This window comes from Labrus mixtus, chromosome 15, assembly GCF_963584025.1.
Source record: "Labrus mixtus chromosome 15, fLabMix1.1, whole genome shotgun sequence".
Classification (NCBI taxonomy): Eukaryota; Metazoa; Chordata; class Actinopteri; order Labriformes; family Labridae; genus Labrus; species Labrus mixtus.
This window is the reverse complement of record NC_083626.1, coordinates 18,894,817-18,964,250: the sequence shown is the minus strand read 5'-3', so window position 1 is coordinate 18,964,250 and position 69,434 is coordinate 18,894,817. Positions and strand designations below refer to the sequence as shown.

Here is a 69,434-nt window from a genome sequence, read left to right as displayed (position 1 = left end):
TTGGTGTATGTGTTCTTGTGCATACACCAAAATCGTGTGTGTTTGCAGCCATAGGCTACATGTGCTTGAGAGACATGACAGAACTCATGACTTGTGCCCTATTTGTGCTCACCTGTATCTGCGTCTCTGCTGCACATAAACACACATGATGCTTCCTGCATGAATATCTTTTCTCTTTTTCCTCACTCTCATGGTCTCTTTCTTCAGTTCTGTGCAGGTTTTTGTTGCATGTTTCTCTTTCTTCCACCCTCCCTTTTTCTTCCATTGCATATTTCCAAATCCCTCTCCAAGAGCAAGTTGTGTGTGTGTGTGTGTGTGTGTGTGTGTGTGTGTATGTGTGTGTGTGTCTGCATGACTGTCATACACACACATACACAGGCACAGAACGCAGACTAAGATAGAGCAGATGGTGACCGTATTCATTTTTTCCCCGACTAACATTAACCATTCATTATAGACAGCAGACTAAGCCAATCCCACATCCTCCCCCATGCAACACATACACACACAACCACACACGCACACACATAATGTCCAATAATTTTGCCATTAGCCCAGTAACGGTCCCAAAATCTTGCATGCCCCTCCGTCAGTGTTGATACTCTCTCCTTCCAGACGGTCCCAGCTCTGCTCTGACTCAATCTGTTGACATTTCTGATTCCGTCCCCATGACTCAAATCTTCTCCTCCTTCACTTCTGCAGCCCACAACAGGAATGAGGAGCATCTGACGACTCCCTCTGCCTTCCCCTTCCGTCCAATCCTGCAGTTTTTTTTTTTGTCTTTGTTCCTTTCACTTTCACTGTCTGGCTTCTTCTGGCAACTTCCCCATAAGTAAGAGACACATTCGCTCTGTTTTCTTCCTTTGTTTCTCTTTGCTCCTCATTTACCGCCTCTCTTCATTTCTAGCTCTCTGTAGTCACACAGGGAAAAAAAAAAGAATAAAACCTGTTAGGCAGTAAATCAGGTTTAATCTGTGGCTTGAAGAAAAGATGAACATTAATCCGCATCTGTCCATACAAATGTTTACCGCTCATATTGCAGACCTCATTAGGCCCTGCTGTTAAGCTGCATTCCCACAGTTACACTCATGCAGGCTGCAAGACAGAGAGAAAAAAAAAAACACAAATATGTTTCCAAAAATGGGTTTTTGTGTCAAATTCTTTAGTGCTCACAGGCATGCACCTTCACTTTGCATGCCTCCCCTTGTAGAAACGTCCATCTGAGGAGGTGTTTGGCCCTGTGCCTCTCTGTGTGCTCCAAAGGGTGCAGAGGCAGAAAACTCTCACACACTTAAACTAATGAGAGTTTTAGATGCAGGCAGAAAGCGGTGTGAGTTACTGTTCCTCAGCCACCCGCCGGACATCAATCGCCTCGCAGCCTGAAGGCTTTACTCAGTTCCCGTTGCTTAACTGCACCCATGAATGCCCTTTACACAAACACGCACACACACACACACACACACACACACACACACACACACACACACACACACACACACACATACAACACCGAAACCAACATGCACAGAGGAGGAGGCCAGAGGAGATGAAATTTTAGGGAAAATATTCCTAAAATATGGTTATGGAAGCTTTTTGAACAGAAGCAGGTTCAGAACATATTTTATTTGTATTGTTTTAAACAGTTGTTTTATCAAGAAGAAGGTAAATAACACTACTAGCCTTAAAATAAAGTTTAAGGTCCCCTGTATATATTTTGAATATTTAGTTTGTATAATGCACATGTCTGATAAACAGTCAAAAAGTGGAACAAAAGCAGTGAAGAGGATGTTTTTACTCTAGCAAGGAAAAATATAAACACAATAATTTAAAATATAATTAGACATTTGGTTTACAGATGTTTTATGAGAAGGAATTGTTTGATGCAGTTCAAGGCTTTTTTGTCAGCATGACTTTTCATTGTGTCTTTACTATAGGGCCATCGAACGAGTCATGTTTTTTAATTGACATTAATCACAAATTTTTAAGAGTTAATCTTGATTAATCACATTTTTAATCGTATGTTCAAAATTCCGTTACTTTACTTGCTGTTTGAATTCAACCCTGCTTTTATTTTGAAATAAAGTAAGGACTTTCTGGTCGATCGAAGGTTTGGCATGAACTTAACCTTGGAACAAGGAACATGTAAAGGATCAAAAACGAAATGAAAACAGCAAAAAGGAACTGTCAAAAAGTGAAATGTTTGATATCAGAAGGTTGATGTTACAAAAGTTACAAAAGTATTTTTTTTTAATGAAATGAGACATTCAAAGATGCATCAGTGTCTTTCTTTTCCATCACTGGGACTACAGGGAGACATTGCGGAGGCATATCTACAGTGCATCTAAAGGGACAAAATAGCATGCGATTAATTGTGATTAGAAAAATGAATTTATTAATTTCAGGCCTCAATAAATTGTGATGAACTAGTTAATGCTGACAGCCCTAACTTTTACATTCAGACCATGAAGTCTATCAAAGATGAGACTCAGCCTCTCAACATGAATGAATCTCCTTATGTTCATTGAACAGTAGTTGTATTTTGCAGTATTACATTTTGCATATATATTCATATCAACACGTATACAAGATGATATCATTACTAATGTAACAGGTTGGCTGTGTTGGTGAGATCAAAGTATATGATTTAAAAGCTTAGTCATCATTGCACATTACACACAAAGGTCCCTTCCATGTGTTGACCTTTGGCTCAAATTGAATTAATTCATCCATTATTTGAAAGTTGGCGATACTTGACATGAGCTCAGAAAATCACAAAAGAAAATTCACAACGTCATATTGGAGTTTATGTCCTTCATATCTTTTATAACAGGTATGTCAAAGTGCATGATTGTGTATTTTCTTCTCATTTTGTCCTTTGTGCCTGCAAAGTACAACCCCTCCCCCAATATACAGTAAAGACAAAACACATTAACGCCACCCCTGTCTGTCCTTTTGTCCCCTCGCCATCCAACTCCTCTCCTGTCAGTCACCCCGGTGCCCTAAAACTGTCCTAAATGACTTAATCTACAGGCCGACGGTGCTCCATGGAGGCTGCTGAGCGAGGCTGCTCTGTGTGCGCTGTAAGGGGATTGCTGTAATTACTGGGATCTGTGCACCGTATTTATCTTTTCAAGGGACGGGTGATCCTGCCATAAAAAGCCCAACATTTGGCAGTTAACTAATGCACACCATTAGATTGATTGTACTGGATTTGTGTTAGTGTGTGTGTGTGAGTGTGTATGTGTGTGTGTGTATGTGTGAGTGCCCCATATTCCCTGCTGCTGTCATCCTCTGTAATGTGTGTTAAATAATGCTTGGTTGTTCTCCGTAATCCTGATTAAATGGGGGTTAATGTGTGTCTGTTATACTTTTTCACAGACTCTCCAGCCGTGACCTTCCACTACTAAAGGGGTTGGCACAAATAAACCGGCTCATGAGACACGATTAGACGGAGGGAGATGCGGGGAGACAAGGCAGAGGTGCCGGGTTCAGGTAGCATCAATGGCTCTGCCTGTGTTTTTCTGTCTTTGTGTCTCACAACGTGGGAACAAGAGAGACAAAAAGATTGATATTTGTTGCAAAATAGATGTAATCCATTGTCTGATATGCTCTTTTCTTAAACATAAACCTCACCAGCTTTCAAAATCTGACATAAGGAGTAAAATAAAAGGGAAGAAATAATGAAAGAAAATGAAATTATCACTCTTCTTGGATGTGGCAGTGAAACAAACAGATTGACCACGCTCTTCTTTCCAAAAATCCTCCCCCGTGCAGGCAACATGTTCCTCACGTCCATCTTGGCTGTTTTTTCAGATATTTGGTGTCAGTGTGTGTATGTGTGTCTTGTCTGTGTGTGTGCGTGTGTGTAAATGTGTGCAAGGCTTTTGTGTGTATGTGTGTGTTCGGGTTGTGAAGACGGAGGCTGCACCAGGCTGTCCAGCCTACACACAAACCGTCCCGTCGTTAAATCACCTTACTGTTCCATCCAACATCCACTGCCCTGAGCATGTTTTTCATTTGATGTGTGTTTTGGTTGAAATAAAAGCCACACGGGGAGGGGAGAGTGGAAAATAAAAATGCAAGGGGAGAGAGGATGCATCAACATTGGATTGTCAAGTAACTTCAGACTCTGCTCTTCTGCATTAATAAAACTAACTTTTCAAAGTCTCTTACTCACTCTCTCTCTCTCTCTCTCTCTCTCTCTCATTTAATCCCTCTACTCTGTCCCCCTTTCTCCCACTTGTTCCTTATTAATTTTTATGTTTCTGACCTCGGAAACGGGAATGAGTACACAGATATATTACAGTAATTATCTAATTTTACAGTGCCATTAAATGTCACAGAAATCCAGAGTTATGGCATTAATACAATAAAGAGGGTTTGGGCCAGAGGGATGATAACTTAATTCTCGACCAGTATGAAACAAACTGTCTACTGTGGATGTTTGCCCGTTTTTTATTTCATTATAGACATAGAGTCTTTCAGAGTTAATTTGGGACTGCATGCATGAAAAAATATGTGTACACATTGGTTGAAAATGAAAACTTGGTTAAGGTATAAACAGTCAGATAAGTTTGTTAAATTTTGTTAAACTGACTCAAAGCTGTTTTAAATTTAGCAGAATATTTTGAGCACAGTTTTAGCACAAAACATACATTTCACATCTTTGTTTCTGTTTTAAGAAAACCATATTCCACTAGAATTCGGATTTACAACATATTATATTTAGATTCTCCTCATTTTCCTGGATCCTAGCCGGCAATAGTGTTATTTACTGTGGCTCTGACTGAGGCACTTTTGGGAGCAGTTCAAATTCAAAGCCGTGCCAATCTACTCCTTCCTCTTTTTTTTTGTTGTCAGTTTTTAATTTTTCACCCCCTCTTCATCGCTCCCTCTCTTTCTCTCCCTCACTCTCCTCTCTTCTCATTTCTCTCTACCTGTGTCCCAGTAGATGGAGATGTGAAATATTTAAACACACTTTGTTGTTTGGGGACAATGCACTTCAGCAGATGGGCCATCGCCGCACAGACCCCAATGTATGCAAATCTCCATACAAAGCAGCCCAGGATGTTTTCAATATAACACAAGTGCCTCAGGCCCTGTTTTAATCCCTCTTTACCCACAGCCAATGCACTGTTTCATCCAGTCAACCGCCTTAAGCGCTATGTCAACTTGGACATCTGGCCACATAACTGCACCCAAAAAAAAAAGTGTGCATGTGTGTTTGGAGGGAAGCATGTTTATTGAAGGCTAGAAGAAGGGATAAAGGTGATAAAGTGCAGGCTGTTGGATGGAAATATCTAGAGATAGAATGATCTGTGGTGTCATTAGTTGCATCAGTACATCACAGGACCAGAGTGTCGTTTCTGAGGTGGATTCTTTGCCCTCCACACCAGGGGGAAACAGGTGCCAGTGTCGCTTTCTTCATTGTCTCTTAACTTGTTTTGCTGTTTTCTCGCTTGTTTTTCTCACCCCCACCCTCTAGGAAAAAAGCAACCCCAAGTACACATGCACACATGCACATACTCACATTCACGTACACAAATGTAGAACGCTAACACACGCGCACGCTGCCTGGAGACTTTCTGGTCAGAGGACTGATTTCTGTCTTGGTGACATCTGAAGGGTGCATCAGCACAGCCAGACACCTGGATACACATGGCATCCTTCACTACTTTGAGTCAAAGTCCACGTGTGTGTGTGTGTGTGTGTGTGTGTGTGTGTGTGTGTGTGTGTGTGTGTGTGTGTGTGTGTGTGTGTGTGTGTGTGTGTGTGTGTGTGCGCGCATGTGCGTGTGTGTGTGTGTGTCTTTGTTCCTGTGCACACTAGGTGTCCGTTAGGTGTGGGGGGAAGGTGCCATAGAAGGCAGCAAGCATCTCCTGAGGGTATCTCATCAGCTTTTCCTGGATGGAGCACAAGTTCAGACGCTCGTGGCGTTGCTGCCTGTCCTCATTGACCTACATGATACAGAATACACATGTGCATGTTTCTGTGTGACATGCAACATACCTGCATGCTAACATACATGCATGCTAACATACATGTGCAATCCAAGATTCATGCTATCACATGGGTTATCTGAGAAAGAAAATCCTTGTCAATTTATACAAGGATTGTTCAATTAATGAGGTGACATTTTTGATTGAACTATACTTTTATTAAACTCTAAGGGGGGATTGTTTTCTAGGAACATAAAATTTGCAGAATTTAGAGGTTTATAATGTATTTGACTTACTATTTACAACTTTTCACTAAAAACATGACAAAACAGAATCTAAATGGTTGTTCTGATGTATTTATTTTCTTTTATATTTTTTATTTCTTCAATCTCACATTTATAAAAGGATATAATAACAAAATGATATCTGTTTTACTTATTTCAAATCATGATAACACACTTACTGAATAATTATAAATAGGTATTTTGGTCAGAAAAAGTGCATTCAGGCAGACCCATTTATAAATGGTAAAGATTCTAATGAAAACAATTCTTAATTAAATATTATGTTAATTTTTGACAGTAATGTTTCCCTTGTTTTGTGTGGGTCCTCACCTTTTCTTAGACACAAATAGGAGGGGCTTCTGAGGAAAAAAGGTCGGGAAGCAGTGACCTGTCTGACCCAAGACTACAGTCAAAATGTAAGTCCTTTAGTCTAAAGTTTGAATAAATAAATCTGGGAACGTATGCCTTTCTTTTTTTTTTTAAAGCTCCGTAAAACGATCTGAATGAAATCAAAGCACAGTAGTGCTTAATTGATGGAAAACATGGTCTATGTAGATTACACATGGATATTCACTATCTCTGTTGAGTTTCATCAAATTGTAAAAATGTGTTCATGTTACGAGAAGCTGCTGTATCTTGCCGCTCTGTAAGCATATTCCTTTTGCACTGTGTTTGTAGCTGGCATGAGAGAGACTGCCTGCAGCTTGTGTGATGGTCTGTGGATATGTGTGGATGTGTGTGAGTAGGGGGGGTGAGTTTGTGTGTGCATGTGTACTTAAACCTCAGGCCATGGAATTGTGTGTTCCTTGTTACGTGCTTGTTATGGGCTTGCATGTGTGTTGTATCAATGTGGGTTTGTGTGTGTACAGAATTGGGGAGGTAGGGAGGGGGAGGGGGGGGGGGGGGGGGGGGGGGTGGGGGGGGGGGGGGGGTGCAGAAGACAAACCTGTCAGTTTCACATGCTGGTTTCTCTGGCTGCAGGGCTCAGGCCGGAAGCAGGGTGACACTCGGCATCACAGCAACACAGCGCAGGGCCTGGGGTGAACACACCATCATATACTGTAGGCAGACATACACACACGCACATACACACATACCTTGGTTGGCTGCCCTCAACTGAAAGACCAAGAGACCAGTGAAACACACCACCTGGGCAAGTCATCATATCTTGTCAAAGATTTTTTTTTCTTGTCTTTTTTGGCTGGATGGAGGTGTGAACAACATCACAGAGCAGATTGCCTGGCAATGGACTGACCATCATGTTGTAAGGAAGGGTTGGAGGGGGGTGGTGGTGGTGGTGGAGAGGAACACGGAGTGAGAGAAATAACAAGAGAAAAGTATAATGTAAGAGGAGAATGGCTTTCTTTTTATTAGCTAGGCTGGAGTTGGCTTGTCTCCCTGCATCATGAGCCACAGTGGCTTGATCGGGACTATCATGGCTGCTCTCCACGCATTATTGATGATAGAAGTTGATGTGGACGATTAGCTTGGACGGTCCCTTCCTTGCGTCAAGAGGCGATGGCGTTCCCATCCATCCTTTGGTCTCATTTTGGGACTCGCTTCATAGTGTGTTCCTGAGCGGAGTGGACTCTCTGTGGGGAAAGAAGCCTCAGGCAGTAAACTCCCCCCCCCCCCCCCCCCCCTCTTCTCCACCTCCCAGTCAAAGCCCCCCCTTCATCCACCACCATCTCTGCACATTTCCATCTCCACAAAGATGGAAGTGATGGAAATTTCTTCAGGGTATTAGAGGATGTTGGCCCTTTTTTAGATCTCCTAACGGTTTACAAGCAAAAGGCATGAAGGTAAGACAAAAAGGGCAGTAAGGAGACATTTTCATCCTCAATGAGCATGTTAAAGGGCTAATTATCATTCTGTGCTGCGACAGAATGCAGGTATGTCCAAAAAAATAAACAGCCACATTGAGAATTCGGTTGACATTTTGGGGAGAAGGACCCTAAGTGGTGTCAATTATAAAAATAAAGGCGACATGTTGACAGGAGCAATGAAACTGTTGTTTTGACTGCTGCTGTCAGGGGAGGTTCCCCTGTCTAAAGTTTACACAGCAAATGATTCTGCCTCAGTGATTCTGCCCTGGATAAGTGTGTGTGTCTGAGAGTGTGTGTCTGTGTGCACTCAGCGATCAACTTCTGCTAAATACTAATTACTGAATACTTAGTACGGATGCCCTTTCTATTGGGTCCCTTTAGTATAAACATTCATTATGGCTCTTTTTCTCCTTTGTAGCTCCATCATCATTATTCTACCGCATCCCCCCGAGGAGTGAGACAGAGCCGAGACCGAGGCCGGACCGGGCTGGGGGAGAAAACAGTGTAGAACCAGAGCGCCAGGACCTGGGAAATGCACACAAGTGATATTTGTGCGCGCAGATCAAAAAGCATTTACCTTTAGATGTTTCCCTGATATGAATATTCAACATCCTTATTGAAATCTAATTTGGGTCTCCTTGTCTCAGGGGTCTTTTCATCAGTGCCTGTTGCCTGAGGCCACAGCTGATTGACAGCCAAACTTTAGTAAAGAGCAAGCAGGAAAAAAGGGGAGATCTGGTGGTGTTGGAGATGTGAGCGGTGTGAAGCCGGGGGAGAGCTGGAGCAGATGAGTGTATAGGGGTGGTGTGGGGGGGTTGGATGGGGGGCAGAGGGGGGCGGGGTATTTAACCTACCAGTGTGCATGCACAAACAGAATGCTGCAGATTGTGAGGGGCTGTAACAAAGACAAACAGAGCTACAACATTTCATCATCTTCCTCATGTGTAAATCACATTCATCGCAGTTTAACCTTCCTGTTTAAGTTATTGTTCTGTTTGCAATTGAGGATCATTTGATAAGTCAAAAAGTCAATCAACAGAAAATGTGTCAGCAGCTATTTTGTAAACTGATAAACAGATTTAGCATTTTAGTTTTTAAAGAATTTTAAAGCAGTAATGCTGAATTATCTCTCATCACTTTGTCTAATATGAGGATTTGTTGCTCTTCTGTGATGCAGAATTGTTAATTGCTAAATCTAATAAAGACATTTTTTTAAGAAGAAGTCCCTTTGATTTTGTCTAACTTTAAATACAGTTTTTACTTTAGTCATACATATTGGATATTGAGTGATTAATATAATTGAAAAACACACAAAAAGATGAATCAACATATCATACAAATTTTTAAGTTGTTTATTTAAATCAAATATTGACTTTTGAGCTGTTTTCTCTTGCATAGAAGACAGAAAAGGATGCACTGTATGTATCAAATCAAATATGCTTGCATTTATATTTCACAAAATCTGCTTATAGTGAGTGTGAATGATTTGTTTGATTAATTGTTTGGTCAATCAAAATAATGCATCTGCAAAATATGTTAAGTTAAGCAAAACAGTGTCACATCTTTCTGGTTCAGGCTGTTGGATGTTGTGAAAATGTGCTGCTCTTCTTTGTCTTATGAAATAGTAAAATGAGTGACGGAAATCTAATTTTGTCCTTAACATTTCATAAACCTAATGACTAACTGAGAAAATACTGAGAAGACTGAGTGGTCAGGAAAACTACTCTGAGTTGCAACAACTAAAAATATTTATATATAATCAATTAATTGTCAGAGGGATATGTAATTACAATTTGCAGCAATACACTGTAGAAACATTTACATTTAACTAAAAAACGTATCGCTTTTATGTGATGACTGGGGAGATTTACTATATTTACACAGTTTTTCGGAGTATTTAATTTAGTCTCTTCTTGTCTTAAAACCGAGCATCTGATGCTCGCTGCCAAAGGCAAAGCACCGGATTGTTGTCTAAAATTATATTTCTAAACATTTGTTCAGCTTTTTGTTTCCAATTCTGACTAAGGACCTGTGAACCTCACAACAACTCATCTGGCAAAAAAAATAAGAAAAATACGTTGGTGCTCTTGTACTCTCTCTTTGACTGCAGGCAGAGATGGTCCACGAAGATGGAGTGCAGTTGTGTCTTTATTTATTTTTTCTGGCTTATATAATGGTAGAGACTCACAACTGCCTGAGCGGTCCCCCCCCCCCCCCCCCCCCCCCCACTCCTGGTGCAAAAATGGATGCAGAAAATAGACATTTTTTGAGAATCATCAACTGACTATGTTAGTTTCCTGGAAGTCAGTGGTGGATATTACATTGTTCTGCAAAGACTAATCGTCCTTTTACTGGAGGGGCTGAATTAAGATCAAGACTTAGCGCCATGTGCATCCACACAAACACACATGGAACACACACACGTTATCGCTGTCCTCATCTGGCCAGTGGGTTGAGCATGGTTTAATGTTATTATAGCGCAGGTGTGGGTCTCGTCCCTCAGGGTTCCATTAAAACGATGCCCCTCTCAATGGTGGCTCTATTTGCTCTTTAGATTTAACACAGGCCATATGTCTAGCAGGAGGCAAACAGCTGATGGGGTTTAATTGACAGAAATCAACATATTTGGTTGTGTGTGTGTGGTTTGCAAATGTGCTCGGGCTTCAGGGAATCCCTTTAAAGGGTCAATTATGTATCAGAACAGAGTTTGGAAAGACAGGAAAAGAAAAAAGAAAGAGGGCAGCAGAGAAGAGACACAGACAGGGAGATGATGACAGCTAAAGGAGACTAAAGAGGAATCCACAATGGAGAAAGAGGAAACAGACACCGACTCAAAGCACCGCTTAGCATTGCAGGACACAACCCTGCACATCAACGTGTGCATACATTTCCTTCATTTTTGGAGCCAACATTCTTGTCCGTTCCAGGAACACCGCTGCGCACAGAGTGTTAAGTTCATGTTTCATCTGGCTTCACAGAGACATTGTCCTGGGCTGCAGTTAAATCATGTAAAATTACCTCTGTCACAGAGCCCATTTAGGCTCAGGAGGGGACCCAAAACAAATGAAAGTGTATCCAGTGCCGCGCCCTCAGACCCAATCAAACCATGCAAAACACTGAAATAATTAGATTGGACATTGCAGAACCAATTTATGTTCATGTTACAGAGATATTTCTTGGATATTTCTTTGAAAAGTAGTTCCAAGTCTTGAGGGATAACCCAACATTAGGCTAACAGGCGCAGCGCAATTAGCACATAAAACCTGTCAATGGCCTTCAATATCTCAGCCCTCTAAGGAGTGTGAGACTTATAGAGCTCCTGATCTACAACTACAAAGTGATTAATCCTCCCCACACAATGACCACTCTTAAACTGGGCCTCTATATCATTAGGTAGCCCTATATAGCACTTTAGCCCAGCGCTAATTAGCATTCAGATCAGGGGCCCCCGCAGAGGCAGCCCCTCCACCACAGAGGAAGGACATAGGATGAGATGGCGACACAGTGAAATGTCATTAACTTGATGTTAATTACTAATTAATGGGGCGATTTCATTTACATGTATCTCTGGCTCTGTGATGGGGCCCTGCCTTTACTGGGTTACTCTAACCAGCTGACAAGTTGGGGGAGGGTTTATCTCCCCTGTCCTCTCCTCTGCTCTCCCCTTACACTGTTTCATCTCTGCTAATTAAATAGTGGGCCACTCATCATGATTATGTCTGCTTTTACAACATCATTTTCTGTCAGGGAGAGCACTCCATTAAGTGACTGACCACCTCTTTAACACCCAGGATGTTTTTTTTTTTTCCCTCTTTATGAACTGCACTTCAAAAAGCCAAAACCTACTGCCAACTCTCTGCTGACTTCTATCTGACTTGTTACTTTCACTCACTTGTGAACCCTCCCTTTTATTTTGCATCGCCACAGCAGCCACAAGCCACACATCTCCATGGCAACCTGAGCTGCTCGGTCCCAGGAGAAAAAGGAGTGGGTTTGGTTGACTAGCGTCTGGCCGTTCACACGTGGGCACTGCCAACTAGCCAACATGGCACACAGCATCCTGCCATATGGTGCCACCACATACGTCCTTCTAGCCCCGACTCAGGATCTCAGCCTGTGAGCCGCTGGTGTGAACGGGACAGACCTGCACCAGAGCCTGTTAAGCAGCAATCCACATGTAAAATTAAGTGTAAAGACACATGTTTTTTTATGTTTAATAGCAGGAAAACCTTCACTCTTCGGCTGCATACACAGTGGGTGTATAACAGTGCTCTTGGGAGCAAAAAGGTTTAAAGAGTCAGTTCTCTGTAAACTTCAGGGGGCTGCAACCAAGGAGGCGTCCATTGATTCTACATGAAAGAAAATATTTGAATTTGCTGGCCTGCCGACACCATGTGCTCTCCTCATCACTGATACAGTGCTGCCCCTCTGTGGCTCTGCAAAGGAATTGCATGCTGAAACTGTTGCGCTGCATAACAAAAGTACACACAAATGTTGACAAAATATATTTTTATTCAAAAGTAATACAGGCTTTTAAATACAACATATCTTAAAAGCATAAGAATACTGCATTATTATACCTTTTTTTTGTCAAACATATCCTGGATGTTATCAAAAACTATCCGTCAGAAAGCTTTCAGGGGAAGCTGGCGAAAAGAACTGCGGCTTTATCTTACATGAAGTCGTAAGTTTTACAGAATGTTAACACATTAACCAAAAAAAAGGGACAGGCTGGAGATGAAGGCAGGTGAAATGACATATATTTGCTGAAGTGGGTAAAACGGCAGAAGAATGTGGGGCATTGGTTTGACAAAAAAAGCTGAATAACTTGTCGAAGGCTGCAGCCCATAATCTGTTTTATCACTACCAAACAAAAATAAATACAGAATCACATTTACCTTTGGTATGCACTTAATTTTTAATATCATAATGAATGATTCTATATGGTCAGTAGATTTGTGATTTCTTACACAATGTGTTTGATGTAAAAAAAAAGATGACGGAGAGCAAAGATTTAAATAAATACAATTAATAATATTTTGTCACAACTAACCATGATGACGATGAAAATAACATCACAATAAATGATATTTCAGAAATCAAATGTGTCCTGGAAAAATATGCAACCAAAGGATATTTTTCCAAGTCATTTTTAAACAACTCATAGATCAAGAGCCAATGTGTCTTTGCACGTGAAGTCAAACTGAAGGAAACAAAACTCGTACAAGGAAGGCAAAATGTTGATGGACAATAACCAATGAAAGACACTGCGTGACCACGGCGTGCATATTGTACTCGTCTCCCATAGCTTAAAATAGGCACAAAATAATGAATGCATAGATTCAAGGTTCACTTGTCAAGTGACCGTCTAGATTGAAAATGAAATCACCTAATTGTTAAATTGTGCTGTGAAGAGTCGACCAAAGCTCAATTCTAAAAAAAAAAAAAAAAAGTCACCTGAACACTCAGCTGAAGCTATGCAGCTAGCTTTATGTTGCTACTTACTTTGCTGTTACATCAACACTAAATATGTTCTCCAGTTAATCTCTGGTCCTGAACCCTTGATATCATTTACACAACTTTCACAAAGTCAGGAAGAGTCCGAGATGTAAAATTGTCATAAGACAGACACTAAATCTGGAAGCACAAAGAAAAAGGATTCCTGTGCTCACTATCTCCTTTACAGACACTTACAACACTTCCAGTCTAGCGCCACGGTAACAAGGACATCAAGTGCCATAACAAGTGGATCTTTGAGCAGAACAAGTTGGAAGAAAAATAATATGAACCAATTTATCTCTCACTAAACCAGGCTTCTCGGACGGCAGAACAGAAAGGAAGAATAAGTTAAAGAGAAAGGATTATTTATACTGCATCATAATTTTAATAAATAACTTTGATTTTCTGCCATCTTTTCTAATATATTTATTTCTTCTGTAGCCTCATTGAATACATTTCTTTCTTCAAATAAAAAATGGAATTGACAAAAAAATAAGCCAAATAAATATATAAGTACTCAAGACAATTGAGTGAGGTATTTTATATTACATGCAATCACACTGAAAGAAAATAGAAATATTTTACAACCTTTGGTCTTCCTGTTCGAAACACATTATTCATGATGACAAGCGGGTACAAGCGCACTCAGTAAAAGTCTTGTAGATCGTTCTCGCCTCCTTTGAACTAAAACAATATTAACAGCTTGTAACCATGGCGATGGGGACTGTAGAAGGTAAATGGTACAGGACATTAGAGCGCCCGCGGAGTAATTAGCAGCTGGGTAATGAGCTGTCATTCAGACACTGCTCTCAGTGATGGCTGAGTGGGGCGTACTAATAAAAGACTTCACATAACAAAGGCTGGACTCTCCTTGCATCACCCACGTGTGGCCACGCTGCCCCCCCCCCCCCCCCCACCACCACCATCTCTTCAGGGTGAGAACACACCACCTTGGTCTGTCACAGCTCTCGGACTAACACATCCATCACTCGCAAAGCTCCATCAACACACACACAGACAACACACTAGATTTCCATGACTTTTCTGACTGTCAGTAACACATTCTGGAGCAAAAGACAAAGGTAAACAAGGGACTGTTTACCCTCCACGTGCTGCACAAGCTGGGACCTGGAGGTAGTGTTAGTGCTTTTTTTTTTTTCTTCCTGTAACCTTTTTCTGATTCACCCTGAACTTTCGTGAACATTCTCAAACACAGCTGTGTTGTTCTAGGATTCAGCGCCCTAGCTTCAGAGGATTTTTCAGTAACATTGTGCAAGCTCTGTTGTGTGCTTTGAAGTGACTATTGCAGGAAGTTCTCATCCAGACAAAGAGCCAGTAAGAGTTTTCCAGATGTTACACCCAGGATTTCACCGTGTGCCACCTTATCCATTGTGTACTTCTCCAATGTCTTCTGAGCCGCTGGTTGCCCGAAATCTCTTGGGAACAGCATCGTAGTCCCTCTGATGACAAGATGCTTTAGATGTGAATGTTGTGGTGGCGAACCTTACCGGAGTCAATGTCGACCCGTCGGGCCTCAGCGAAGGCCAGGAATGTGCAGAGACCCAGCAGGTTCACTGTGGTGATGAGGGCGAACACAGTCGCCCATGAGCCTGTCGACTCAATGAGATACCCAGAGAAATACACCATCAGGACCCCTGCAAACGCACATTAAAAGCATTTTTACCACAAAGCTCACAGCCTTTTACACGTGATTGTTGAGTTTTCCGCAGAGAAAACGTCACAGTTTATTTCACATTCCTCACAGGACCACCAACTGTCATCCTCTGCTCCTCTGTTTTATTCATCTGACAGACTCGCCACTATCCTCCCTTGATGAAATATGCATGGCTCATAGGAGCGGGCCCGATTGACATGAGACACATCATCTCAAAGTTTGAATTTAAAGAAGTGGATGAATAATTTTACTTGATACATGTTTAACTAAATTAAAAGAAAAACATTAAACATCAGCTGCTACTGATGAAAGACTCAACAAAGACATCCGTACTCACCTGAGAAAGCACCGCAGGTATTCATAACACCTGGAAAAAGAAAGGCAGACACACACTTAAAATTTAAACAGAACAGACATTTTTAATAAAAAAAATGAAGAAAACTTTATTATGGAATTTTTGAAATTTTTGTGTTTTTTAACTCACCAAATAGAGCTCCAGCACAGGAAGGAGCAAGATCTTGTACATTAACTGATACACCGCTATAAGAGAAATGCACATTAGCTATTACATCATAGAAGGTGCTTAATTGAGTTACATGTGTTGAATTGCCTCAGAGTAATAAAAAAAAAAAGAAGACAAAAGTGGTGTAATGTGTACAAGTCAAACATGTAAGAAACTGCTATGTGGTGCTATCGTTACAGAAACAAATGAAATGGTTTAAATTGCTATCACAAAGAGAGAGGGTATGAAACAAAATGGTAACACAAAACAAGGAACTCTGAGTGTAACCCCTGGGGAACACCACATTTAAATCTGAAACACAAGCATGAGGAGCGTCTCAGTGTCAGTACCTGTGACTGAAGGTGGTGAGACCCATGGTGGCTGACACAAATGCTACAGCCCAAGGAAAGGTGGTGGTGCCACACAGAAGAAGGGTAAATATACTGGACACACCCATGGAGAAAAACTAACAGAGGAACGAACGCACACAAAGACAGACACGTTAAACAGTTACCAAAATGCAATACAATTGTCAAGAGGAAATAAGTACACACCTTGAACTAATTCAACAATGACACTTAACAAATACCACACAAACAATTATAAAGCAAATGTCCTTTTTTTTTTACCTGCATCAACTTCCTCACAGAGGCTGTATCATAGCCTGCGTGGATCAAGAGATAAGTTAGGACAGGCACATGATTTTTAAATAAATTATACTTCTATGTGATCCTGGTGCCCTACCCTGACTGATCAGGTGGTCAGACAAGCAGCCGCTGAAGAGGGACGAGGGGATGGCGACCAACCAGGGAATGACATTGAACACCCAACCCTGTGAGGGACAACACAATGAGAAATGACTTGACCAGAAACAGCAGGAGACATTGAGAAGATCGAGTTCTTGCAGTTTGAAGGTCATTGTCTGACTGTTTGGTTTTAACTGGTTTGGTCAGTCAGTTTATCACTCTGGTGCTAAATAAAACAAAGCGACATTTAGTGGATGGATTTCCATCCATGGACCCTTTTTCGGGATATTCTTGGTACCCAGAGGATAACACCCACTGACATTGGTGATCTACTGACAAGCTCTCTAGAGCAACTTCCAGGATGGATTTAAGGCAATACTATTATCTAATACTATCTCATGATTCTTATGATTTCAATTATGAAAATTAATTCTAGCAACTTTGACAAACTCTTAACTTTTCAACCTGCACGTCTAATTTGTTTTTTGTCCTGTGGAAAAGGTTACATCGGCTAGGCCAACTGGCCCCACATGTTTGTTCATTCATGTTTTTCACAGGATGCATCATAATTACTTTGTTAATCACCTGACCGTTCCTCGGGTTCCCCCTTACCAGCAATACTAATAGCAGTACCATCAGCCAAAGCTATACTTTGCCCTTAGCGCTAATTGGCAAATGTTAGCGTATTTAAGTCCTTGACAAACTCAATGGACTTGTTAATGTTATACCTGTTTAAGATGAGTGTGTTAGCTGTCTGAGACTGTTATCAAGTACAGCCACAGCTGTGAGTCTTAATACATAATGACACTTTTGGCTTTAGATTTTGTATTTGTATCTCCAAAAAGGTGATACAATACAGGATGAAAAGATGGATACCTTGGCTTCAGGGAAAGTGTCTTTGAAGAAGGTTGGCAGCCACGACAGAAGAGTGAAAAAAGTGCTCGCTGTGCAAAGGTGCGTTACAATCACAGCACTGGTCAGTGAGAGAAAAGACAGAAACGGAAAAAATTAGTGCAATGCATATTTATTACTATCAAAGTTTGATCAACGGTTTACAAGTGTTGTAGAAAAATGATTTCCCAATAATTTGAACACTGTCTCAGGATTTGACAGGAGCCTGTATCTGTGCCTCTTGTTTAACATCCATTGTTTTATGTCTAATTGTTTTGGGGTCTAGCCCGGTTAATGTGTTTGAGAGCTTCAAGAGTTTGAAAACATTTTAAGGCCACAGATGTCACACCATCATTAGATTTATCATTCTTGATGTGGATATCTTACATTTTAAAGAGAAACAGAGGTTCTCTCTCTCTTTGTCACAGCGATGAGCAAATGAGCTGCATTCAGTATAAAAATATCTCGCCCATTAGGAGAGACTGGAAAGACGTGGAAGAAGTCAATATCTCAGACATACTAATGGATAAGGCAACCAGAGACTAGGCTGACTATTCCCAAATCTGGCACATTAAATAATTCAGAAAATTGATTTATTACAGAAGTAACCACATAGAGTTGTGGCATGTTAAGAGGGATGTGTTTTTATACATTTTTACATTCTTCATTTTAAATCATTTTTCAAGAATAGAAAATATAATATCCCTTATTTTGTCCTTTATTCCCATAAAATGGCATTTCCAAAAAAAAAGTGGTGACACTGTGGTAAATGTTAATAGAAAATCGAAAGTGATGATGTTTATTAATCGAAAAAACACAAAGGCAACATGTCAAATGTTGAAATTGAGATTTTTTTTTTTATTAAATGTTTTGTTAATGAATGTGTTGTGAAAGAGAGGCAGATTATATATGATTAGTCTCCTTTCTGCTCCTTTTCATTCAAAACTTGAACTTGTGTTTGTTTTTTAATTGTATTGTTTGTTTGAATGAAATCCTTTTACAAAAAAAAAAAAAATGTTGTTTTAAGAGATCGGTAAGCCCATTGTGCTGTGCCAGCAACATGTATCAAAAAGGCTGGGACAGGATCATGTATAACCCTCTGAAGCATCACCTCTTCAACTTTTACACTCATTTGTTGCCACTGTCCTAACTTTCTTTTAAATATGTTATCTGCATCAAATTCTAAATGGGCAACTAATGTTCCTAAAACAATGAAATGTCTATTGTCTATGTATGCGCTCTCACACGGACAAACAAACACACACTTCTTTCTCTTTATCTCACCAGACTGCAGGTTGTTTTAGGAGCCGTAACCAATGTCTCTTGGTAAGTTTGGACTGTGTTCCACTGTTTCCCAGGGACTCCAGGGTGATGATAGGCCCTGCAAACAAAGGTGAGGTCAGCAAACAAGAGACTCCAATTATACAAATAAGCGGCCACGAGATAGCAGCAAGCAGCGATAGAGTGGATAGAGTCCACACTGTAAGAGCCTCTCTTACCTTCTCCTTTGAGCAGATATTTCCACATGCAGTACGCCCACAGGACGGAGAGCAGACCAGACACATAGAAAACACTCTCCCAGCCATACAGGTCCAACATGAGAGAGCCAGCCCCTCCAATCACCAGAGTGCTGAAAAAAACAAGGTCATAACAAGACATGACAGGTCGCAGACACACCCATGTAACAAGATGTTTCAACATCAAGTTCTTGGTCTCACATGAGATAGTCTGAACTTGAAGCTGTTAGAACAAATGTGTGCATACATATCATCAAGCACTACTTTTTAAACACTATCTGAAGTGATTTTGTCACACGAGAAACACAGCTTTTAATTTAACCCCTCCTTTTTGTGTTCTTGACAGTCATTTTCTAAGAAAAAAAACCCTGATTGTCCATACCATCTATTGCACAACACTTGACTCACCCCAGATAGGAGCCACTTCCAACAGTGCTCATTAGGAAGCCTCTCTCACTCTCCACCACCTTCTGAGAGCACAGACTCGCCAGAGAGGGGTAATGAACTCCTAAAACCAGGACACAAAACACAAGATAGAGAGTGTCAAACAGAAAACAAACCCGGCAATCGAGGAAGGATTTTTACCACCTAATCACAAATTCAACATTTATTATTGGGAATGTCCTCACCTGTGTCGTGAAACAATAGCTTGTTGACAAAAGTGAATGAAGACACTACTAAATCACCCCACACACAGTAATTTGTTTGTTCCCAGGCCATAAAAAACCAAAAGACAAAGGGAAGATGACTACGCCACAAATTGTACATGCTGCAGGTCAAACCGGTCGCCAACAGAAAGTTACTTTACTGTAACTCAAACAACACATTTCGCCTGTAGCTTCCTCAGGTTCACCTGTAGCTACAGGCGAAACGTGTTGTTTTGTTCGCTCACAATAAAATTACAGTAAGGTCATTTTTAATGTGCCATGGAATTTTTTGATTTATTTTTCAGACCTGTAACACTTTTATCTGTAGCTCACGACAGTTTAAATTAAAGTTATTGATTTATTCTTTACGCCATGTTTCTGCAACTGTGCGCACCTGAGAATGTAAAGGCTGTGCACAGGGTACCATGTTGGTCAAGGATCTGAATTGGTTTTAAAAAAATACAGTTAGGGCAATGTTGTCTGTCAAGTTAGATCCGTTTTTGTTCCTAAAAAGAGCTTTTTAATAAGCAGGGTTAACAGAAAATACACTAAGTGCATATTCAATCACACAATACATTATTTAGAGAAAGCTAAAATTGTAATAAATCTCATTCAAACTCTTTCAAGAGCTGTCGCTCTCACCCTGCAACAGGCCCATGAGGAAGCGAGCCAGCGTCATTGAGAGGATTGGCTGGGAGCAGAAGTGGGCCAGGATCGGGGTGAAGGCTGTCATCGACCCCCAGGCCGCTGCAGACAGCAGGAGCACCTTCTCACCTCCCACCCTAAGGAAACAGAATTCAAACTGTCTGTTTAAGCTTGAATGGTTATGCTTTTTATCAACTCAAAGTTAAGATAGGGTGCTGCACAAAGATGGACATAAGCAGTGTTTATTTTTATGACACCGTGGGCCTTCAAGAGTTAACAATATGAAAATACAGAGGAATCATTTGGCTGTCTGCGCTGTATTATATGTCACACACAAATAGGCTGCTTGCGTCACTGCCTGCCATGATGTCATGTGGCAGTGTTAGCGTCCTTGTCATCAGCCGTCATCAGTGTAGACACAAGACATTGTAACATCCTTCACCAAGTATTGACTCACTATACGACTGTTTGACCTTATTACTTCCCCACCTGTCACTGACGTAGCCTCCGAACACTTGGGTGAAGCAGTAGCCCCAGAAGAAGCTGCCCAGCACCATCCCGGTCTCCCTCTTGCTCCAGCTGAACTTCTCCGCCATGCTGACGGCGCAGATGGGCATCGCCACACGGGCGCAGTACAGGAGGCATGTCCCGAGCAGCAGCACCACCGTCCACACCCTCGCCACCGGCCTGCACAGGAGGGAAGTAGAGAGGACTGAGTGAGGTTGAATGAAGGCAACATTTGGAGGGAAACTTTGGACTTAAAACCCCCCCTGACAGGGGATGTCTTATGTAACTAGGGGAGGGAAGTACAGCTTCATATTTGGTTGCACTCTAAAAACATTAAACATGGGCATAAGCAGATTCTCTTTTTTATTTTTTATTATTTTTGTGCCTTTAATGGAGGGATAGGACAGTGGATAGAGTTGGAAATCAGGGAGAGACATGGGAAGACAGACAGGGAATGACATGTGGGAAAGGAGCCACAGGCTGGATTCAAACCCGGGCCGCCTGCTTTGAGGACTATGGCCTCCATACATGGGGCGAGCGCACTAACCACTGCGCCACCATTCGCACCAGCAGCTTCTCTTTTTATCAGTGTTACGATATTATTAGTTATTTTTTAGGTTAAACTGAAAAAGTTTAAATGCAATATCTACCAAAGTATGTAAATTACTTGAATAGTAAGGTGCAAAACCAAATAATAACCCATTGACGGCTGCACTCTTAGAACATTAAACATAAGCCATACTTGACTTCTATCCTCATTAAAGTGAGGATCATGTTAGACTATTTTTTCAGTTAAATCTGTTCTGCGTTTTAGGGCAAATAAGTCATCAAAGAAAAGATGTGAGCTCAGGGTATGGGTCGAGACAAAATGAAAATGTGTGGATTATTATTATTTTTTTTAATCGGCTCGGCTCAGTTAACCCAAAGAAGGTAAAGTCATTCAGAAGAATTTGGTCAAACCAAATAAATCATTGATGGTTGCACTCTAAGCACGTCAAACATGGCCTTAAAGGGCCTCTTTGTTGATCTTCTACACTCAAGTTAAACTCATTATTTCGGTCTGGGATTGTTTGGTGTGGTAAACTGTGGTCTTAAGTTATTCTCTAAATAACTTTAGGAGCATGGCACGTCTGATAAAGTCTTACTTCCTTGTCCACAAACTTTTTGACTTCTGTGGCATGAGCCATGAAAGGCCACAGATGATACGTGTCATTTGACTCAAAGGCACTTTGGTTACACGACTAAGGATGTTTAATGATGCAGGAAAAGACACTAAACAGGAACAATAGTGATTAAACTGACAACATGCCGAACATTATTAGCCTCTGAGGAGATACATGTTATCTGTTCGAGCAGCTAAGATAGTTAACACCAAAAAAAACAAACAAAAAAAAAACAAGTTTGATGTCAACATCAAGTCTGTATTTACTAAACCAATCTATCTGTTACCTGGACCAGTTGGTGTTGTGTTCAGGCCACTTCTTGTGACACCCATTGTCTCCGATCTTGTCCGGCGGGTGGTTGTCCTTGTGACAGACCAAATCTGGACTATAGTTCTTGCCATATTTTTGAATTACTGCCATTCAACGCAAGGAAACAGCAGCCTCCTCTCAACCGCGTCGGCTTTTTTTTTTTTTTTCCGGTCGATCCGTCAGAAAAAGTAAAAAGCTGTACGATCACAGAGGAAGGAAAAAAAAAAAAAAAAGACCTTCTCAGAAAGTAAAAGCGCGATCAAATCACGGGGTTTTCTACAATTTTAATCCATAACTTCAAGGAGTGGACTCATGGGAACAGGGCTGATGTGATCACGAAGCTGGGCTGCCGTATGGAGCTCTTGTTTTTTCTGAAGCCCGAGGAGGGGTAATCCACGTGTCAGTTTTTCTCTCCAGCCTCCTCTTGGCCGCGCAGTTCTTCTTCTGATCGGTAGGGTTAATCAGGAAGTGATTTCTCTCTCTTAAACCCGCTTTTCACCTGCCTAGTCCGCCAAATCATCCATTACGGTATCATTTAAAACAACGCCGGAGAGACGCCTCTGGCTCCGGCCCCTCTCCCATCATGACTATGCATTATAGAAAATGTGTCTGTGCTTGGAGCCTCCGTGGAGCACCAGGATGTAGTCTCCTCCTGACCCGTCCCCGCCGGATGATGATGAAGAAGAAGTGATGGAGCCCGTGCTAAGGAGAAGCTGCCGTGAGGAAGAATTTGCGCAGTCAGAGCCTACAAGGTTGATAGTCCATCTGCCCCTGGTTGTTGGAGTTTACAGGCGTCGTTACATAAGACTCTGCAGTCTGCACAACTTTTAGATGCTCTCAGTGTGATGGTGGAAAATGCACTCACATCTCTTCCTCAAGTTAAAGTGACACCACAATTTTTAAGCTCCACTGTAACTAAGGAATCCCAGGTATTTTTCTTCAATAAAAGTAACTATTTACAGTGTTAGAATATAAGTATGGAAGTATTTCATTACTTCTTTAAAGGCCTGCTTTTATGACAGTGATTCAGAGTGATATCCCCCTTCATACATTTAGAAGCACAAGATAATGGTTCTTAACACAATATGATTCACTAAATTAGCAGTCAATACAATCTTTAACTTCTTAAACAAGTCAGTCTGTAAATTAGAACTTAGTTTTTGGCTACTCCAATAAGATTGGGTAAATTGTATGTTGATCACGAGTCATTTTTTTTTCAGTCAGTGCTTACTTTAATACTTTATTTATTTTGCAATTACACTTTTATTGAAGGGACCCCATGATGCATAACTTGTAGTTGTGTTTCAGTGTCTCTAAATGTATTCCCACTCAACTACTCCCTCTATAAATGTTTTTTTTTCACCTCCTCTTCAACAACTCAGAGGGAAATACTGAATTTCTTTACTCCAATACATTGATCTAAATTATAAAATAAACTGCTCTACTGTAGAATAAACTGTGCAGCTGTGTATGTAAAAGTTAAAGTTCCCACTTTGGCCCAATGCCATACTGAAATCTAACTTGCAATTTGCATCAATATACTTAAAGAATCAAAAAACATAACTCAACCTGCAACCTACACTTTTTAGGATAATATTATTAGTTAAGGATACAAAGTTTAGGTAGTTTCATTCAAACAAGTTAGAACCAGACATCATACCTACTTTAATTGATTTGCTTGAATACATTTACCCAGTTACTTCTTTCCTCTGTTGCTGCACAAACTCTTAATTTCCAGAATTAAAAACACACCAAGCGTCGAGGTCATCTGATTTGCGCAGTTTAAAATTGAACTTTTATTGCAAAATAATATCCCATCAAAACAAAAAAGCACATCAAATTTAGCAAAAAGAGCTACTTATACATGTAAATAATCCATCTGTAAAGTTTCTCCATGTCTGTGGACATAGATGTATTTATTCACATCTTTAATAATCAGTGATATTTGATAACAGTATGAATCTCAGGCTGCTTTTATGCTTGGGCAGTCACAGTTTGCAGAAATCTTGCCCTGTTCCACTTGTTATATGCTACTGCAATGTGACTATGTGTTCCTCTATCTCAGCATATTTGTAAAATGTCAAGCAATAAAGCATTATGAGTCTAAAGCTGAATTTAACTTTCAATTTCACAGTAGTTCAAAACATCCCGAGTATCTCACTTTGCCTAGTGCCATCAAATAGATCACTTTCTAACAGACTATAGCTGAAATATTTGTGTTTTGTAAGAAAAAAAGGTTTGTGTGTATGTGTGGCAGTGCACATTAAGCAAACATTTTTTTTTCTGAAACGTCAAAGTTCGCCCCCTCTTAGTGGTCACACACCAAAAGTGACAGCCTAATTTAGGCTTCATTCACGTCCTCTTATGCAAGCAACTTTCCCTGCCAACAGACAGAAAAACTAGTGAACTCATTTTACATAAACAAATATGTAAATAATTATACCAAGTAAAATAATGGTCTGCATGTTACTTTTAGTGTGAGAAGTCATTTTGAAATGCCATCAATCCAGTTTGCACCTTCTAAGTTATTAAAGTATCAAAAAGCAACCCTTACAAAAAAGAAAAGGTTGAGCTCTCTATGAGTCAGTTTGTTGAGGGGTATAAATAGATAAAGGAAACGTGCCCTGTTGTGGTATGTTTTCACTGTGGGTCCTTATTTGGGGTCTTCAATGGTTCCCTTGCTGAGGTCTGTCATTTTGGGATACTTCACTTTCTTTTGGTCAAGTTCATTTTGAGCCCAAAGAAGCAGCTTCAGAAGTTTGGCCAGCTTGGGTGTTGACTCTCTGTTTTCATAGTCTAGCACACACTGATTCACTTCACTCCAGACCTGAAAGGCAAAGACATAAACATGGCATTGCTTTTTACATGGTCATTATTTAACAGAGGAAAATGTATAGACATAGAGCTTCATAGGAATTTCATTTTATTCGATACATTTGAAAATGAAATGCCGCCAATCCTAAACTAGTCTGCAAAATGCTGCATCAGACAGCTCCCGCATGCAGCAGAAAACATAACAACACTCATTGATTGGTGTTATCGTAAAATCCAGGTTTTACACAGATTAAAATGATCTATTCTATGTACTTTCTATAGAAATAAGGTTGGTAAAAGTGTAACCCGAGACTCGGCAGAGATTTACTTATATACTTTGACCTTACCTTTTGTCTCTGCATCATATTGAGCAGATCTCCAAAAGGTGACTCCTCGGGGTTGTCGAACGCCAGCAGGGCCAGTGTCCTCTCCATCTCGGTCAGACATTCTCGGCTCTCTTCGCCCTGCTCTGCTAACTGAGACTGAGCAAATTCAAGGGCCGCTTCAGTCTCCCTCAAACGAATCAGCTCAATCAGATGCTGCTGCTGCACACGCAAAAAAGAGCCACGGGAATGAAAATAACGGGAGTGGTAAGTTTTCCAGTAAAAACAAAGATGATGAGACGAGATGAAAACAAAATGACCATGAATCACAAGTTTACCTGTAGGTGAAAGTAGAGGTAACGGTTTGTATCCAGCAGTTCTGGGTGCAGACTGTTGATCAGTGCAATGGCATCCTGAATCTGTCCCTTCAAGATCATCTCTCTGATCTTGATTCTTTCATCTAGGGAATCCAAATCCACACTGGGCTCGATCCCTGACTCCATTCTGAACTTCTCTGCTGCCTCCTTGAAACCCTCTGTTGGACAAAAACCGAATTGAAACATTGCACGTTGACAAACTGAGAGCCAAATGTAAGTATCACAAATAAATCGGCACTTCACCTGTCACAAGGTAATTCATAATAAGCCTGTTCATGTCCGCTCTCTGAATGTGGACATTGTTGAGTTTATCCATCCACTCTTCCCTTGTTATGTCCTCCGGCTTCTCTGCATAACTCATTATGATATATTCCTTAAGGAGTACAGAAGTGTAGATTATGAGGTGACGAGAAGACATTTCTGGCACATATAATTTTTAACACATGAGAAGGATAATTATATAACGTTATAACGGTGTTAGTCTTTAGCTGTTCAGTTTGACAACGACACAGCACCGGAAATCCTACATCAAAACAGTTAGGGCCTACGATGAAAAACACAACATTGAAGCCAGACTTTCGAAAACACAAATCAAAACAAAGACAACTTTCACTCTTTCGTTTTCATAATATCGACTAAACACACCCAGAACTAGCGCTATCGTATTGCGTCCCCTTCCATCTCCACACGCAATTAGAAAGCTATGAAAAATGTAACGGCTATTTTATTCACATTACCTGAAAATTGTGTCGCTACTTCCCAGCAGTAGCTAGCAAGCAAGCGGAAGAAAGCAACTTCTTCTTCGCTTGTTTCCGGCTAACGCAAGCGACACGGCCGAACGTGCTGCCGCCCCCGTGAGCTGATCAGAAGCATTGCATGACTTCTTTTATCGGTGATTACTGCCTATAAAACGCCCTTGAGATGTAGTTTAAAACCACGATATTTTTTAGATTCATACGTTTTCAAATATCAAGATGTTCAGTGTAGACTACTGGTTGATGACACTAGATAGAAAATAATTCATTTATATTTTTAAGAACTTGGGACAAAATTTGTTGTAAAACATACATTAATCATTGTTTTTAGACAGGGTTATTTAAAGTTTGTGTATCTTTTTTTTGCAACTAGAAGCAGATTATTGGCAACATTTTGCGTTTTTGGTTTGTAATAAAATACTTGGCCTAGGCCTACAAGATACATTGTTTGGCCTAACCTATGGGCTTAACCCAATTACGATTTCTCACCAGTTAATAACTTTTCAATTTCATGTAGGCTACGTTATTTATTTCGTCTTGCCTATCTTCTCCGTTCCATATACTGCTGCTGACATAAACTTGAATATATTAGTAACAAGTGACAAGCCTAAGCCCCGCCTCCCTCTCCATGACTACAGTTTGCTGTTTCCACGGTAACGACGCTGTTAACTTCATTCTCAGAGATCCCTTCGGATGTTAAATTGGTTAACTTTAGTAAATGTACATGAGCAATTAACATACCTACCAAAGCGAGAAGATATTGAATCAAGGAGAGGATAAATTAGTCTGCTGTTTATCACTGCAACAATTCTATTCTTTAAACTATTGACTTTTACGACTGCGTCAACGCGTCAAATGTAGACTATGTAGTAGGCCTATAATGATAGCCTAACTTTGGTAAGCTTGGCAAGCATAGGCTACAACAAGTGTAGCTTTGGTTCATCTTCGCCTACGGTTCTTTCAGTGGCTTGTTGCCGGAGATGGCCACTTCTCCCGGACTATTAAAAGCCACAGCGGTGAAGGAGATATCAAAGTTTCCGGTCTTGCCCCCGATTGAAGGAACGCAGCAGCGGGATGAGGTTGCACAGGCCACTGCAGCAAAGGACGAGATAGCCCAAAGAATACGTGTTCAGAAGAAACTACTGCTGCACAGGAGGAGTAAAGTGCGACAACAACAACTCCATAAGATACTGTATGTTTCCAACTGAGCTATGGCAGCTTTAGCTACTTTGTCAGTCATAGCCAAATATATAATAGAATGATTCCTGCATATAATATGGAGTAAATAATAATAGGCTGTAGACCACTGGGGCTGTCCTGCAATGTCATGTTTTTGTTGGATTATTGATTACAGGATGTCAAGAGCAATCGAAACCTACAAACAGAGCAAAGAGATGGAAGCAGTTTGCAGCAATTCACCAGAGCCACAATTTCCACCTTCTGTATGGCAAATACAAATATACCTATCTCACATTTGAAATACAAATGTACATTTAAATATAGCCATAATGCATGTATTTTAATAATTCCTTGCAGATGCTCAGTGAGGAGCGGAAGCGAAGGGTAAGATACATTTTTGTTTTAAATCTGACCTCTTAAAAGAAGAAACACCATGTTTTAGTGTGTCATGCCTCTCTTATTTTTACTTTACTAATCTCATGCACAGATGAACCACATGTTTCTGAAGCGCTGTGTGGAGAGCAGCCCAGTGGCTCCAATCCAGCAGCATTGCATAGACTCCATTGTTGCCAGAGTTGCACATAAACTCCAAGAGACTCATAAGTCCAAAACACTTCTACAGGAGCTCTGCATGGAAGTCAGTAATGACTTCCACAGTGTGATCGTCAGGCACACAGGTATTGCCGTATTGTTATTTGAACAATATCACACTTTGTTATTTGTGGATTAATGTTTGCAGATTACATGTAGATGAAAGGTGAACAATGTCTCATACCATATTCACCTCCTTCAGTGGACACAGTACTAAAGAATCCACAGAAAGAAGGACCTAACTCAGGGGCAGCTACACAAACAGAGTGAGTGTCTTATGGAGACAAATGGTTTACAAAAATATATTCGTTTGTATTTTTTGGATGTCCATTCATGATATATAATTCAAATCTTTGGCAGACTTGTTGATTTCTCCCAACCCTGGCATCAAAGTTTTACCAGAAGCCGCAAGCTTATGCAAAAAAATCTACACGTTCTTCACCCCGTGATGCAAACCGTCCTTGATATTGGCTACGTGACTTTTTCTTCACTAATCCTGGTTGATCTCGCTGAATGTCGGTAAGTAAAGGAACTATGAATGCATGACACTTCAAAAATGATTGCAGAACTATAATACTGCCCGTGACAATTGAAGACTTCTTTTTGATTTGAAGTTTGTTTCTCCTGCATCAGGGCTTCAGGACCCGTAGACTGTAAGGGCCTGCAGAACAAAATGGCTGTGCAGTGTAAGAGGACAGAAGACCGTATCATGAATACCTGGTTTCCAAAAGTCATCAGCTTATTGACAAGTAAGGAAACACTGAGGAGAGTTAAAGAGGAGAAACAGGACTCCTTCTTCAGATGTGCATCAACCCTCATCTCAAATCAGGTAAGATATTGCTGACCGGAGTTTGACTTTGAGAAGAGCAAGAATAAAAAAGATTTGTTTAGATATTGTTTGTTTCCACATTTAAAAAATAAAACTTAATACACAAGTACATTTGTGCTGTTGTACTCTGCTTAGTTATATTTTTGGCAACCCATCTATTAGAAACACTGCAACATCTAAACCTGTACTATTAAACTGAATGTATAGCCCATCCTGATGCATATGTTTGATCTGGATTCTGTATTTAGTAGTTAATTCATTTTGCCATTTTTTGATAAAAAATAATGGAAACCATAGCATTCTTGATGTATGTTCCTTTTTGTAAAACACAACTTTCTGGACTTTTGTCTTCTGTAAATTCCCAGTTGAAATCGGTGCTTCATAAAAGTCTAGAGGAGTTTGTCGGTCTGTTTGATCCAAGCAATGGTCAGTGCCTGCTCGTCTTTCGCATGGCCTTGACCTTCGATGATGAAAAGATGGAAATTTATCCCACCTTACAAGATCTAAAAGCTGCTGTCTTTGAGATTCTTTATGCCATTACAAATACACTGCAGGTGGGTCATATGTAAAAGTCATTTCATGTAAAAAAAGACCACTTAAGGCCACCATCTTCATGTAAAATAGTATTTTGATCTATTCTTTTTATCTTAACATTGACTCACAGAAAGTACAGACCATCCAGTCATGGCTTCTACAAGGGGCATCATTTTTTGTGGATGCAAAGGTGGCCGATCACATTCTTTCTTGGGCAAAGGTCACTGTCAAGTCCGCCCTGTGCAAGAATCTAGAAGAACCTGACAAACATTTCCAGAACTATGGTGATATTTCCAGAATCAAATTATTTCCTATAATTGCCCCATGACTTTACATTTATTTGTTGCTGACTTTTTCTCTTTTATTTTGCAGTTGATAACTATGACTGGTTGGTCAATGGAACTGCTAAAGCTAGGGTGGAGAAATTCATGAAAGAGGAGCACTCTTTTGAGGAATACACTAAGGTAAGAAAAAAAGTCAAGTCTAATTCTAGCTGAATCTGTGTGTCATTTGTTCTTTTATTATTGAATTGAAAATCCGTCATCAGAAAATGAATACAATATTTGTTATTTTGTTTGTTTTTGTATTTTTCCATTTTTTTGCTCACATAAAAGCATTGCCTGCACCTCGCCGAGAGCACATCGTTCATTTTAATGCAATACATGACGCAGCTAGTTTTTGGTTTCATATTAATAATAATAAAAAAAAAAAATTACATAAAAAAACTTTTTTTTTGGGGCAATATGGGATTCTCAATTGAATATTATTAACAAGAAATTACAAACAGAATTTGCAGCATATGTCATGGACTTTCTGGCAATTCATCAGTTTTTCTGATGACTGTCAGTGTGTAATGTCACTTCTTTTTAAAGCAAGTGGAGGAGTTTCGTTCTCTGTCAAAGGAGATTAGCAGCCTCCCAGCCAAAGCCCACTTCACAATGGTCCATCTGGACTGTGAAGAGCTTAAGCAAGGCCTGGCCAACAAAGCCAAAAACTATGCTGAAATACTTCTGAAGAAACTCATCATCAGCCACCGAGAGCAGAATCTACAGTGAGTCACTTCCTGTAACATTCTTAAACAAAAAAAGAAACATTTCTCTGTGTTCAAAATGCTCTATTTTTTTTCTAACAACCCATTATGTGTCCGTTCAAAGGATCTGCTCAGAATTTGAAACCATCAGAGAGAAGGCTGTGAAAATACCAGAGACTACAGAGGAGATGACTGAGCTCATTGGTTACATTCATTTAATTAAGACAAATGGTATTGCACAACTTAATGAAAAAATAAAGGTTGGTAACCAGACTATTGGGTCTACATTATGTATACCACAGCATACCATATTTATGTCTGTAAACTCATATCATCAAAATTCTAACCTGATATACTACAACACTGTGTCCTGACAGGAAGCCTACTGCAGACTGACCTACCTCCTGCATGTCCACACCATTGAACCAGAGGATCAAGAACTGAATTCAACTCTCTTCCTCTGGCCACAGAAAATCCTCCATGCCTTTGAGCTCAATGATGAGGTAATGCCTCTCTATGTTTCACAATATTATATCATAGTTGCTTGTCATGGAGGGCCTGATTCTGGACAGTTTTGTCCCTTTTCCAGGTGCTGCAGAAAGCCAAGAAGAAAGGGCAACAGGAGTTGATTGCTAGAAGAGAAAGATTGATTGTTCAGCTGGAAAAGTTGGGTCGCAGGATAGAGGAGTTCCCATTGTGCTCTGAGCTGGATATGATGCAACAGGTGAGGTCTTAATGGAACTTTCAGACACATCCGTATGCATTCTTCCTAAATATAAAATAAAATATATAAATATACCACTCATATTTCTCAGTAATATGAAGATACTTACACTGTTTTTGTCACTTTTCGGGCAGTATATTAAGGATGTCAAAACAGTTCAGAAACTTCTCCAGGAGGCTGAGGAGACCATCGTCTTCATTAACAGACAGGAGGACTTTTACAAATGGGAGCAAACGTGTTACCCAGAGGTTGATGTCATCAGAGACAGCATTGAACCATATCATAAAGTGTTTGGACTTGTCCTGAAGTGGCAGCGCACAGAGAACAGGTTTTGAATTTAGCCTGACACATATTGTGCCGTAATCAAAACAATTACATGAACAATTACTAATGTTTCATTTTGCTAATAGATGGATGGACGGTTCCTTCCAGGATCTAGATGGCGAGAGCATGGAGGGTAAGGTGGATGATTTCTTAAGGGAGACCTTCAAGATGCTCAAGTTTTTCCAACAAAAACAGAATAAGACTGAGCAAGAAATGGAGAAGATGGCGGGGGCGACTAAGCGACGCGCTAGTGTGGATAGTCCTAGGAAGCAGGAAAGCCCCACAGTGTTTTTGTGCTCAACTGTTATGGAGCAAATCAAAGAATTCAAGGTAGTGTATGTTGTTTAAAATAGGTGATTTGATTATGTATTGTAGTATGATAAGTCTTGTTTTTTTTTAGCTAAACCATTCTGTGGAATGTGTTTGTGTCAACAGGAACACATCCCTGTAGTGTCAATCTTGTGTAATCCAGGCATCCGAGCTCGCCACTGGGAACAGATGTCAGAGGTAGTGGGGTTTGACCTCACTCCTGACTCTGGTACTACACTGCGCAAAGTTCTTAAACAGAACCTGACTCCATACCTGGAACAGTTTGAGTCCATCAGCGCTGCTGCTAGAAAAGTGCGAACTCCTAAAAACTAGTGTTCAGTGATCTTGAAATATCAAAAGAAAGTGCTACTTTTTGAATAACCACACCATGTGTCTCTACAGGAATTTTCCCTGGAGAAGGCTATGCAAACCATGTTGCATGTTTGGGATGGGATTTCTTTCCACCATCAGCCTTACAGAGAAACTGGAGTGTCAATTCTGACTGCCTTGGATGAGATCCAGACAATGCTAGATGACCAGATTGTGAAGACTCAGACTATGAGAGGCTCACCGTTCATCAAACCATTTGAAAACGAGATCAAGGTCAGGTTCAAATTCTAGAGAACTTATTTGCTGAATTATAAATAATAAATTCACATAATGCCTATTTGCAGTCCAGACGATATTTAACTGTTTGTTCTTTCACCTCAGCGATGGGAGAAGCGTCTTCTCCGAATCCAGGAAACCATAGACGAGTGGCTGAAGGTGCAGGCCCAGTGGCTCTATCTGGAGCCCATCTTCTCCTCTCAGGACATCATGCAGCAGATTCCTGAGGAGGGACGACTTTTCCAAACTGTTGACAAAAACTGGAAAGAAGTTATGAGGCATTGTGTAAAGGACTCAAAGGTGCTCTTGAAAAAGCTTTATTGTAACTAATTATTCTTTCCAAAGAGAAAGTTTGAAAGATGAATTGTTCTATTAACTGGTGATTTCTAATTGTAGATTCTGGCAGCTACCTCACTGCGCGGTTTGCTAGAGAAACTGCAAGATTCCAATAACCTCATGGAAACCATCATGAAAGGATTGAATGCATATTTGGAGAAGAAGCGTCTCTTTTTTCCACGGTAAGCAAAATCTTTTTAGAGAGCTTCTTTAACCAATCCTTTTTTTTAATATCACAGGTTTTGATACCTATTACTAATGTTGTGTAGGTTTTTCTTCTTGTCCAATGATGAAATGTTGGAAATCTTGTCTGAGACAAAGGACCCACTGAGAGTGCAACCCCACCTGAAGAAGTGCTTTGAGGGCATTTCCAAACTCGACTTCCTACCCAATCTGGATATCCAGGTAAGGCGGAAACATGTTGCATAACACGGTAGTTGATAAACTTTTACTAAATTCATATTATTTTACCACAGGCCATGTATAGTAGTGAGGGCGAGCGCGTACAGCTAATCCAGAATATCTCAACATCTGAAGCCAAAGGAGCGGTGGAGAAGTGGTTGGTACAGGTGGAGGATCTGATGATTCGCAGTGTCAGAGATGTAGTGGCTCGGTCCAGACTGGTAAGATCAGATCCCCTTAACTTAAATTATATAAAGTACTGTAATGTGTTTTCTCTTAAAACTCTCAATTAATGCATGTCCATGTGTCCTGTTTGTGCATGTGTGTACTTGAGGCTTATGTGTGTGATTTTACACCTTTGAATTAGTCGAGAATATATTCAATTAGAAAAAAAAATAATAATGTTGTGTGTGAATCATGTTCTACATTAGGACTTTCTAAACTTCTTCTTTGGGTGGTAATAAATGTGAATGCGGATGTATTTACAGGCTTATGCAGAAACTGCCCGGAGCCAGTGGGTGAAGGAGTGGCCTGGCCAAGTGGTGCTATGCACTTCCCAGATTTTCTGGACCTTGGAGGTTCATGAAGCCATAAGAGCAGGGGCTGATGTATGTTTTACCCCTTTTACTTTGAAAATTGACCTTTTCAAAATATGTTTTAGTTGTGATTAGACCTATTTTAAATCAACGAAACATTTACCAAAGAAGATTTTTTTCTTCTTAATTCAGTTACTAGTGTTGGACAGTGTAATACATTTTGATAACTCAGAACCATCTGTTCTTTATAATTTGAAGATTATGACATTCTAAAAAGATACTTAAGGTAAAATTGAAAGTTTAATGGGCTTTTTTTCTTTTTTGCAGGGTTTAAAGACCTACTACCAGCAACTCCAGAATCAGTTGAAAGACATTGTAGGGCTGGTGAGAGGGAAACTGCCCAAACAAACAAGGACCACTTTGGGAGCCCTGGTTACAATTGATGTCCATGCCAGGGATGTGGTCATGGATCTCCTTGAGAAAGGTGAAACACAATGCTGCGTAGACTGTAACAAGTAATACTGCAGTACAAAAATATTGACAAGAAAATATGTTAAAAATGTTTTTTCTGTTTTTTTTTTACAGGCATATCATGTGAAACAGACTTCCAATGGCTAGCCCAGCTTCGTTACTACTGGAACAATGACAATGTCCGTGTTCGCATAATTAACTGTGATGTTAAGTATGCCTATGAGTATCTGGGAAACTCACCACGTCTGGTCATAACTCCACTGACTGACAGATGCTACAGAACACTGGTATAATGTCTGACAAGTGGCTCACAAAGACATATTTCCTTTAATAATAATGATGAAGCAGATATTTCAATACTGAACTCCCTGTGTTTTAGATCGGGGCTTTCTACCTACATTTGGGTGGTGCACCTGAGGGTCCAGCTGGAACAGGAAAGACTGAAACCACAAAAGATCTCGCCAAAGCTCTTGCTGTGCAGTGTGTGGTCTTCAACTGTTCTGATGGACTTGATTACCTCGCTATGGGCAAAGTAACATGAGCAGATCATTTTGGATTCATGAATTGAATTAAATGCCATAATAATTATTGCAAATATAAGATTGAATCATTCACTTTGCTGCAATATCTCACAGTTTTTTAAAGGTCTAGCGTCATCTGGTGCGTGGGCATGCTTTGATGAGTTCAACCGCATTGAGCTAGAGGTGCTGTCTGTAGTGGCCCAGCAGGTTCTGTGCATCCAAAGGGCTGTCGAGCTGAAACTGGAGTATTTCGACTTTGAAGGGACAATGCTCAAACTCAATTCAAACTGCTTTGTGTCCATCACAATGAACCCTGGCTATGCAGGACGTTCAGAACTCCCGGACAATCTCAAGGTCTCCAATCATTTGAATAATGTTTGATCAGTCTTTGTGGGTCTGCTCTTTCAGATACAAAAAATATTGGCTGTTACTTCTTCTGCATAATGGATGATGTAAATCACTTTATTTGATCCAAATTCCTTGATTCATCCCAGTTTGCGTGCCAGCTTCATTCTATTCATTGTGTTGCAATGATCCAGTACAATGTAGCATGTCACAATGTAGCAAGAAGTGTGTGACTGACAAACAGCAGCAGGGACACCTGATCTTAAGTTTCTTTTGTTTCTCTGCACAGGTGTTATTCCGAACAGTGGCCATGATGGTCCCAAACTATGCCCTAATCGCAGAGATCTCTCTGTATTCTTACGGCTTCCTCAATGCCAAACCACTGTCAGTTAAGATTGTGATGACCTACAGGCTCTGCTCGGAGCAGCTGTCCTCCCAATTCCATTACGATTATGGCATGAGGGCTGTCAAAGCTGTTCTTGTGGCTGCAGGAAATCTCAAGCTCAAGTTTCCTGATGAGAATGAGGACATACTGGTATTAGTGCTGAAATCCAGTTATTCCAGACATATGATTGTTTTCCCGACAAGTGAAACATTGTTGACCCCTTCTCTTTCTTCAAAATGTTTTAATATTCAGCTCCTGAGGTCAATAAAGGACGTCAATGAGCCCAAGTTTCTGTCCCACGACATTCCACTGTTCAATGGAATCACAAGTGATTTGTTCCCGGGCATCTCTCTCCCTGAGGCCGACTATCAGGTCAGAGATTTTGTCACCCTGTTTCATTCTTTAGTCTTTAATCTAACAATGGCTATGTTATGTCGTTATCAATATTATATCAACATATTGTAAACTGCTTTTGAAATCAGTGGGTTTCTTTCATTTCCTTTGCAGCTGTTTCTGGAAGCTTCAGAGGAGTGCTGTAAGAATCACAACGTTCAGCCAACACAGGTTTTCTTAGAGAAGATGATCCAGACGTATGAGATGATGATAGTCAGACATGGGTATGTTGTATTTCAATTTAGTGGTTTGTATGTTTGCATATACATCACATTTAACACTCATGTACCTTGGCTTTAAGGGAATACATCAGAAGCATAATACTGTATGAGAGTATTTTTCTCTTTACCAGGTTTATGCTTGTGGGAGAACCTTTTGCTGGAAAGACCAAAGTGCTTCATGTTCTAGCTGACGCACTGACTCTCATGAATGAAAGAGGGTACGGCGAGGAGGAAAAGATCATCTACAGGACATTGAACCCAAAGTCCATCACCATGGGACAGCTCTTTGGACAGTTCGACCTAGTTTCCCATGAGGTAGACCTTTGCTGTATACCCTCTTAAATTTTGTATCGCAGATTAAATAGAAATATTTGATCTGTAAAGCTAATTTTGAATGGAAGACAGCAGGAGGCCCTTCCAATCGTTTTACTCTTTCCCCCCTATTATTAGTGGACAGATGGGATTGTGGCCAACACATTTCGTGAGTTTGCGTCTGCTGACACATCGGATCGTAAGTGGGTGGTGTTTGATGGCCCTATTGATACACTGTGGATTGAGAGCATGAACACTGTGCTGGATGACAACAAAAAGGTACACACCACACAGTAAAAACCTTTCACTTTTTCTATTCAAGTTTTTTTTCACATGTACTTCAGGTGGCTTTTCCTTTTCCTCCACAGTTGTGCCTGATGAGTGGTGAGATCATCCAGATGTCCAATCAGATGAGTCTAATTTTTGAAGCCATGGATCTATCACAGGCCTCTGTGAGTTTGTTGTTTGAAGTTGAATTAATCATTAAGCTTTTGCAAGTTAATTTAATCAATGGTGTACATTTTAAGCTCCATCTATGCTAGTCAAGATGCACACATTTTTATTAGCCAGTGGAAGGAACCTCTCTAATTGCATGATTGACAGGATTTACTTGGATAATATCATACTTTTGTTTGTTTGGTTATTTCCTACCACTGCAGCCTGCCACAGTCAGCAGATGTGGTATGATTTACATGGAGCCGTCTCAGTTGGGCTGGGAGCCCTTAGTAATTTCCTGGATGAACACTCTTCCTGATGCTCTTCAGAGCCCTGACAACCGCTCCCTGCTGCTGGAGCTCTTCCACTGGCTGCTGCCGCCTGCTCTCAGGATTCTGCGTAAACACTGCAGAGTAAGTGACCCCAGGCCCCAGAAAAAACCGAATGCATATATCTGTGGAAGTTTTAAACATTGAAGTTTATCGGTAAATAAAATACAGAATTTTTGACAAACTGATGTATGGTTTTGTTTACAGGTGGTTGTTTCCACTAACAACAGTAACACTGTGGTGTCCTTGTGTCGACTCTTTGAGATGCTTCTCACAAACCCTGTACAGAAAGCTCCAGGGGATAAAAATATTTGCACCTGGATCATGGTAAAAGGACTGTTTTTTCTTTGTTGTTGTTTTTTTGTATTTACATTAAAACCATTTCTATTATAACCTTGCTTTGAAAATCCACATCCACACTCCAAGACAATACTCTTTGCATTTCAGTAAATAATATTTTTGTTCAACATCTTCTCTACCTTTGTAACTACAGGCAGGTTTTGCCTTCGCCCTGGTCTGGTCTGTGGGTGGCAGCTGCGATGCAGACAGCAGAGAAAGGTTTAGTGAATTCTTCAGGGGGATTGTGTCAGGAAAGGAAGAAGAACATCCTTTCCCTGCCGCTGTGGGGAAATGGGAGTGTCCAATGGACGAGAAAGGCCTGGTGTATGACTATTTCTATGAGGTAATTACATCACTCAGAGGTTTTTCAGTTGTGTGTAAATCAGGTTGAATAAGGTTGTAATCTCTGAACAGTTCAAAGGAAAGGGTCGCTGGATTCACTGGAATGATGGCATCAAGAATGTCAACCTGGGGGACAAAACCACCAAAGTGCAGGAGATCATTGTTCCCACCATAGATACAGTTCGTTACACCTACCTCATGGATCTTTGCATCAGCTATGGAGTGTAAGTATTCTATGGGGGCATGGTGGAACTCATATACAAATGCTCAAAGTGCATTATCACATGACATCATTGATTCTACCTCTACTATATACTTTATATATTTATTTCTATATAATATTTCTCATTTCATTTTACATTTCTTTCACTTTGAATAGAGTTTGGCAAATGTTTCCTCCCTTTCTCTCAATAGACCTCTGCTGTTTGTTGGTCCTACTGGCACAGGAAAGTCAGTATATGTGAAAGAGAAGCTGATGAACAATTTGGACAAAGACCGCTATCTACCTTTCTTCATCAATTTTTCAGCTCGGACTAGCGCCAACCAAACTCAGGTTCGCATTAAGAAAGTCTAGATGACGGAACGTTCACCCAGAAACAAATATTTGGCTTGCTAGGAATACGTTACTAGATGTAATTGTCTAACAAGTAAGTGGCTGTTCTATATCTGATATTTTCTAGAACATCATCATGTCCAGGTTAGATAAGAGAAGGAAGGGGGTGTACGGCCCCCCCATGGGAAAGAAGTGTGTCATCTTTGTAGATGACATGAACATGCCTGCGCTGGAACAGTTTGGAGCTCAGCCACCAGTGGAACTACTTCGACAGTATATGGACCATGGAAACTGGTTAGAACCATCCACTATTAGATGGATTTTTTAAAATTATATATATTAAAAAGGAAGACGACGATATTAATTTCATTCAAGAAGCGTAAGCATTGTTCAGCACACTTCCTTATCTGTTTTCCTCTGGCAGGTATGATCTGAAGGATACCTCCAGGATCAGTCTTGTTGACCTACAGTTCATTGCAGCTATGGGTCCCCCTGGTGGTGGAAGGAATGCTGTGACATCCCGCTTTCTTCGGCACTTCAACATATTTAGCATTAACGCATTCAGTGATGACACCATGGTTCGCATCTTCTCCAGCATTGTAGCTTTTTACCTGAAAAACAATGAATTCCCACCTGCATGTTTTACCATTGGCAGCCAAATAGTGACAGCAACAATGGAAGTGAGTCCCCTGAAAAACACAGAGATATCATAATTACTGTTCAATCTCGACTGATAGATTTGTTTTAAATGTGTTGAAGACTCTTCTGAATCATATTTTATCTTAAAAAAAACAATGTTTTTTTTGCTTGTGTCCTTTTTTTTTTTTTTACATTTCCAAAGGTGTACAAGAAAGCCATGGAGAATCTGTTACCAACTCCGGCTAAGTCTCACTACACCTTCAACTTGCGGGACTTCTCACGCGTTATCCAGGGCTGCTTGCTGCTTAAGAAGGGTTCTCTGGAGAACAAGCGCACGATGATACGCTTGTTTGTCCATGAGGTGCTCCGCGTCTACTATGACCGCCTGGTGGATGACAAAGATCGAGCATGGCTCTACCAGCTGATGAACGGCATCCTCAAAGAACACTTCAAAGAGAACTTTGACCAGGTGTTTGAACACCTGAAACAAGGCGGTAAAGTAAGTTAAGATACATTTAAATTTTCTGTAGCATCATGTGCCTAAAAAATATTTAGTTTTACTTTTCAAAAATGTAAGTATGTTTTCTAAAGGTAAATATATAAGTATGTATATTAAACAAATAGAATAAGCTATATGTTCTCCCTTCATATGTTTTTCAGCTGGTTGAAGAAGACATGCGGAATCTTCTGTTTGGCGACTACATGAACCCTGACCTGGAGGATGATGAGCGTTTGTACGCTGAGGTGCCATCAATGGACAGCTTTTCAAATGTAGTGCAGTCTTGTCTCGAGGAATACAACCAAATGCACAAGAATCACATGAACCTTGTCATCTTTCGGTAATCATATTTGATATTATTGCTTATTATTGCTGATTATTATAAGGTATTTATTATGAAGGTACAACTATTATTTCAAAATGACTGGACGATTGACTGTACATCCAACCAAATAACATAAGCCTGAATACAAAAAGTAAATAAAGTCATACTTTTGTAACTATTTCTCTCTATAAAACCTGCATCACGCAGGTATGTCCTTGAGCATCTGTCTCGTATCAGCCGTGTGTTGAAGCAGCCGGGAGGTAATGCCTTACTAGTGGGAGTGGGAGGCAGTGGACGCCAGTCAATCACCCGTCTGGCGACATCCATGGCCCACATGACCATGTTCCAACCAGAGATCTCTAAGAGCTACGGCATCATTGAGTGGAGAGATGACCTGAAGGTCAGATTTGTGGCAACCGGCAGACCACTTTGCCCTATTTTGATTCCTGCTTATGATACATATGCATTTAAAACAGTTGTGTAAGACTTTGACAACATTCTACCTTTTCTTATATTTAAGATGCTGCTGAAAAATGCTGGGGTGAAAGGTCAGAAAACCGTGTTCCTGCTAACTGATGCTCAAATCAAAGATGAGGCTTTTCTAGAGGATGTGGACAGTGTGCTGAACACAGGGGAGGTTCCCAATCTGTTTGCAATAGACGAGAAGCAGGAGATCATGGAGGTATTTGTTTAGCCCCATAGAACAGTATATATCTTTTGTAAATCAATATTCATTTATTTTTACTGTCTTTTTCCTGATCTTTCTGTCTTCAGACAGTACGTCCTATTGCCCAGGCTGGTAATAAGAACTTGGAGTTGAGTCCTTTGACTCTGTTTGCCTTCTTTGTGGCGCGTTGTAGAGAGAACCTGCATATTGTTGTGGCCTTCAGTCCTATTGGAGATGCCTTTCGAAATCGCCTCCGCCAGTTCCCGTCCCTTATCAATTGCTGTACCATTGACTGGTTCCAGGTGAGTTACTGACATTAGGAATCCATTTGCCTTTTGTGGTTTTTTTGTAGTAATAGCAGTAGTAAAATGTATTGCCAAAGAAATGACCGAGAAAACTGTCAACCAATTTGTGTCAGCTAATCAGAGTTCAAATTAAAAAAAAAAAAACATAATAAGAGGAAAAGATAGGTTAGCTAATAGACACTAGTATCGAGGGAGCCAGCAGTAATATCAACGTCATCTCTTTTTGCTGCCCTGACAGCCATGGCCAGAGGAGGCTCTTGAGCGGGTAGCCAACTCCTTCCTGGAGTCATTGGAGATGAGTGAAAATGAAAGGAAGGAAGTGGTACCCATCTGCAAGACATTCCATACCTCTGCCAAAACTCTCTCTCATCGGTATGACTAGGGTTTATTTATGACTTGGACATTCAAAAGGTTAAGGATTTTTACAAGCCCTTCATTTCACTGATGTTTTATTGCAGATTCCTCTCTGAACTGGGTCGCCATAATTACGTGACACCCACATCCTACCTGGAACTGATTGCAGCTTTCCGGCTGCTTCTCACTCAAAAAAGAGATACTGTCATGAAAGCAAAACAGAGGTATACCAACGGTCTGGATAAACTAGCCTTTGCTGAATCTCAGGTATCTGCAGCATCATTTTTATTTATTTATTTGACCTGATTTTGTTTTTGTCCATTTATTACAAAATGTTCAGCATATATTTCTACGTCTTATTTTTATTGATGTTCGTCTGCAGGTTGGTGAGATGAAGAAGGAGCTTGTAGACCTACAGCCCAAACTGGAACAGGCAAAAATAGACAACACCAAAATGATGAAGGTGAAAGAATGACTTCATTTGCAGCACTATTAACTGAGAGTATACAAAGAAATTGAAAACTGACTAAATGTGATGACTTTAAGGTGATTGAGGTGGAGTCTGTAGAGGTGGAGGCTAAAAGTAAAATTGTACGTGTTGATGAGGAAGCAGCAACTATAAAAGCCGATGCGGCTCAGGCTCTGAAGAATGAGTGTGAGAGTGACCTGGCCGAGGCCATCCCTGCCCTGGAGGCTGCTCTCTCCGCCCTGGACACTTTGAAGGTGAGAAATCCTTCAGGTGCTGCATTGTGATAACTTAATCTACTCAGACTATCACAGTTTATACAGTTCAGTAAATTGAGCTGCCTGTTTCCTTTCAGCCCTCTGATGTGACAATTGTAAAGTCGATGAAAAATCCCCCTTCAGGGGTGAAGCTGGTCATGTCAGCTGTGTGTGTGATGAAGGACATAAAGCCGGATAAGATAGCTGACCCAGCTGGGACTGGAAAAAAGGTTAGACTGCATAAAATCATATCTTAAAAGGAAATCATCATTTTTTGCTGCTTATTTGTGGCCACTTAAAACATTATTAAACCTCACCTTACTAAAAACATTTCACATTTTTTGCCAGGTTTTGGACTACTGGGGTCCGAGCAAGAAGCTACTGGGTGACATGAACTTTTTACGAGATCTTAGAGTATATGACAAAGACAACATTCCTGTGAGTGTCTAGAAACTAAGTTCTACATGTATTATTTCATACTTTGCTTGTATTCAGCAACTCTTACATTTTTCTTTTGCTGCAGGTCCATGTGATGCAAAAGATCCGTAGTGAGTACATGACTAATCCTGAATTTGAGCCCAGTATAGTGGCAAAGGCGTCCTCTGCAGCAGAGGGCCTTTGCAAGTGGATCAAAGCAATGGAGGTGTATGACAGAGTGGCAAAGGTGCAGTGATTTTGGCTTTGAATGGATTTGTTTTTATCTTGACAGAACATGCTTACATGCTTCCGCTTGTTCTTTGATTGCAACCCTTGTCTTTGGCTTTAGGTTGTGGCTCCTAAGAAGGCAAACCTTGCAGAGGCGCAGGAGTCGCTAGCTGCTACCATGGCCCTGCTGGACCAGAAGAGAGGTGAACTAAAGGAGGTTGAAGACCGTTTGGGTGCCCTTCAGAAAACCTTTGAGGAGAAGACAGAGGAGAAGGCCCAGCTGGAGTTCCAGGTGGATTTGTGTGCCAGGAAGTTGGAGAGGGCAGAGAAACTTATTGGTGGTCTGGGCGGAGAGAAGACCAGGTCAAAATGAAGCACATATACGTTCTATTAATTGTTCTGAAAAATAGAACTATTACTAACTTAATTAATTTTGTCCTGTAGATGGTCTAAGGCAGCAGATGATCTGCAGAGCACATATGACAACCTGACTGGAGACGTTCTCATTTCCGCTGGGGTCATCGCTTACCTGGGGGCCTTCACTGCTGGCTTCAGACAGGACTGCACCAAGTCATGGACTAAACTCTGCCAAGTAACAGTCCTCCAGTTCTCTTTGAAGACTTTTTCAGTGACTTAATTTTAATTCAGACATATTTAATTAGTTAATCTTTTTATTTTACCCTCCCTTAATATCTCTAGTCCAAGAAAATCCCATCATCAGATGACTTCTCCCTCAGTAAGACCCTGGGAGATCCTATTAAGATTAGGGCCTGGAAAATTGCAGGCCTTCCCAGTGACTCTTTCTCTATCGATAATGGTGTCATTGTCAGTAATTCACGAAGATGGTGAGTCTGTGTTGTATGAATGTTTTGATGTTAAATCTCTTAATTCTTACAACAGAAAAATACACAGGGGTTTACAATTGAACCAAAGATTTGTCTCATCATCAATGTTTGTGTTATTGAAGGCCCCTAATGATCGACCCTCAGGGTCAGGCCAACAAGTGGGTGAAGAATTCAGAGAAAGACAACAACCTGAGTGTGATCAAGCTGACAGATGGGGACTACATGAGAACTTTGGAAAACTGCATTCAGTTTGGAACACCTTTGCTCCTGGAAAATGTAGGGGAGGAGCTGGACCCATCGCTGGAACCATTGCTGCTCAAACAAATCTTCAAACAAGGTGCTTTGAGTCACTTTAGGCTGTTGGGGCAATTCAGAGTGTGATTCTGAAAAAGGATTGTGAAAATTCTAAGTTATTGTTTGATTCACCTAGGCGGTGTGGATTGCATCAGGCTTGGGGAGAGTGTTATTGAATACTCCTGTGAATTCCGTTTCTACATCACCACTAAGCTGAGGAACCCACACTACCTACCAGAACTGGCTACTAAGGTATCTCTGCTTAACTTCATGATTACCCCAGAGGGCCTGGAGGACCAGCTACTTGGGATTGTGGTCGCCAAGGAGAGGTAGCAAACTAAAAAAAATGTCATGTAGTTATCCTGTTAAAATACTTCTTTTCTTTTTTTTTTTTTTTTTTTTAAAGAATATCTCTGCTCCCCATTTTCCCTACAGGCCAGAGCTGGAAGAGGAGAGAAATGCACTAATCCTGCAGTCAGCTGCTAATAAGAGACAGCTAAAGGAAATTGAAGACAAGATCTTGGAGACACTGCAGTCGTCTGAGGGAAATATCCTGGAGGATGAAAGTGCCATTGAAATTCTGGACTCTGCTAAAATCATGTCCAATGAGATTACCAAGAAACAGCAGGTGTGGACAATGCAAACATAACTATTTAGTGTTCTCTAGAGAAAACCACACCTGTATTTTGAATATGAGGAGAGTGACATTTGGTGATATAACTTCTTTCTGTTACATGTTTTACAGATTGCAGAGAAGACAGAGATCAAGATAGCAGAGTCTAGAGAAGGTTATAGAGCCATAGCCAAGCACTCCTCCATCCTGTTCTTTAGCATTGCTGATCTCACCAACATAGACCCCATGTACCAGTACTCTCTCAGCTGGTTTGTCAACCTCTACATTAACTCTATTCAAGACAGGTGAGTGATGCACATGAAGGGAACACTGCTGTGTCCCTAAGATGGTAAACATTTAGTCAAATTTGCTGGGACTTCATGACTTAACCAGAAGTTCAAAAAACATTATTCTCAATCTGTATAACATTATCACACTTTATTTAACCATTGGACAAATAGGAGGATTATTGAAGACAACTTGGTTATAGGTTCATGCTTTAATCATGAAGTTTTGACGCTTTCTTTGTTTTATCTATTAATCATCAGTAACAAGTCCAAGATCCTTGAGCGGCGGCTTCGATACCTGATTGATCATTTCACCTATAACCTCTACTGTAACGTCTGTCGCTCTCTTTTTGAGAGGGACAAACTTCTCTTTTCATTCCTCCTCTGCAGCAATCTTCTGTTGTAAGTTTTGAAGCTGGTGATTTGATGAATCAGTCACATTATTAGAATTTGAGCTTTAAACCACATAGTGCAAACTTGTTTTTTTCTACCTAGGGCAAAAAAGGAGATTGAATACTCTGACTTAATGTTTCTACTGACTGGAGGAGTTGGTCTGCAGAACACTATTGCCAACCCAGACCCCAGCTGGCTACAGGACAAGAGCTGGGATGAGATTTGTAGAGCCAGTGATCTGCCTAGCTTACAAGGAATTAAGTAAAAAAGCATCACCAATCACAAACTCAACCAACCAAAAATTCCTTTTTGCGTAATGGAGGGACCTAACTCTTTTTTATTCCACAGAGAGGCTTTCATCAAAAGCCCAGAAGACTTCAAGCCCATTTATGACAGCAAAGAGCCATGCAACACTCCTCTGCCCACTCCCTGGTGTGAAGAACTTAATGAGCTGCAAAAGATGATCATTGTTCGATGTCTCAGGCAGGACAAGATAGTGCCAGCTGTGACTCAATACGTGACTGGCAAACTGGGCAAGAAATTTGTCCAGCCCCCTCCCTTTGACCTGAGTAAAAGCTACTTGGACTCAAACTCCACCATCCCTCTTGTGTTTGTGCTGTCCCCGGGAGCGGATCCCATGGCTAGTAAGTCCTAAAGTGACAATGATTGACTGTCAAAGATGCAACCCCCTGAAAGTAATCAGAGATTACAATATCCCCCTACAGGCTTATTGAAGTTTGCCAATTACAAAAACATGGATGGTGCCAAGTTCCAGTCCATCTCTCTGGGGCAGGGCCAGGGACCCATTGCTGCCAAAATGATATCCACCGCCATGCAGGACGGGACGTGGGTGTGTTTGCAGAACTGTCACCTGGCTGTTTCCTGGATGTCCACCCTGGAGAAAATCTGTGAGGATTTCAGTCCAGCAACATGCCACCCTGACTTTCGACTTTGGCTCACAAGCTACCCTTCAGCCAAAGTAAAGTTGAATGCATATTATTACTTTACCAACTTTAAACAATAATAAGGAGCTTTGATATGATTATAATCTTTCCCGACATCAGTTTCCAGTGACCATCCTGCAGAATGGGGTGAAAATGACTAATGAGCCTCCTACTGGACTCCGCCTCAATCTCTTGCAGTCTTACTTGTCAGATCCTGTTTCTGACCAAAACTTCTTCAATAACTGCCCCGAAAAAGAGCTGGTGAGTTGACGGGAAGCTCAATTACATGTTGTGTGCATTAGAAATTGCATTTGATGATCAAGTTGGTCTTTTGTATTAAGTCATTGTGTTTCATTTTTTCTGTATTCTCCTCATCTCATTAGATTTGGGAGAAGCTACTGTATGGCCTGTGCTTCTTCCATGCTCTTGTTCAGGAAAGAAAGAAGTTTGGTCCACTGGGCTGGAATATTCCCTATGGTTTTAATGAATCTGACCTACGTATAAGCATCCGACAGCTACAGGTATTCATTAATTCATTCTCTGAGACCAAGTTGTTACAATCCCAGGAATCTAAACTGTATTGTGCATTTTTCCCTCTTTAGCTATTTGTGAATGAATATGATAAGGTTCCCTTTGAGGCTATATCTTACCTGACTGGAGAGTGTAACTATGGCGGCCGTGTGACAGACGACTGGGACAGGCGGCTCCTGTTGACCATCTTAGCAGATTTCTACAACAAGGACATCATTAAGACACCTCGCTACCCCTTCTCACCTAGCGGTGAATACCACGCCCCACCCAAATCCAACTATGAGGACTACATTGAATTCATCAAGGTAAAGCCACCTGAGATATCAAAAATAAACAGCAAAATACATTTTGTTTATCTTTTTATGTAACATAGTGACTTACAAACTGAGAAGTATTAACTTTATTTTGTTGCAGGAACTTCCATTCAGCCAGCATCCAGAGGTTTTTGGGATGCATGAAAATGTAGACATTTCTAAAGATCTGCAGCAGACAAAGCTGTTGTTTGATTCCCTGCTGCTTACCCAGGGTGGAGGAGCTAAGGGAGGTGGTAGCTCTGGGAGCGACAACACACTGTACGACATAGCAAATGACATACTTACCAAGGTAAAAGCTTTCCACATCCCTTTTACATTCAGGCATTTTTAGCTGTGTGGTAGTGAGGTTTGGGGAAGGCAGTGACGATTAGTTCACTATGGTCAAGACAGAAATAGCCCAACAAGTAACAGATGGATTTCCATTTATTTAGTAAATGTTAGCAGGCTGGGGCGCTGGTTTAGCTCAGTTGGTAGTGCAGGCGCCCCATGTACAGAGTCCTCAATGCACTGGTTGCTGGATTTTTCCCTGTTCCTGATGCTATTTGGTTCATGTCCTCCACCCACTCTTTCTCCCAGATCTGTCTCTCCATTGCAGTCCAAGCTAATAAAGGCAGAAAAAGAATCTCTTCAGGGGGAAGCAGGCTTCCATGCTAATTTAACATACATTATACTTGTTACAACTGTTAGTTTATTATATACCATTTTCATTGCTAGCCTGTTAGCATGCTGTAAGCATTTAGATAAAAACACTTGTGTTCCCAAATGCAGCCCTACAGAGCCTATTGCTACAGACTCTTAGTCTTCTCATGTAAACACAAATGATGATTATCTGTTGTGAGATAATTAAAATGTTTTAAAACTTTTAAAGTTGAGTTGAACTTTTTAGTGGAAGGTACAGATGGCACAAGTGCAGGAGTAAACTTCTGTTCAATATCCTCCTATTAAGTGTTTCCCTTTTTATGGTTATTTGCTGCATGCACTCCATTGTATATTTTTTTAACCAGCTGACATATATTTCAACAGCTTCCCACTAACTTTGACACAGAATCAGCTCTGTTGAAGTTCCCAGTGCTCTATGAAGAGAGCATGAACACTGTACTGGTCCAAGAGATGGAGCGCTACAACACGTATGAACTAACAGCCCAGTGCAGAACTTTGAGACGCACAGTTCACCATCAACTATGTCTTTACTGCTGTTCTTTTTTTTTTTCTCACAGGCTGTGTAGTACCATCCGTGTGAGTCTACAGAATCTGTTGAAGGCCATCAAGGGCTTGGTGGTGATGGATGCAGAGCTGGAGGCAGTTGCGGGCAGTCTGATTGTGGGCAAAGTCCCAGAGAAATGGGCCAAGCGCTCTTACCCCAGCCTCAAGCCTTTAGGCAGCTACATTACAGACTTTCTCTCAAGGCTTAAGTTTCTGCAGGTGAGACTACATAGGAAAGATTCTATCAAGGAAAACTGGAGAAACAACTTTGATTATATGGAAACTCTGTGTTTGTCTAGCAACTTATAATCACACTTTTACTTTGTGTGTCTACAGGATTGGTATGAAGCAAATAAACCGAACGTGTTCTGGCTGTCTGGCTTCTTCTTCACCCAGGCATTTCTGACTGGCGCTATGCAGAACTACGCCCGAAAATACCACATCCCAATTGACCTGCTAGGCTTTGAGTATGAGGTTAAAAGAAACACTTTGAATCCCTGTAGCTTCTCTCTAAATATACTCTCCTAGCCCGCCAAGTATACTTATCTTCAGATTTGCTCTTGACTTACACTAACAGGTTCTTCCTATTGATGAGTCAGACACATCGCCAGAGGACGGGGTTTATGTAAATGGAATGTTTCTTGATGGAGCTCGGTGGAACAAAGAAAGGTAGCGGTTCTTACCTGGGTTATTTAAAGGCAAATCATTTACATAGTGGAGATGAAGAATATTTTATAAACATTATTTCTTCCCTGCCTATCTTTAGTGGAGTTCTGGCTGAGCAGCATCCCAAAGTCCTGTTTGACGTAATGCCAATCATCTGGATAAAACCAAGTAAGTAACATCACAGCCCTGTATCACATGTTTGACTAATTAAATGCAAGTATTTCACGTTTTTGTGTGTCTGTTTCATCAACTTTTAATTCATTCCTAGTCTTATTTCCTCTTTCTTATCCTGTCTCACTGCTCCTTAATTTCTTTGTCTCTTTGCTTCTTTCTCTCCCCTGCAGCTCAAAAGAGCACCAGTCAGCAGAAGCTGTTTGTCTGCCCTCTCTACAAGACGAGTGAGAGGAAAGGAACACTCTCTACCACAGGCCACTCCACAAATTTTGTCATATCCATGACGTTGCCCACTAGCAGGCTCCCTCAGCACTGGATCAAGCGTGGTGTTGCCATGCTCTGCCAGCTTGACGACTGAGTTCAGACAATAAATGCTTCATCAAAATGTCCTGCTCATTTACTATGTTAAATAAAACTTCAAATCAGTTGGGCACAAATCGGTGTATGGTCAACTACCGGTATAGTTCTTCAACATAAAAGTGTACTCTGCATTAGTTTCATGACATACCAAACCTGAGAAGCATTTTGCATGCAGCCTTTTATTAAATCCCTGCACATAACTTCTATGTTAATTCCCCATGTGGGCCTGTAGTTCATAATCTTCCTGGTGTACTGCAGCTCTTTTGCATTAACTAGTTTTGCTCACACTTGTGCCTTTTGAGGTCTTACTAGTTCACAAGGATCATTTCATCACCTTTTGCTTTCCACATAGAGCTTGGATGTTCCTTTTTTTTCCTCCCACTGATTGTGCCTCCATGCTCTGATAAACTATAATGAAATGGGAAATAAACAGGTGAATGTTAGTCATTATGTTGTGTTGGCTTAAGCTGTGGTGGTGGGGCCCACAGTGATATATTTTCCCGGGGCCCCAGGTTTCCCGGTGACGCCCCAGCTTATATCATTAGCTGTTTTTTTTCTTTTTGCAAAAGATCATGCTTATCTCTCCTACACTAAAAAAATAATTTGAAATATCTTTTAAAGAAATTAACTGTAAAGAAATTAAAAGAACACTATACCCTCATGGAATTTCACAATAAATTAACTAAATACTGTTTTGTGTCAGCATCAGAAGGTAGGACAATTAATCAATAAACAGTGAATAAATGTGGCCTAGTACTTTAATTAAATTAAAAGATATTCCAAAAAGTTATGTTTTACTTTTTAAAATTGGTTTTAAAGGGACATGTTCCTGTCAAAACTCCCCTACTATGTCTTTTTAATAAATGCCTCTGTGTTGTGATTGAATCTGGGCATGTGGGCTGAGTGGTGGCAGTTGTTGCAGTGCTCAGTGGGTCAAAGCTAGGTGCTGGCTGTGAAGACCCCGTGATCTGACATTTATAGTTGCAGAGATATAAATAGTGGCAGCGTGTGTGGGTGCTGAGTAACACTTGCTGTTGTAAACTCCACCGATTGCGGACTGCCATTTGACTGAAGGTAAACGGCAAACAAATAAGTAATGCATCAAAAGAAAAATCAGTTCGATTAGCATGACTTTCAAAACTAACTGTGGAGCCATGTTGTTTGTAGCTGTTCAATTTCTATGTTTTAATTTGTTGGTTATTTATTTGCATTTGTTACTGTATAAATGTTTTGATGTTTCTCAAGTTTCTTGATGACCTTTCTTCTTTCAACTGAAGATTAATATTTGATAATTGCTCACAGCAATCATTTGTGCCATAGAAATCTGCAACAAAACTGTTGATTAAAGATCATGTGAGGAAATTTTGGCTTAAACATGCATGGACACAGTGGTACCTCATATATCTTCTTGGATTGTGTCCTGTACATGAAAAGCAGTGTTTTCAAAACATCTCCTCATGCTTTCTTTTAACGGTCAAATGTTCCACTCATTGAGGATCTTTGTAACCAAAGGCTGTTTCAGCATGCAGTTAATCACTTAGACACCTACCACGCTGCAAAGCTTTCAAGAATTACAAATAGCAATATAGAAGTAATCAATCTTGTTTGCGTTTGTATCATAAAGAGTCATCTGTATTGATTTTGGTCAATTTCAAACCAGCTTTAAACTCCTGACATGAGCTTTAACTGAACGATATCCTCTTTTGCCTGGCCTGCAAAGTACTGAGCCTCTGGTCAATAGCTTTTATGCATTTTAGAGTCAAATGTTGTATCCAAACTCACTTTGACATCTTCAAAACGATAATATGGCTGTCTGCAAATACTCTGTGCTCAGCTTAACTGTGTAGCAGTTTACTTTTCCCTTTCGCTGCTGCAAGTGGTCGTGTTAGCTTTCAGACACCTGATTTAATACTCTTGTTTACTTTGTGGCTGCGTGTCTCCAGAGCAAGCCATTGTGCCTGAAGTACTTCTGACAGATGAACACAGAGACAGAGGATGACTTTTATCAATCGGAGGACGACTTGGATGAAGATGAGGCGACGCAGTACATCATTGAACAAAGTCTTATTCAATATAGAAAACTCAAAGGATTGAATCCAAGGTTAAGGTTAAGACTAACAAATAATCACTGAATGTCTCATTCTGTATTGTGTGTTTTGGTTTTTGAACCTTTGAATCTTCTTATCCACTTTTTCTTTCTTTAGTGATCTGAAACCCAGTGAAGACCCTGATGAGATTTTCAAAGCTATTAAGGAAGGTAAACAGAATTGATTCTGTAATAGCATGTTATAATACATCCTGACTAGATTCTCATATCATGCCCTGTCTTTATGTTAAGGTGATGAAGATGCACTGGACATACTGGCATTGCAACCAGAGACCCTTTCCAGAGTTGATGACCGTGGATGGATCCCTTTGCATGAGGCTGCTGTGCAGGAGAATAAATGTATACTCGAGATGACCTTCTCAGGTAATGAGGCTATCAAAACCATTTCTGTGATATTTTACCATAAGGACTCCTTTTGAAATGCCTGCCATGCTGATTATTTATTTGTGTTTCAGCGTCACCCCCGGGTGCAGCCCAGTGTCGTACTCTGAAGGGTGAGACGCCGTTGTTTCTCGCCGTGGTTCATGGACTCAGAGAGAGTGCTACATTCCTGTTACAGAACGGTTCTAGCCCGGATCTCCTGAACGATGAGCAGGACTCTCCTTTAGTGGCAGGTATCTGACATACTCATGAAAAACACTATTTGTTTAAAGCTCCTGTGAGTAGTTTTGGGATGGTTATGGAACTATCTAAAATTTATACTGATGTCTCTTTATGACCTAAAAAAAACAAACAAGACCATCAAAGGGCACAGGTATTTTTCTTTATAGTCTAGTTTATTTTATACCCCCCTGCTGTGGGGTAGGTGTCACATGAGGCGATCATCATCACACAGCCATAAAAAACGTTTTATTTTATTAGATTTGATGAGGGTGTCACGTTATTTGAAATCAAGAATGATGAGACAATCAGAAAATACTACTTTCACATTTACAGGACACGATCAGCGGTCAGAGATCATTTGTCCACTTTGTCCACGGGGGGGCCAAAACCAACACAACTCAACTCCAACCTCACAGCAGTTTTAACAACACAACCACAGACATCATCCAATTAACCTTTCCCTCTCTTTGTTACTCTTTCTCTAAGCTATTCTGAACGATCAGTATGACTTGGCCACCCTCTTGCTCCGCTACAATGCCAGTGTAGACCAAACTGGACCACTGAACAGGACAGCGCTACATGAGTCCGCCTTTTTAGGCCTGGAGAACTTTGTCTATCTGCTACTGGAGTCTGGAGCCAACCCAAATGCGTGCGACATCAAAATGAAAACTCCACTGGCTCTAGCTGCACACAATGGACATCTGAACGTGGTGGAGGTCCTCTTACAGAAAGGTATATAAAATAAGGTGATGGATTACAAACGTCTTGGTTTCTTGATGTTAGTTAGGGAGCTGACCTGACAGTTTATGTTGCAAAGAAGAAGGATAAAAAAAATACTAGCTTTGAGAAAAAAATAAGGGGGAAAGTCATTGCAGGGCATCATTTTGTCTTAATGTTTTTTATATCTTGAAAAAGCCTAAATGTACTATTATATGTATTATTTTCAGGAGCCCACGTGTGGTGTGAGTCGGAATCAGGCACCATATTGTTCGATGCAGCACGATCAGGTAACCCTGACATAATCTCCCTGCTGCTGGACCATGGAGCAGATCCCAACCGACCTATGTACGGTGGGCACCTGCCAATCCATCGCGTGGCCTACCATGGACATATACTGTGAGCATTCTCTTAGTTAAGCTCCTTCGTTTGTCAAATAGGGTTTGAACCTCTGTTTTTTTTTTTTTTTTTTACATGAGCTATCCTCTCTGACAGGGCTCTCGAGCATCTCATACCTGTGACTAAGCTGGAGGCAGTAAAGGAAAGTGGGATGAGTCCTCTCCATTCAGCAGCTGCTGGTGGACATGCACATTGTGTGGAGATGCTGCTCAAAGCTGGCTACGATCCAAATGTTATGCTTCACCAAAGGGTGAGGCGCAACTATGATGACGAGCGAAGGTCTGCCCTTTTCTTCGCTGTGTCCAACAATGATCTGCAGTGCACCCGCTTGCTGTTGGAGGCTGGGGCAATGGTGAACCAGGATCCTATCAACTGTTTGCAGGTGGCTCTAAGACAGGGAAACTATGAACTGATCAACACGTTGCTAAAGTCAGGGGCAAATGTGAACTACTACTCCCGAATCAACACCACCCACTTCCCCTCAGCACTGCAGTATGCTTTGAAAGACGAGGTCATGCTGCGGATGATTCTTAACCATGGATATGATGTCAAGCGTTGCTTTGACTGTCCCTATGGAGATAGTTCCCATGACTACGCTCCTTGGACGACCTCTATCATCAAAGACATGGTGGTGAGTCAAGGCTTGTCTGGGAGAAAGATGGTGTAAAGATTAAGATCATATAGAAATACATGAATGAATCCCACAGTGGACATATTGAAGTAACTCTCACTAATTTTTCAAGGTTTCCCTTCATCTGCCACATGTCTCTTTGTCTCTTTGTAGTTCTGCGAGGTGATAACAGTGTCCTGGCTCAAACACATCTCTGCTCAGGTGGTGCGCATCATGTTGGACTACACTGACCATGTCACCTTCTGCACCAAGCTCAAGGACACGTTGAGTGAGCAGAAACAGTGGCAGGAGATCTGTCACATTCAAAGTATGAGCTGCCCCAACATCCTGCTCTTGTGTCCTGATGACGCTGTATGCATTTATTGACTTGACTTTTTTTTTTTTTACTTTCATTCAGGAAATCCACGGAACCTGAAGCACCTTTGCCGGCTGCGAATAAGGGAGCATTTCAGTCGTCTGCGCTTAAGAGCTCCAGTTTTTATCAACTTTCTTCCTCTTCCCCCCAGGTTGAAAGATTATATACGCTACAAGGAGTTTGATGTCTACAGCAGGGGCAGCATGATTAGCCCACAGTGAAAATGCATTTATAGATTTGAACGATACCACTGTGATAAAGGGACAAAGACAGTCGGCCCATTACCTGTTTACCTTGATATTGTGTGTTTTTAACATTATATAATTTTCCCCAGAAAAAAAATGTATGAAGGCTACTTGATGCCTTGCAATCAATTATATTTGTACAAAACAATACTCTTGTGTAATTTCCTCCAATAGCTTGTGTAACATGTTACCGCCTTGTTTACAGATTCATTCTCTGTTCTCTTTATTCTTCTTGTTAAGTAACCCTTAACAACTTTATTAGCCTACACTTTGACAACCATAGTGGTATTTCAAATTGAGTAATCAGTTTTAAAATGTGAAGGCAAATGGTTCTGATAAGAGACGGCATGCCAGCACATGCCCGGTTGCTTAATTACAATTTCACAATGTAATCAAAAACATCTGTAACTGCACAACATCCTATAAGAATGTGGGAATCCCTGACACTCTGCCACCACCTGGTGGGGAAATTAAGTATTACAGGAGTGAAATATTTTTCTTACATGACTGTTCTTGAAGCTTCACAATAAGTTTGTAAATCGGAAGCCATCGACCAGAGTGCGTCGGGCAATAGTGTGGGGAAATCAAAAGTGTTGAAAATATTTCAGAAATGTGATAATATGAAGTTGAGTAATTATTTCCCGTCAGGCAGTAATGGCTTCTGGGTAGATTATACGTAACTGGATGCATGCCACACATTATTCTTCCTGTTTAATGGAAAATGTGAGTGTCGGTCGTTTTGTAGTTTCACATTCCAATTTCTGAATGATTTCTGGCAGTACGTCTGTCCGCCGCTGGGTGGCGCGGATTCTCTCGAATGTAAACATAGTGACGGCAGCGTTTTGCAGTGGTGGAGAAGAACGTGTACGTCATTTTCACAATGGCGGAGGCTGGGTGAGGAGGAGAGTGTGTGTGTGTGTGAAGCGGCGCCGCGATCGTTACCGCTATTATCGCCCGTATTTACGTGCACGGTGCCCGGAAAATGGCCCTGAACCCCAGTGCGGTGGGGAAAAGGGACTCAGAATGTACCAAGGCGGACGATCCCCAGCCGGACTGTGGCGAACCCCCGAAGAAACCATCCGCCACCTCGGCCACAGCCAAGCAAAATGGCGATCAGCCTGGATGTGGAGACAGTATAATGCCCGAACAAGAAGCCCCTGAGCGGCGGAGGAGCGTGCAGGCGGACGCCCGGAGCTTTAGCAGTTCTCCCTTGCCGGGCCAGAGACCGAGTGAGGAACTGCCACGGAAAAATTTTCAGATTCCGAGGAAGATACGAGAACGGAAAGGTGGTGCCATATCCCTGCAGTTTTTTTTTTTTGAACAGTCCTGTCTTTCATACGTTAATTCTGCTACTGCATGTCGCTAGCGTGCTAGCCGGCTAACTTGCTGGTCTCTGTAGTTTAACGAGTTCAAAACTATGTTCACCAACACTTTAGGTGTGCATTAGAGAGACGCCACGCCGTGTTAGCACTATAGGTCGTCTTGGTCGGTTGCAGCCTGAGTAGTTATTGCAGACAAATCGTTTATAGTTGTGCTCAGGGTTCTCAGTTACCAGTGAGCTGCTGACTTCGTGTTAAGGCGCCTAAAAGCAGCACTTTTTCTTAGAGGACTGGCCATTTGAACTCCCACCGTGTTCAGTTTTCTTCACCTGTTCGTTGGGACGTAAGTGTGATTGAATATTGCTGCTGCTGCTGCTGCTGGTGGTGTCATCATAGGTGTGTTGCAGCCATCACCTGACAACATGTGGGTGTCTCATTGACCTCAGTGAAGGGCATGGATGTATTCTCTCTCCCCCCCCCCCCTCACCCTTCACCTCACCTGTCTTGTTTAAAATGTTTTTTCTACAGTGCAATGACACTTGTGATGATTTCCAAGCATAGCTGCCCACTCACCTGTCCCAGTTTAATGATCACTTGGTCCCCTCATAGCATCCCTTGTACACTTAACCCATAATAACCCCCCCCCCCCCCCCACTTAGAGACAGATCTCCCTACACAGCCCCACAATGTCTCCAAAAGCAATAATACCTCTGCGAAGTGGCATGGATAGTGGCTGTTAAGGTCCTTGTTGTTGTTGTTGTATGTCAATTATTTGTATATATATATGCAAAGTGAGCTTGTGTTGCCAGACTTTAATCTTGAGCATAATCTAAGCAGCGTTCTAGTTCAACGTGTCCCTCAGCAGGTGGCACGGGGTGTCTTAGTACTGTGAGACACATTTGGCTCCTTTCCAGTGTTCGCCCTGTTAAACCTCGTGTAAGATGTAATGCTTAGCCCGCTGCACTGATCGTTGTTGATGTTAGGGAAATCCAGTTACAGCTGTCGATCAGTGTCCTTACAACAGTAATACCGCCTATTGCACAGTTAAGTTATCTCAGAACTGTGTTTAGCAAACGATGCTGCTGCTGGTTTAATGCAACCCCACAGAGCGGGACTAAACATCCACAGCGTCTGCTAGCACTCAGTTCACATCACTTCATCTTGTGCTCGCTGCCTTTTTTTTTTTTTTTTTTTTTTTACGACAGAGCATGTGACTCAATTATGGAACCTTAGTGTCAACAGAGGACACACGATGTCCCCTTCCTGTGAAGGAATGTAACATATATGGCGTGCTACTTTTGATTTGATTCTCCTCGCTACACGCACACTTCTAAGCAGTAGGTGCCGTATACTAACCACTGTTTCACCCCCCCATGTGTGTGTGCAGGCTTGTACCAGTTCCTGCCCCCCGACAGCCGAGAGTTTGACGACCTCGTCAAGATCGTCTCCTCGTTTTACCTGGACGCGTCGTCACGAGGGACCTTCTCGTACTGCAAAGCCAGGCTCATTCACAATGAGCTTCTGGAAAAGGAGGTTGGTCATTGTCTCGCTGTACCCGACTTTATCTGGATGAATATTAGGGCTGCTCCTTTTTTTTTTTTTTTTTTTATCGATCAAAGCGTTTTGTAGGCTGAAATAAAGCTAACACAGCTACGACTGCGTAGTGCGGTAATTCTAAAGATGCTGATGTAGCACACGCTGTCATAAGACATTTTCAACATGCAAGTACAAGCCTCTTGTTATAGAGTGTTTATTGACCAGTGATCAATGATACCTTGAATAGAAGTTGTCCCGTACCGTGCTGAAGCCCCCCCCCCCCCAGTGCCCCTCTGGCCTGCACTCACATTGCTCCAGGCCTGATCACGGTTACCTTTTGTACATAACGTCTTAATACAACGCATGCATAGCTTTATGTGATCATGAAACATGCTTACTTTGCAACACAGGCAGACTCAAAATGAAGAGGGGGGGGTTGCTGTCGCGTCATAGTCTTGGATTTTTCAATAACTGAAGGCTTGGATCGCTTATACATCATCTTCACGTTGTGTACCCGGGCGCGTGCATGATTAGCTGTGCCCTGCAGAAGCACACCTCTTCCATCCGTGTCAGGGCAAAGGAAGTGTACCGCACTTCAGCGTAGAACGGAGCGCTCACACTCGTCCCACAAACTGGACTTCAGGAGTCAAACATGCTCGTGCACGGTACAGATTGCCCAGTGTGAGCGCGCTCTAACAGAGTTCAGTCTGCTGTGTCTCATTTGCTGTGTACCGCTTTGTCTTCCAGTTCATCGAGAAGCGGAGAGAGATGAAGCAGGAGGGCCGCACGGAACAAGAACTGGCCGAGTCCTACTGCTTCCTCTACCCGGACAAATCCAAGGTATCAATGAAGGACGAGATATGAAGCACGATGCTTTTTTTCTTTTTCGTTTGTTTGACTTCATTCTGATCCTCGTGTGTTCCCTTGTACGCGCAGCTCCTGTGGGTCTGCGAGAAGGGTCTGTCAGTCGGGCACTCCAGGATTACGACTCTCGGAAATCCTTCAGTTGGTAAGTTTGTGGTCTGATTTGCTGTTGACATGACCTGAAAGGAGACTAGAACGTTGTGGGAAACCTTTTTTTTTGGATGTAGGTTTATTTTATTTTTTTATGGGTTGCATTTTTAAATTTAACATCTTTGTTTTGATCAACGTGTGACGGTGTTTGACCTGGAAAAGATGGATTTTTTTTTTTTAAACAGCTTGTACCTGCCCTGATACATGCAACAATGAATCACTTGAATGTTGTTCAACAAGTAACCGCTGTAGGATTGAAGTTTTGTCTGGAGTGTCCTCCAATGCACTTTAATGGCCTACAATCATGATGCTATTCTTCTAATTTTGCTCTTTTCTCATTGTAGGTGTTTATCTGTCCAAATACTCAGATTTGTTACAAATCAATCCCTTGGATGTTGGCTCTGTTGGAGACATAGTTGTCTTTAAAGTTATGCGGGTAAGGCTACCATCCTGTCTGCTTTTTGAGATGTTGACAGATTTCTTGTTCTTGCTCGACTGAAAACTCACCGCTATATGACTGTTTTTTTTTTTTTTCAGGGCCGAATTAAGCACATCCACGAGAACATGCCTAAGAACGCCATCGAACCTACACCCAAGTTCGACTGTCACCTGTCAAGAAGTGCCAACCGGGTGACGTCTCTGCTGTCTTACAGAGCTTTTGAGCTCACACAGGTAAACACTGGATTGTTGTTTTCATTCACTTGTCGTATGGCTCGTGTAAGCTAACTAATGTAATAAGCTCTTTTATTCCCTAGATGGAATTTAAAGGTTTTCACGAGTCTTTCTTTTTGACTTTCAGCAATATTTCTTTGAGTTTGCGTTCGAAGAGATCAAGGCACGGCCGCGGCACGTCTGCCCCTACGCTGTGATTTCCTTTCAGTACAAAGGCAAGGAAGCTGCAGCGGCTCCTATGACTGCACACAGGTACGTTCATTCCTTCGGAGAACATTTTAAAAGCCATCAAGTATTTTAAAGTGGTTTCCATTCTGACACCTCCGTAGTTTTCTGTGTTTGTTAATGAGATCTGTATTCCTCTTCCCCAAAAGGTTCAACACAATTACCCCTGAAGGAAGTAGAGGTAAAACCTCTTTCACATGTTTGTTAAATATATACTGAAACCAAAAGAAATGCTCTTTCTTACCTGCTGCTTTTCAGAATCAGCTTAGAAAAAGTGCATTCAGTTTTATGGACCCTGTTTTCTCTTTGCATGATGTTTCACCTCCTTCCTTTGCTCTTGCCTCTTTTGCAGGGAAAAGCTGCTACACTGTGTGGAGTGGTCCACTAGTAAACAAGGGCCAGGAGTTATTCCCCATCTGTTTACGATCATCCTCGCGCCCCTACCTTCCTTTCAAACTGTGAGTAAACCTTCCTCAATCAATTCTGCTAATCCTCCGAAAATATTGGCAGTGCCGTTAAGAATTTAAATCTGATCTGCTACATGCAGCTGTCTCATAAGTGTTAGGAGGGAGTTAGAAACTAAGTGCAATGAAATGCCAGTAGGTTTACTTGAAATGGTTTTGAATGCTTTTTGACTGGTCTCCTGTGTGCTCCCCTGCAGGCCTGAGAAACTGGAGGTGACTCGAGGTATGCAGCTGGATCAGGCGAAGCGAAAGATTCACCCTTCGCTCTTTTCATGGGACACCTACAGCGCTTCACGGGAAGGTCAGTCTGGGTCACACGTGTAGATCTCATAATCAGGTGATGGAAAAGTGGAGACCTGAAATGCTAACCCTGCAGTATTTGTTACGGAAAAAAACAAAATGCTTTCACACTTTATCCGTTCTAACATTTAAGTACAAGTTGAGCTCACGGTAAAAAAAAAAAAGGACTGCATAGATGGGTTATGTGTCAGCTTTTCTAATTCGCTTCTCTTTGTGTGCAGTGATGAAGTGTGGGATGTCCTGCAGCCTGTTTGAGGTGGTGGATGGGAAAGGCAAAGCGACCAGCGGCAGCCTGTCAGCGCTGGTCCACAAACTGGAAAGGGACAGGATGGTGAGTCACACTATCTGGTACTTACCGGGTTCTAATGCATACACATCCCACAAAGACACAGAATTCAGTTCAAACAGTTTGAGAATAGGGCTGCACGATATATCGTTTCAGCATCGTCATGATTTCATGAGCTGCCATAAATCTTGAAACAGTCGTAGTTTAATGTCGAAGTAATCCGCTTATCTGCTTAAAGTTTGCTTTGCTTTGCATCTTCACAAAATGCATTGTGCTTGTTCTAAGCATGTCTCTAAACATTACTTTTCGTTGATTCACATCTCTGGCAACTGATTACTCAAGCCTACACAAACTCTGTGAGCCCATTGCACGGCTGCTAGAGGGGCGCAGCACGTTAACATATTTAATAAACATCCCCGTAATATTATTTGGTCGCGGAGGAAACTTAAATGATGGAACCTCAGTGCATGAGCGCATTATTAAAAAGTCTGACCTGATGTGAGAAGAATCACTTGCAGGAAATATTATAGATCAATATCAATAATGAACGGATATCAACATGATTAAGACTCTTTTCAAACGCAAATAGCGTTCACGGAGGCAGTGAGAGACAGAGGCAGACAGGTGAGAGTCTGTAATCATCATTTCAGGGAGAGTCAGGGAGAATTCAGCTGAACAGAGTGAAGTGAAATGTCGCAAGAAACAAAACTATTGCAATGTCATTTTTTCCCAATATCGAGCTGTCGTATCTATTTGAGAATAAAATAGATTTTAAGCTGAGGTAAAAGATGTTAATTCCAGAAAATGTTGCTTTTGTGTATCCTCATGTAATTAATCAAAATACTAAATTATTCCTTGTATGTATTAAACAGAATAAAACCTAACAATGTAGAACAAGTGTCCATAAGGAATAGATGTAAACATGCTCAATAGAAGACGGATGTTACAATATATCAGATGATTCCAACAGCCTGATGTTTTCTGACTGCAGCGTCTCCTCTCCTCTCTCAGGTGCTGGTGAATTCCTTGTTTGACAGGGGCTTTCTCTTCCTGCTGTCATCAGCTCAGATGATCGAGTCCAAAGGTACCAAAAAGCTTTTGCTCTCTTCCCGTGATTCTCTGCTTTGTCAGATGAACACCTACTTGTTCCCCTCGGCGAGGGTTCAGCTGTAAAAAAAAGAGTTTCTGTTTGTTTTCTAGAGCGGCGGGGGCGATTGGAGAAGAACCTGCAAGCATTATTCATCTTTCAGGAGTCAAGGATGGTTGTCAAGTACTGTAAGTATTATTCACTATCTCTTTCTCTGACCGAGCCCCCGTGGCAGCATCTGCATGAAGCTCAGAGCTGGAAGGTTTTGCTGGCAAACAGGGATGATGAATATGATGGTGCTCTTTTTTCATGGCTACCTACTTCATGCTCCTGCTTTTTTCAAAAAACAAAAGATAACATCCCCGTTTTTATATTTTCACTCTTGATTTGTTATTTAAAAAGCTACTATATAAACACTTTAATAGTAAAAGCATGTGTTTAAGAAAATGACGTATGTTTCCTCATTGTAGCATCCAGACTGTTGGAGCCGGAGCCGCTGTCTGGGGAGCCCCAGCCTGCTATCCTGTCCTCCGTGGAGCCTTTCATCCCTGCTCTGCACTACTCCCTTTACAAGTTACGTCCCAACCCAGGCAAGGACCTGAGCTTAGGGGTGGAGCGACAGGCCACGGACTACCTAACTCGTGTGGATGCAGGCACAGTGCGGCCGTTCATTCTGCCCGACTACAAACACACCATAGAAGAAAGGACCAACCCAGTGCCCCGGCCCAAATTTAACATGGAAGCCGTGCTGCGCACATATGTTCACAGCCCTGTTAACTACATGTTACCTCTGAACAAAGTGAAGGATGTAATAGAAAAAATCCGGAACCCCACACCTGTACCCACACCTACTCCCGCCCCAGTGGAATACAGCCCCGTTTCTGACTGGGGCGGCTCAGACAGGGGCTCGGACAGGGTAGAAAGACCCCCAGAAAGGCCGCCTCAGGAAAGGCCACCTTTAGAAAGACCGCCTCAGGAGAGGCCAGCACAGGAAAAGCCTCGAAGGGCCGGATTGGCACACTCTAACGGGGCCCAGCCGCAGCACAAGTCTCGCATAGATCCCGCGCCTCAGCAGCCTCAGAAGCTGCGACTGTCCCAGAATGAGTACGATAAAGACAAGATGAAGCAGCTGCTCAAGCTCATCCAACTCCATAAGAAAGCGGTCGTGAAGGATCCTGGCAAGCAAAAGGGAGAGGATGGCGCTTGGGATGAAAACAGTCTGAAGAGGAAGTTGGAGGGGGATGAGAGGTTGGGCTTGAACAAACGTGCACGTGAAGATGCACTGAGCAACGGGGAATCCAGTCGAGGTGAGGACAGCTGCTGCTGTTTCTGATTTAAAATTTGATAAACAAATTTATTTTATTAGTTTCCCAACAGTGTCATTCGATTTCAGTAATTTGCATTGCAAAAAAAAAAAAGCACATTGCCGCCCAGAGTTAATGCATTTATTCACGAACAAAATAAAATTAGTCTGTTAATATTTTAGCAAATTAACAAATGCTACCAAGGTTTCTGAGGTTTACAAGTACTTAAGTCTTGGGGGGGACCTTTTCATTTTAGGTAATTTACAATAAAATAAAAGTAACGATAAAGGTTTCAAAAGTTGACTAATGTGCACTGATCACATCCCTCTTCATCGTCTCTTTGCAATACACACAAAAAAATGTGGTTATTCAGGAGCTTACGATGTTCTATTAGACTAAAAAAAAACATATCTAGCTTTAATCAACCAACCACACTAATTGTTTTGTATCTTGATAGGAGCCCAAGCTGACGAGATAGGAGATGACATTGGACAGAGCGACAATCTGACAGCGGTGATGGAAAGCATGGGCATCTACGACACCGACCTGAGAGCTCGAGGTAACACCAACGCCTCAGCAGTCAATGAGACCCAGCGCCTCCTCAAGATCCTTTTGGCCACTCTCAACAAAGCCGTGGCTCAGGGTTCCATGTCTTTACCACCAAACCACGGTGAATCATCGACTGGCTCAGGAAGGGCGGAAGTTGCTTTCCCTGACCCAGACCTTCGGAAACAAAATGAGCCAGCATTACTTACTAACTACACAGAGGTAAGATTTGATCAGATGTTTTTTTTTTTTTTTTTAAATCCCGAGCTGTGTTTACTGACTTAAAATGAACCACTGGTGTTTTCTCTCTTTAGGTGGATATGGACTGTAGCCCTGGTAGTCCATTCAGTCCAGGTTCCCCACCAGAGCAAGCTCACACCTCAAACGACCCAACATGGGTAAACCCCGCAAATGAAGGTACCTCCACTCATCCCCGCTTAAAAGCATGTTACATCTGGTTCACAAGGCGTCAATGTGATAAGTTCTTCTTCTGTCCTTTTAGAAATAGCACAGCCTTTCCCTGAGCCAAAGCCTGAGCCACAGCCAGAGGCCGTGACAGCGGTGAAAAGCTACAAGGAGCAGAAGACGCCCGCAGACGTTGAAATAAAAAAGGTGGCTGCAGCAACCACGTTACCTGTCACAGAGGAAGTTCCCTTCAGGCCCTCCATCAGCCTGGACACCATACTGAGCCAGGAACTTCACAGTCTTACCTCTGACATTAAAAACATTATGCAGGCTCATCACATTTGCTACACGTCAAGGCGACCAGTAAGGTTGCCTACTTACCACTCCTGGGTGCCCAACACCGGCTTCTCAGACTTTGTTGTACCTTACGTCGCCCCTGTTCCCATTCAGGGGCATGTCAAAGCACTGTGCGATAAGATGGACAAGTTGATCCCACCTGCTCCCCCAACGGCTGCTTCCCCACCTCCCCCAGTGACAACTTCTAATCTTACAACACCACCCCCAACCCCAGCAGAGACTCCGAAAATGAAAGCAGAGCCCTCCCAGTCAAAGAGCAGCACTTCCTCTCACAGCAGCAAAGGTCTTTCTGTTAAAGAGGCAGCAACAATGAAGACCAAAACAGAAGCCCAGTCTACAGAGTTGGGGGGAGAGATGTATTCTCCCTCTCACGTCACAGCAGATTCTCCAGAGCGTAACTCCCAGAACCCAGGCGCCGCCTCTGGGAGCGGGTCGGGCCTGCTGGCCGGCAGCCTCATCGGTCAGCTGAAGCCTGAGGTTTTCAGCAGCCTGGTGGAGATCTTCAAGGATGTCACCAAGAACACAGTCAAGTTCTACATCTACTCCGGGGATGAAGCGGAGGAGAGCACTGTCTGCAAGCAGATTAAGGTACAGTACGAGGTTCGAATGTGGCCTCGAAAGGAGAGCAGCAGTAGTAGTCATTAACATGATCAATTATTCTCTGATTTGTGAAGTCTGTGACAAATACATATCATAAGTTTCATAACACATAGATGATGCCTTTAGCTTTCCATCCATTCAAACCCCTAAACCTAAAAATATTTCATGTAGAAATGTGTCTCCTCTTCATGAGGAAGATTTGGATAAACGGTAATCCTAAATAGTAAAGATAGTGTGAGGGGAGTTGGTAGAGCAGACGCCCCGTTAAAAAATAAACAAAAAAGGGTCAAAGCACTTCCCTCATCAACTTGTGGTTTGGACTCTGAACCTATGGTGCCTGTCGTCTCCACTCTCTCTTCACCATTTTCCTCGACTGTCTTAAGCTGTGCTATCAATAACAGTGAAGGCAAAAAAAAAAAAAATATAATCAAAAGCCAGCGTAAGGAACTTACATTTTTATGTCCATCATGTGGACTAAGTGTACTCTTATATCTCTACCCACCCTGCCCTCTACATGGAGTATAAATAATTATATTTAAAATGATACATGTATTCCTTATTATCTTGTTTGTTTTTGTAAGTCATATAGAGGCATCAGTATTTACTTGAAGTCGGTTTCATAATCAACTAGAAACTCTTGAGTGATTGGCAGATGATCAAAATCAGTGTTTAATTACTTGAGTAAATCATTTAATCAATTATTCAGACTGTTAATCAAAATGTGTTTATTAGCTACTCAATATGTCTACTTATCATTTACATAGCACATGTCAGATCTTACATATTCATCATCGGTACTCTTCATTTCTTTTTTTTTCCTTTGGGGAATAGAAGCTTCACAGCTTTCTGCCGTAGTAAACAAAACAGATGCACACACACAAGCTGAAATGCAGGTCTACACTGAGTGAAGTGCTACACCAGCTCCTCTCTGTCACTGTGTGTCCCATCTCTCAGCGCTCAGCTCTTTCTTTGTCTGTCAGACAGTCAGTTCTCGTACTCGTAAGAGAGAGCGATACATTCATCTGTCTGTCTGTAACAATTACGTCTCTCCTGTCTCGTCCCAAAGGAGTACTTGAAAAGTCTCGGCAACAGCGAGTGCAGTCCACAGACGTTTCTGGAAAACAGTGGCAGTTTGGATAAGCTCCTCATCATCATTCAGAATGAGGACATAGCAGCACACGTGCACAAGGTACAGTTGCCTCCTGCCACCTTCTTCACATCGCAGCCTTCAATCTGGAGTTTAACATAGAGTAATGTCCTTGAAACATTTATATGCAAACATTTTCGTTTAAAAGTAAAATAGGAAATCTCATCTTTTCACTTTTCAGATCCCGGCTCTGGTGTCTTTGAAGAAGTTGCCTTCAGTGAGCTTCGCTGGAGTGGACACTCTGGACGATGTCAAGAACCATACTTATAATGAGCTGTTTGTGTCCGGAGGCTTCATGGTGTCTGATGAGTTTGTACTCAATCCTGACCTCATCACACCTGGTAACTTTAACTTTTTCTTTGTAAGAGGCGTGATAGTTCTCAGAAAATGAAAAAAAATCAGCTGGACTAGACTTCTGAGCTTGTGTTGCTTTTTTTTTTTTGTCCAGATCGCTTGCAGGGGCTGCTGAAGTTCTTGGAGGACCAGAGCACCCCGGAACACCCTTGGCAGTGGAAGGTGCATTGCAAGTCCCAGAAGAAGCTCAAAGAACTGGGGAGGTCAGTATCTAATTTCTTACAAAGCAATCTTTAGTATATTTGCCAGATCCAAGCTTTTAAACAAAAATGTCCCAACACTTTCATGCATCAATTTCCGTTGTACTCTTAAAGGATAAACACCAATGCCATGGGACTGCTGAACCTTCTCACAGCCTATCAGAAAAAGCACCTTGTCGAGTTCCTCCCGTATCACGAGTGTGACACCCAGTCGCGTCAGGCTCCAGATCTGGAGTGCTTGATCAAGCTCCAAGCACAGCACACACAGCAGCGGCACCTTATCTTCCTCACAGGTATGTTCACCAGAAATCATTGTAAATGAGTGCTTTACCTTTATTTGAGTTGAACACTATTTTAAGTTGTGAATACAATGTTGAACTCAAATGAGATGTGTATGTTGGTATGTTTCTTTTTTTTTTTATTCAGAGAGGCCATTTGAGATGTTCCTACAGTACTCAAGGAATGGAATAGTAATTGGAAGCATTGATGATGTGATGAGCGGTTTCCACAGCCTGATTGGCTCCATTAATCAGAATGAGCTTCCAACGCCGCCCTCTACTGGTGAGTGGCATCATCCGCAGGACAAAACCCTAAAACACCTGGGTTTGCATGCAGTTTTCTTATAAATTTTTCTGAATTGCTTTTTATATTTTACAGTTATCATACCAGTTAAAGCCTCCTGTTCTACCCTGCAGTTTAATGCTGTTACTGTCTGTTACACACGTGTTTGAGTGTATGTTTCCTTCCACTTCTTAATTTCTCTGTCTCTGCCCCCTCCTGCTCTCCCAGTAGTGAATGATGAGTGTGGGCAAGAGGAGGACATGTCACTAGACTCGGATGATGGCGAGCCACTCTCCACGTCGGAACCTTCAGAGCAGAAACAGGAAATTGGGAAGGGGAAGCCTCCACAGCCGCCGCCGCCAGAGTCGGACGAGTTTCGTCCTCCGCTCCCGGACATGGCCACTCCAGAGAGAACTCCCACACTTTCTGACTACAGTGCTCTCAAAACAGCCATCTCTCAGTTCAAAGCTTCAAACCAGATGGGCATCTGCTCTTCAGACATTGGCAGCTTGTCCCCGGGGGGTTTTCCTGTGAATCCTCATCAGAGCTTTCTCTGTCCTTCAGCCTCCTGGTCGTCCTACACCGGTTCTTCTAGCTATGCTGCCTCACCTGCTTACCCTGCCTCTCCCTGCAGCAGCACGCATGAACAGGAATACCGCCCACCTGCCTCCACCACAGTCCCAACCCCACCCATCATGGCCACAGTAGGACCTCTAGCCAACCTGTCTTCCCTTCCCTTGGAGGTCAAACCTCCCCCTCCGCCTCACCTCATGATGCTGGGCCACACGTATGGCTCAGATACAGGAGGAGCAGGGACTGCTGGGAACTCTCCCCTCACCACCTCCCTCCCTTACACAGAACATAGTGACTCACCCCTGCCTGGTTACATGGCTGGCAGTGCTAGTCGGACCCCCACACTACAGGAAAGGACACTCAGTGGACCTGGGGAGGGAGTATGGGGGGCAGCAGGGATCAGAACTTGTGAGACTGCTATCAACCAGGGTGTGATCACATCTGGCCCACTGGACCCCAGTGGTCTCCCTAAAACTGGGGAAATCCTCAGTGGTAGCACCCCTGGTAGTCAGGGGTGCAGGACTCAGGTGAATTGCACTGACAAACTTGGACCTTCTATTGGAGTTCCCCCAGTGGCCAGCAGGGGGGGCTCTATAGTAAGACCTAAGCTGCCTCCACACTTAATGGGCTATGGTAGTATAGGTGGCATCCATGGACAGATGGATCATGGACCTATGCGGGGTGGTATGGGATATCGAGGGAGAGGAGCCCCACCTGTAGGACTTTGGCCTCGGCCAGGACGAGGACATGATCGGGGGGGTGGGACTGGAGGTGGACCCTGCTCTTGGGGTTACCCAGCAGGTAGGGGCGGGCCTCGGGATTACTATCCGGACTATTCTTACACTCACAATTATGCTCCTGAATAGACAATCAACATGATCAAAGGGGCAACACAAACGCCATACTACGGACAGAAACTATTAAAGCTGGCTGAATGTATATATTTCCTTGTCATAAAAACATTGATTTCAATCAATAAATAAGGCCTCTGGTTTTCTACATTAATAAAAATTGATACAGGCAGAGCCGAGTGTCTTACTGTCCTGTGAACTGTATGTACACTCTTTCCATGTGAGCTATTTGAGACCCTGTCCAAACCACTATATTTATATTTGCCAACAAATGTTTATGGCCTTCCAGCTTCTCGGAGTTTATCATGTTATTTCTGTTCGTCCGGTTTTGAAACGGTTTGTGAACAAGGGGAAAGGCTGATATTTTTTTAATGAAAAAAAACAAAAAAACTAGTGAATGAAATTTCACTTTTGCTGTTGGTTTTCTTTTTTTTATTTTACTTACTTGGTTGTCCAAAATTCTATTAAAATAAAACATTTCAAATCTTGTTTGTGTGACCAGTTTGGAGACGGTGTCAAACAAACTATTAAAAATATAAATCACAGCTGTCTTACTGTCATTTTACTCAAACTTTAAATTTGATTCAGCCTCCTACATGCTTCCGATGCAGTTTGAAGATAGATATCTTAACATTGTAAAAGCCAAATAGAATGCGTAATACCAAGAACATAACGTACCCTTCAAATCAAAGGTGAGATTAAAAATAATTGGGTCAGACAGATATGCATGAAAAAAATCAAGTTGTGTTAATGCTCATCAAAACTTATTTTGTATGTAAGACCCAGTCTTATAGAATACTAAGGAAAAATGTCTGACTGAGGTACAGGGCGCTGAAGTAGAAATCAATGGCATCATCACATCAAGCTGTGTGTGTTTGGAGAGCTATTCGGAGGAAATGCAGCACTAAAAACCCTTTAGAGACTGCATGCTGAGTGCCTTTTGCCCCTCGACTCAACCGCCACTCAAGGATCATTATGAGTGTTGATGTCCTCTCAGTATGGGTTTCATTGTATTGTTTTATTAACTCGGTTAAGCACCTTGTCGCGAGAAACACTAGAGGGCGCCCTTTCCATTTAATTTGGAAAATAGGTTAACATTTATCTCCAGAGCCTCATTCCAGTTGTGTAATACACATGCCGCCATGGTAACTTCGGAAAATCTGAGAACATTTTTTTCCCCATTAAATCAATTGAAGATAAGACCCATAACAGAAACCATGAGCAAGATGAGCTATATTTTGAAGCACCCACACTACACAGATATGACACCTCAAATATCCGTCCCAAATACAGTTTTGGGAGAGCCTATTTAATAGCATAATAATGATTT

At 41.7% G+C, this 69,434-nt stretch overlaps 5 protein-coding genes across 6 annotated transcripts; 3 read left to right on the top strand and 2 right to left on the bottom strand.

Annotated features, from left to right (window-relative positions):
• Positions 1-12,541: 12,541 nt before the first annotated feature.
• Positions 12,542-22,732, bottom strand: slc17a9b (solute carrier family 17 member 9b). Its single transcript, XM_061057124.1, has 13 exons — positions 22,128-22,732; positions 20,661-20,858; positions 20,169-20,308; positions 19,288-19,387; positions 18,862-18,992; positions 18,647-18,743; positions 17,348-17,444; positions 16,470-16,557; positions 16,355-16,389; positions 16,076-16,191; positions 15,708-15,763; positions 15,561-15,590; positions 12,542-15,203 (listed from the first exon to the last, which is right to left on the bottom strand). Exons 1-13 carry the CDS (start codon positions 22,259-22,261, stop codon positions 15,025-15,027), a joined length of 1,401 nt encoding a protein of 466 aa, XP_060913107.1. The 5' UTR covers positions 22,262-22,732; the 3' UTR covers positions 12,542-15,024.
• A 1,187-nt stretch (positions 22,733-23,919) lies between these two features.
• On the bottom strand, positions 23,920-26,504 carry LOC132989467 (glucose-induced degradation protein 8-B homolog). Its single transcript, XM_061057125.1, has 5 exons — positions 26,402-26,504; positions 25,908-26,037; positions 25,626-25,822; positions 25,312-25,509; positions 23,920-24,977 (listed from the first exon to the last, which is right to left on the bottom strand). Exons 2-5 carry the CDS (start codon positions 26,023-26,025, stop codon positions 24,804-24,806), a joined length of 687 nt encoding a protein of 228 aa, XP_060913108.1. The 5' UTR covers positions 26,026-26,037; positions 26,402-26,504; the 3' UTR covers positions 23,920-24,803.
• Positions 26,505-27,399: 895 nt separating this feature from the next.
• Positions 27,400-49,253, top strand: dnah12 (dynein, axonemal, heavy chain 12). Its single transcript, XM_061057913.1, has 73 exons — positions 27,400-27,611; positions 27,774-27,861; positions 27,956-27,982; positions 28,086-28,275; positions 28,392-28,455; positions 28,550-28,708; positions 28,823-29,018; positions 29,384-29,572; positions 29,683-29,836; positions 29,925-30,016; positions 30,425-30,603; positions 30,707-30,842; positions 30,960-31,085; positions 31,172-31,306; positions 31,441-31,634; positions 31,717-31,960; positions 32,066-32,251; positions 32,342-32,542; positions 32,651-32,845; positions 32,942-33,063; positions 33,151-33,286; positions 33,358-33,504; positions 33,772-33,891; positions 34,147-34,303; positions 34,405-34,577; positions 34,670-34,822; positions 34,926-35,165; positions 35,446-35,691; positions 35,794-35,913; positions 36,049-36,158; positions 36,287-36,470; positions 36,606-36,746; positions 36,836-36,919; positions 37,127-37,315; positions 37,439-37,558; positions 37,725-37,913; positions 37,985-38,136; positions 38,327-38,465; positions 38,593-38,759; positions 38,890-39,145; positions 39,307-39,603; positions 39,765-39,943; positions 40,136-40,328; positions 40,449-40,610; positions 40,703-40,897; positions 41,139-41,272; positions 41,359-41,521; positions 41,637-41,717; positions 41,801-41,977; positions 42,076-42,207; positions 42,326-42,415; positions 42,501-42,641; positions 42,744-42,985; positions 43,067-43,214; positions 43,322-43,467; positions 43,590-43,804; positions 43,898-44,090; positions 44,197-44,389; positions 44,507-44,679; positions 44,923-45,063; positions 45,157-45,315; positions 45,403-45,698; positions 45,780-46,033; positions 46,119-46,259; positions 46,382-46,519; positions 46,601-46,834; positions 46,944-47,132; positions 47,867-47,970; positions 48,061-48,265; positions 48,383-48,520; positions 48,624-48,715; positions 48,813-48,880; positions 49,057-49,253. The coding sequence occupies exons 1-73, from the start codon at positions 27,400-27,402 to the stop codon at positions 49,242-49,244; spliced, it is 11,913 nt and encodes a 3,970-aa protein (XP_060913896.1). The 3' UTR covers positions 49,245-49,253.
• A 752-nt stretch (positions 49,254-50,005) lies between these two features.
• asb14b (ankyrin repeat and SOCS box containing 14b) lies at positions 50,006-54,507 on the top strand. The gene is made up of 10 exons (XM_061057914.1): positions 50,006-50,320; positions 51,190-51,347; positions 51,451-51,503; positions 51,585-51,716; positions 51,809-51,967; positions 52,443-52,688; positions 52,904-53,072; positions 53,169-53,703; positions 53,857-54,010; positions 54,101-54,507. Exons 2-10 carry the CDS (start codon positions 51,223-51,225, stop codon positions 54,277-54,279), a joined length of 1,752 nt encoding a protein of 583 aa, XP_060913897.1. The 5' UTR covers positions 50,006-50,320; positions 51,190-51,222; the 3' UTR covers positions 54,280-54,507.
• A 682-nt stretch (positions 54,508-55,189) lies between these two features.
• Positions 55,190-68,649, top strand: tasorb (transcription activation suppressor b). 2 transcript variants are annotated; one of them, XM_061057123.1, is made up of 23 exons: positions 55,190-55,589; positions 57,010-57,155; positions 57,906-57,998; positions 58,095-58,167; positions 58,517-58,608; positions 58,710-58,844; positions 58,972-59,096; positions 59,219-59,250; positions 59,422-59,527; positions 59,731-59,834; positions 60,055-60,164; positions 61,131-61,203; positions 61,320-61,394; positions 61,677-62,513; positions 62,968-63,278; positions 63,371-63,473; positions 63,559-64,406; positions 65,485-65,607; positions 65,747-65,906; positions 66,014-66,122; positions 66,234-66,412; positions 66,546-66,680; positions 66,912-68,649. In XM_061057123.1, exons 1-23 carry the CDS (start codon positions 55,286-55,288, stop codon positions 68,117-68,119), a joined length of 5,481 nt encoding a protein of 1,826 aa, XP_060913106.1. In that variant the 5' UTR covers positions 55,190-55,285; the 3' UTR covers positions 68,120-68,649. The 2 variants fall into 2 exon arrangements, with proteins under 2 accessions (XP_060913106.1, XP_060913105.1); XM_061057122.1 differs by having other exon boundaries at positions 66,909-68,649.
• Positions 68,650-69,434: the final 785 nt, after the last annotated feature.

Excerpts from the sequence above, each read along its gene's own strand:
- slc17a9b (XM_061057124.1), bottom strand. The coding sequence starts at position 22,261 with ATGGCAGTAATTCAAAAATATGGCAAGAACTATAGTCCAGATTTGGTC. Across the intron at positions 18,993-19,287 it reads GGAAGTGGCTCCTATCTGGG|CACTCTGGTGATTGGAGGGG; the intron begins GTGAGTCAAGTG and ends TGTTTTTTTCAG. Across the intron at positions 17,445-18,646 it reads CTAAAACAACCTGCAGTCTG|TGCTGTGATTGTAACGCACC; the intron begins GTGAGATAAAGA and ends CTCACTGACCAG.
- LOC132989467 (XM_061057125.1), bottom strand. The coding sequence starts at position 26,025 with ATGAGTTATGCAGAGAAGCCGGAGGACATAACAAGGGAAGAGTGGATG. Across the intron at positions 25,823-25,907 it reads TATGAATTACCTTGTGACAG|AGGGTTTCAAGGAGGCAGCA; the intron begins GTGAAGTGCCGA and ends TTTGTCCAACAG. Across the intron at positions 25,510-25,625 it reads ACCTCTACTTTCACCTACAG|CAGCAGCATCTGATTGAGCT; the intron begins GTAAACTTGTGA and ends TTGCGTGTGCAG.
- dnah12 (XM_061057913.1), top strand. The coding sequence starts at position 27,400 with ATGGCCACTTCTCCCGGACTATTAAAAGCCACAGCGGTGAAGGAGATA. Across the intron at positions 39,604-39,764 it reads ACCTGAAACAAGGCGGTAAA|CTGGTTGAAGAAGACATGCG; the intron begins GTAAGTTAAGAT and ends TATGTTTTTCAG. Across the intron at positions 41,522-41,636 it reads TAGCCTTTGCTGAATCTCAG|GTTGGTGAGATGAAGAAGGA; the intron begins GTATCTGCAGCA and ends GTTCGTCTGCAG.
- asb14b (XM_061057914.1), top strand. The coding sequence starts at position 51,223 with ATGAACACAGAGACAGAGGATGACTTTTATCAATCGGAGGACGACTTG. Across the intron at positions 51,717-51,808 it reads ACTCGAGATGACCTTCTCAG|CGTCACCCCCGGGTGCAGCC; the intron begins GTAATGAGGCTA and ends TTTGTGTTTCAG. Across the intron at positions 51,968-52,442 it reads GGACTCTCCTTTAGTGGCAG|CTATTCTGAACGATCAGTAT; the intron begins GTATCTGACATA and ends TCTTTCTCTAAG.
- tasorb (XM_061057122.1), top strand. The coding sequence starts at position 55,286 with ATGGCCCTGAACCCCAGTGCGGTGGGGAAAAGGGACTCAGAATGTACC. Across the intron at positions 61,204-61,319 it reads TCAGATGATCGAGTCCAAAG|AGCGGCGGGGGCGATTGGAG; the intron begins GTACCAAAAAGC and ends TTTGTTTTCTAG. Across the intron at positions 63,279-63,370 it reads TACTTACTAACTACACAGAG|GTGGATATGGACTGTAGCCC; the intron begins GTAAGATTTGAT and ends TTCTCTCTTTAG.